The sequence below is a fragment of the Magnolia sinica genome, chromosome 11 (genome assembly GCF_029962835.1).
Source record: "Magnolia sinica isolate HGM2019 chromosome 11, MsV1, whole genome shotgun sequence".
NCBI classification, from domain to species: Eukaryota; Viridiplantae; Streptophyta; class Magnoliopsida; order Magnoliales; family Magnoliaceae; genus Magnolia; species Magnolia sinica.
Window position 1 is genome coordinate 16,545,953 of NC_080583.1, and position 72,089 is coordinate 16,618,041.

The 72,089-nt window shown below is 39.0% G+C and overlaps 4 long non-coding RNA genes and 1 other non-coding gene across 5 annotated transcripts; 4 read left to right on the top strand and 1 right to left on the bottom strand.

The window, feature by feature from the left end:
- Nucleotides 1–617: 617 nt before the first annotated feature.
- LOC131218273 (uncharacterized) lies at nt 618–1,484 on the top strand. The gene is made up of 2 exons (XR_009157595.1): nt 618–1,212; nt 1,374–1,484. It is a non-coding gene; the product is annotated as an uncharacterized LOC131218273 (long non-coding RNA).
- Nucleotides 1,485–6,609: 5,125 nt separating this feature from the next.
- LOC131218878 (uncharacterized) lies at nt 6,610–7,659 on the top strand. Its single transcript, XR_009157886.1, has 3 exons — nt 6,610–6,751; nt 7,458–7,532; nt 7,641–7,659. It is a non-coding gene; the product is annotated as an uncharacterized LOC131218878 (long non-coding RNA).
- An 801-nt stretch (nt 7,660–8,460) lies between these two features.
- LOC131218879 (uncharacterized) lies at nt 8,461–9,601 on the top strand. Its single transcript, XR_009157887.1, has 3 exons — nt 8,461–8,593; nt 8,668–8,953; nt 9,542–9,601. It is a non-coding gene; the product is annotated as an uncharacterized LOC131218879 (long non-coding RNA).
- A 1,534-nt stretch (nt 9,602–11,135) lies between these two features.
- LOC131218880 (uncharacterized) lies at nt 11,136–54,601 on the top strand. The gene is made up of 3 exons (XR_009157888.1): nt 11,136–11,720; nt 53,983–54,373; nt 54,512–54,601. It is a non-coding gene; the product is annotated as an uncharacterized LOC131218880 (long non-coding RNA).
- LOC131219856 (small nucleolar RNA R71) lies at nt 39,794–39,900 on the bottom strand. The gene has a single exon (XR_009158497.1). It is a non-coding gene; the product is annotated as a small nucleolar RNA R71 (small nucleolar RNA).
- Nucleotides 54,602–72,089: the final 17,488 nt, after the last annotated feature.

The window sequence follows — 72,089 nt, forward strand, 5'->3', positions numbered from 1 at the left end:
GCATCTCCCGATTTCTCCAAATCTTTCAAAACCCTAGAGATTTTAGTTGATTTCTCTAAATCTTCTAAAACCTTATTCACATTCCAACTCTGCAGTTATATACCTGAACCGAAGAGACTGGTTAGGTGATTTTTTTCCTCTCTCTTTTAATCAGTAATGGATTTATTTTTTTACTTCACTAGATTTAGGATTTTTCAGGCCACTTATTTCTTACACAAAGCATGCTTGTATAGAATTTGAGCTATAAGCATGTCACATGTTTGACGAAATTCCTGAAACAAATGTGTGTAATTTTTATGTTTGTTTTTCTTAATGGTTTGGTAGATCTTTTTTTAATGGTTTTGTTTTCATGTCTTGTTTATCTGTACTTGTACAGTACAAACATGCATCTCTTTTATTCTCCCATCATGCTTAAAACACTTGCCCTAGTGAGGAGAAAGAATCAGGCCAGAAACTATAGGGGGCTAAGGCTCTTTAGGACCTACTACTGGTGAGGAGGCATGGAGCACATCACTATGCCTACACCATGGACCAAAGCACGATTACACAAGGAGACCACAGATATAAAACTTTAGCTATGAAATTATGAGAATTTCTGTATGGTATATGATTGACAAAGCATGATCATACAGCCAACCCCAAAATGGTGGGATGAGGCTAGGATGATGATGATGGTGATGTAAATAAATAAAGAAAAAGAAATTCAAATAAAGATTAGTGACTGACCTGGGAGTATTGGTGTGAAAATAGAAAATCTCCAAATGTCCTATTTTGGCAAACAAATGTCTGTGAATCAGAGATTAGGATTGTTCAACCAATCTAATCTTGGGATTGTGACTTAGCAATTGTGAACTGCACAATATACTTGTTTTGGTTAAGTTAAGCTTGTTTTGGTTTTTGCAGGGCGTAATTGAAGTGCATAGAGGGATTTTTTATTTATTTATTTATTTTTTCATTCATCAATTGCTTGAAGGTGGTGTAAAATATTCATTTCTTTGGTGGATGATTTTATGCAAGTCTGCCTTTTAGGAACAACCCACTCCCAGTTTTTTGTATCTTTGATTTTAACTTGTCAATGTCATTGTTAATTTAATACAAAATCCATGTTCACTTGCAGTGTTGATGAGCAAGTAGCCAAGGACATATAACTACTAGATTCCATTGCTGAGAAGCAACCCCAAATCTTCTCTGAAGAATGCAAGTATTATTGAAGTGAAGAGTTTGATTTTTTTAACCGGAGTTTGAAGATGAGATCATAATGCTAGTTGATTTACTTGATGCCTCTGCCTTTTGGATGGATTGAAGATTTTTGGGGTCCTAATGCATTTGGTTTATTTTGACTTTTGTTACTGAATATTTATTGGATGTTGCAGGTTATTAGCACATGGGATGACCAAAAATGAGTGATGCCCCATTGGTTTGACTTGGAAAATTTATTATAACTAACCTTTTCAAGTAATTGGATGATTCATATGATCCAGTAACATTTGTTATTGTTTCATGTCTACTTGTTGAGGCAAGGCTTTTAAGATTAAATGGTTGTAGCTTAATTGGGAAGTAATGGGATTTTGGTTGTTAAGCTATTAGTGGCTCTTACTTTTTTGGTTGGAGAGCATTCTAATTACAGTATATCTGCATCCAACATGACAATTTATTTTCTGATACATATGTATCCCACCTTATATTTGATCACTTTGGTCTTTTTTCTTTCTTTTTTTTTTTTTTTTTCTTTGGGTGAAATTGGGCAAGTTTGAATTGAAGCTTATTAAGTGGTTTGGAGTGTGTGGGAGAAATGTCAAACAAGGCTACTGTGTTAAAATGCATTGAAGCAATTGAAAATGCAGCTTAGTTCTCTTGTTTAATCACCGTCAACTGCAGATTGAATTCATCTCATCCATTCGTCTTGTTTGTTTGTGGAATACATAGTTTTGCTAATTATGTGGACTTAACAATTTTAAGTAAATGGGTTGGGCTAGGATTGAGCCCTAGACAACTTGTCCTACCCCTATAAGTTGTCAATGGGTTGAGTTTGATCCAACTGGACCTAACCCAGCTAATCGGATGGTGGCTTATATCTCTGTAGTTTCTTCATTTTACATGTTCTTGCCTTGAATTGAAATCTCATGTCACTAAAGTTTGCTTGATTATGTGGAAATGTTTAGGAACCCTGAAGAGATCCCATGGGTAAGACCGGTGCTGAGTATGTTGCAGAAAGGAGGTCTATAGCAAATAACGATGAGGGATTGCTATGTGTGCAGAAGACCATGTTATGAATGAGTCGTTCTAAATCCTGTTTTCCTAGACAATTCTTTAAACTTTTTATTCCACTTGCTAATGTTCCTTGATACAAATCATGTAGTCCATGTATTTCTATATGGAGCAGCAGATGAGCAAGCAAGGACCCTTGATTCAACCAGTAGAATTGCTAGACAGGTGAGTATGTTTGCACTCTCCTTGTCACTGGTGGAGTATCATCTAAATGCTCCTTTTGGTTATGGCTTATGGTTATGGCTTGTGTTTGTTGAACTTAGCAATGGATGGATTCACGAATGCAACTCAAGATTCCATTACTGCAAGGTTTGTCAGTTCATGAGTTGATTGTTTCTCCACTTGTTGGTGAACTTGTGCTTTCTGAAAATATTATCTTTCTGAAACATAACATTATTTACTTCGATCTTGCATCTAACTTCAAAATTTCTTTCTCCTTTTAATGCGGGGGCATTTTCACACCGGGCTCGAGTGGGGTGGCCTGTGAGATCCAGGGCACACTCGAGGTGGGTGACCTGTGTGAGGCAAGTGGCTGGTGAGATGCAGGCCCCACCCGTGTGACTTAGGTGGCTCGTGTGAGGCGGTACCCATGTGATTTGGGGCCCATGAGGGGGGTTCGACCGAGGGCCTAACCCATGAGATGTGGGGCCTGAGCAATGAGATAAAGGGATTAATTTTCCATACTTTAAGAATTCGAGCTTTTAGAGCCAGTGGTTAATTGTCCTACATCAAATTGGTATCAGAGCGGGAGGTCTCGTGTTCGAGAATCCTCACCGGGGGTAATTAATGCGGGGGGATTTTCACATCGGGCTTGAGTGGGGTAGCCTGTGAGATGCAGGGGCACGCTCGGGGTGGGCAACCTGTGTGAGGCAGGTGGCTTATGAGATGCGGGCCCCACCCGTGTGACTCGAGTGGCTCGTGTGAGGCGGTACCCATGTGATTTGGGGCCCACGAGGGGGGTTCGACCGAGGGCCTAACCCATGAGACGTGGGGCCTGGGCAATGAGATAAAGGGATTAATTCGCCATACTCTAACAGTTCGAGCTTTTAGAGTAAGTGGTTAATTGTCCTACATCATCTTTTCTTGTTACTATCGGAATTTTCTATTCATACTTATCAAAGGAAAATGAAAAATATTTTTTCAGAGATGATGAATCTCTTTAATGTTGCATACCATTCCTAAATGGCACATAATGCATACCAGATCCTAAAACCTCCTATAATTGGCACTCAAGAGCCACCATTTCATAATACCACTTTTTATACATACATCATGTTGGAAATGCATGCAATCTTGACTTGGAATAGACATTACTTGGTGTCACCTTGAGTCACTCTGTGATCATTCCACCAATCCAAACAGCTATGTAATTCAATCACCACCCTATATGGCCTTATGGAAGCAACAAGCACACGACATCTCTTTGTAAAAGAATTCAGAAACAAACCTGAAAACTAACCCTGAAGCTTGAATCTAAGCAATTGATTATATATATAATTGCAAACAAAAATCTCTGCTTTCCCTAACAACTCATTGCCTCTACCTTAATAGATTCCTCAATCTGTGGTATCTCATCAGCCAACTGCATCTGTGAAAATATCTGCTTTCGCAAACAACTCATTAACTCTGCCTTTTTTTTCCCTTTTCTAATTGCAATTGTATTTTGTGAAGAAGATTTGGATAAGGCTACACTATCGAAGTTGAGATCCATGATGACCCGTACAATGTCATCAAGAACTGGAACTACATTGCATTGATTGACACCATCCACAATGGCGAAGCAAATGTTGGAAAACCAAGGTAAGTAGGAACCTTTTATGACTCCATCCATAAAAACTTTTGAGTGTTTTATACTTCCAATGGCAGGTTATTTCTATTCCCAGTCAGGACGGTTAGTTATGGATGATAGGTTATGCTTTAAACTTCATTGATGTAGTGAAAAATAAGAGTTTCCTTGGTATTTCATTGTAGATTTTAATCAATCTCCACCATTCACATTACACATTTCAGCTCGATTGAACTGTAGAAATTTGTACATAGGCACATGCTCATCATTCGGGCACTATAGATTTTTTGTGTGGGTATTTAAGATCTGATAAATGAATTGGGTAAACTAAAGATGGTAGTTTGGAATCCTCATGATTCATTTGTTGTATATTTCAGGTTATGTGAAGGTGGGGAGCACTTAGAATGCTTTTCAGGTGATTCTTTGTTCATTACATTTATTAAGTTTTGTCATCATGGTTTCATTGCATTCAAACATGAACTCAAAAGAATCAATCCTGAAGCTTTTGAAATGTACTATTGTGTAGTTTAATGAATTCCAAAATCTAAAAATTTGAGATTCGTGGCTGTTAAGTCGATTGATCTATGGCCACAGATTCTGTTAATAATTTCAACCTTGTTTGCTACATGCCTAAAAATGATTTCATCTCATTTCATTAATAGTAATTATATTTTAGAGATTAGGAATTTTAAATAGAATTATTGTTATTGTGAACTCACTATGTATTAGAGCACCATATGTCTAATAAAAAATAAAAAAATTTACAGTTAATTAAAAATGAGATGAACTCATTTCAGGCAACAACTAGACGGTCAAAATATTTTATGAATAACTCTGCATTCTTCGAAAACTACTATAAGATCCTTGCTTTCTGAAAAGTTAAAGGTAAGAAAACCATACTGCTTGGTTAATTCCAAAGCGACCTCTAGTTTTAACTTTTAAGAAAAAGCTAGAAATGGTTGGGGCTGTCAATGAGCCAGGCCGAGCCATGTGAAATCAAAATTTTGAATAGGTCTGGTCTCTTGACATCCCCAGAAATATTGTAAAATGCAATTATGTTGACCATGTATTAGTACACAACAATATTTACCAGAATAACATTAGGCACTATTTCTATTTTCAGAAAGTGTGGCTTTGTCGGTTTTTTTTTTTTTTTCCTTAATAGAGTGAGAGCTGGTTCTTTCAGTGCAACTTGTTTGCAAAAGCCAATCAAGATGCTTTAGCTAATATCAATTATTGGAACTATGCAAATCTTCTTTAGTGTTACAACTCAGACAAACATCCTCTGTTATTTAATACCCCTTGATGTCTTTGTCTACAGGCTAGTCGAATGCAACCAACAATTTGGTTGTTCACTTCTACCTTTGCACAAGAATAATGTAAGTTGTTGCTTATGTTTTTATTTTTTTTAGCTTTCTTATGCAGCTATCCTTCATGATCCATATTTTACATGATATGTTTTATTTCTAGATTTTTGCTATTTGCTTAGTTGCAACATGATTTCTGGGGAGATTTCTACCAAATCCTTTTTGAGATCCATTACACTAATTTCCAATGTGGATTTATATCTTACATAATTTTTTTCTTGGAATAGGAGATTGTCAATATTTTTGTTTTATGTGCAATTTAAGTCTGGAATTCATCTGTTGACCCATTCATATGCTTGTTCAGGACATACGCATGTGGCTGAGGCACTGAAAGTACCACTTCACATATTCTTTACAATGCCTTGGACATAAGTCTTGTTGTTTGAGTAGAAATCCAATACTCTTAAAATTATCAGAGTCACGACCTTATCATTATATTTCACCTGCATTCTGCAAGTGCCTTTTCTACATGCCATATTGTTCATTTGTCACTATCACATTTTTAGAAAACATGATAAAGCAAACATAAACTGCAGTTTTCTGCTTCAGATAATATTATATTCTTTGCTTTGCACTTACAAGACTTTTCCATTCTAACCTGAGGTGCATTTGAGGTCACAACAAGGTTTGGTAATTCTAATGTGTTGATAGGCCAACTAGAGAATTCCCACATCCTCTTTCCCGTGTCAAGCAGCCAACTGCATATAGAGTGAGGGAACTAGTTTTGAGGCCCTATTTTTAGTTTTGGCTTAATATATCAACTTTGCTATGTCACTTTCACTACAACAAAAACGGGTATACGCAGAATTTGCGCTTCTCTTTCATCAGCACTATGTAAGACCTACCTGACGGATATCTTAGCATAGATGTATTTTTTTACAAAAACCTACCGGCCCTAGCACAACTCTCTCCTATTTCCTACCTCTCTCTCTCTCTCTCTCTCTCTCTCTCTCTCTCTCTCTCTTTGTGTGCAAAACTAGCTCGAATCAGTTAGCTCCTAGACCCCGCGCCTCTCTCTCCCTCTCCCGATCTCTCTCCCCCCTCTCGATCTCTCTCCCTCTCCCGATCTCTCTCCCCCTCTCTCAGTCCGATCTCTCTCCCTCACTTGCATCATCTCCAGATCTTGCGCCTCTCTCTCCCTCTCCCGATCTCTCTCCCCCACTCTCAATCCGATCTCTCTCCCTCACTTGCATCATCTCCAGATCTCGCGCCTCTCTCTCCCTCTCCCGATCTCTCTCTCTCTCTCTCTCTCTCTCTCTCTCTCTCACTTGCATCATCTCCAAATCTGGTGTGGCCAGCAGCCCCTGCCCTTCATCTCTTCCCTGGCCAGGTACTCTCTTGTTTCCTAGGGTTTTAGATCTATTTTCCGCACTTTGCAAGGTATTTTGACTGGTTATGGTGGGGATTTACTAGATCAAGAACTAGGGTTTGGATTTTAGAAAATTATTTTTTTTAATTCTTCATTTGATTGTGATTTCCCTAAATTCTGTTTATTGAATTCATGTGATTGTTTCTTACATTTGTTGGGACCAAGCGATCAATCTCTCCTCTTGATTTTCTTTCCTATGTTACCAATGGCAATTGACTGACTCTGATTTGAATTTTGCGTGTTCTGCCCATTCATGCTAACAGAGTCAAGGGTTTATTAATGGATTCTTTAGGTGGCTTTTTATGATGACATGATTTTCCAATTTTTCCTGTTTGTAGGAAATTGCAAATGTGGACACCTGTTGCTTTTGTCATGTGTTTGTCATGTGTTACTATCAGTTTTGCTTCATAGCTCCATGCCAGTGTATTTCCAAGAGAAAGGGTTTCATACTTTCCTTATGCTTGCCCTGTTCTTTTGTTGGAGACCCTGGTTTTTTCATTGTGTCCTTAAATTACATTGTATAGAGCATGTTCTACTATAGGTTCCTGTGCTCCCTAGCTTAATTGTTTATTTCAGTTTTATAGATACAATGACAGGTGGTGTGTGCTCCGACTTTCTTTGAAAAAGCAAAAACATGAAGGAATTGTTAATGTGAAGCTCTCATCAGGTATCTGGGTTCAAGCCTAACTAATCCTTCTGGAGTGCCATCGTTCTAACACAGAATCCAAGTTCACCTCCATTTGTACAACTTTTCTCATCTTTTCTTTTTTCCTTTTTTATTTTCTTTTTCTTTGGTAATTTACCTTGACTGTTTTTTCTGATAATCTTGTAATTTGAGAATTTAAAATAGCTAGAAGCAGTTCAAAAGTTAAAATCAGAAAAGGCTTTGGAGGGAAAGGAAGTGTAAGTAATAGGAGCAGTAAAACAAAAGCTACATTAGCCATATTTGAAGTGATTACCAATCAGGCGCTCTTCCTCATGAATTGGGAGTGGCTTTTGATATGGCTGGCATGGTCAGCCTTGGAGTGGTTCTAGGTGGGTTGTATCAGAAAGATCACCTGGCAAGAAAACCAGAACGATCCATTCACTAGTTATGCTACACCATCATAATCAATGTACAGTGGATGGTCTGGCTCAATGCATGTGTGCGCCCCACCTGATTATTCAGAATTTTGTTCCAAGTGATCTTCATTGTATGTTCTTCCCTATTCATGGAAGTGACACGTCAGCAGAAAATGAAATCACTGCATGTTATACCCTACATGAATCCTGTCTACACATAAATCATACGTGAAATCAGCTAATTTTAATACCGATTCAAGTGACTCACCTAGCTTTTAAATGATGCTTCTGACATCAGTATGTATGTTCTTCCTTACTTCAAATGATGCTTCTGACATCAGTATGTATGTTCTTCCTTACTTCAAATGATGCTTCTGACATCAGCTAATTTTATTTTTTATTTTCACGATTTTCACTGTTGTATCTTTTTCTTTGAATTCTTTTATAACAGTTAGCATGTTGGCAAATAGTTCTTTGTGGCATTGACAAAAGTCACGTCTCTGTATGTTTTGTGCTTACTCTATGTTATTTGACTATTCATGTATTATCTCAATTGTATTTTGAAAGTTTTGAGTTTGTTGTTTATTTCATGCAGGAACCTGCATCAGAGATAAAGGACAAGATTTTATTTGTTATTATTAATATTTCAGCTTCAAATATGGATGTGAAAGTAAAAGAATTTACTGATGTCTTGAAAGAGCAGTACTATCCATGGTTTGCTCAGTATATGGTGATGAAAAGGTGAGAAAAATCTTATGAATAACCTTTAGTTTCATCAGGTGATTTTTACTTTACTGGGACATTATATTTGACAGAGCAAGCATTGAGCCAAATTTTCATGAGCTGTACTTGGAAGTTCTTGGAGAAAGTTAATTCAAGATTGCTGAATAAGGAGATTGTCAAAGCTACTTATGAGAATTGCAAGGTGCCTTAGCAAAACTTTTTTGTTACCCCTGGTTGTCGTTGTCATCACACACATTTTCCAATCTCCCATAGACACGGACGAATGAGGTCCAGCTAGAGCTTCTACAAGGGACCTTCAAGTGCCTGGAATGTAGTTTTGTCATCAGGAATGTCGAATAACAATTCAAATACATTGAGGTGCGTTTGACTCCATTCCTTGAAAATTGCATTTTACCGATTTCTACCCTTCAATATGTTAGGATGAGTTGTTTTATTGTGATTTACACCTTGTGCATTGGGACTGTTGTTCTTGCAACTGCCATGTACATTGTCCACAGTTTTAAAGGTTTGATTTGAATTACCAGTAATATATTAATGTTCAAATGTTTGCCAAGCCCACGAACATGCATAAGGCATCCCACCTATGTGCACATGTATCAGTGGCCAGGTGTGATACTCGATCTGTTCATTAGGTGGATCCCACTATGTAGGTACCCTGGCCTAAAATAGGCTGCTCCACTCATCATGTGGGCTGCAATTTTAAAAACAAATGGAAAACTTTGAAAAGCTTATATAAGTTAATTTCTATTATGTCCATTTCTGCCTAACATTGTGTCCCTAATCAGGGAATCTATGATGTGCTATCTTCTGCTTGGATCTCCTTTTTGGTCCGGTCCATTTGAAAACATGAATATCTTTCAAACTTCTAATAAAGGATGTGTATTTCTGATAATTAAAATTAAGAATACCCAAACTAATTGGAATGTTTTATAAACTACTTTGCAGGGAATTGATTATTTGAAGTATGATAACTGCTGGAATGGTGGTACTAGGCCAACAATTTGGCAAGCTTACCATGCTTGCTAAATAAACTACTTTTGGATCTGTAAGAAGCCTGCTTGTTTTAGACTGTTACCTGGATACTTTGAATGGGTATTGTAGTGATGTCTGACACTAAATAATTTTAAGTGTTTTCTTTTTCTTTTTCTTTTTTTTTTCCATAAAGGGAATAATTTGGGAGAAAGTGGTGTCCCACTTTGTTTGGTTTCAGGCGATTTCGATCAAGGTGCCCACTTATCATCACCTTGGTGTGATAATAACTTTCAACAGACGCTGACTCTTTTTGAAGTTTTGAAAATAGTAACAAGGACTACAGTTTGTGTTTTGCCTTAGTCTCCACTACACATCAGACCCTTATCCAATCTTCATGGCTAAGCCAGTTGTGATCACCTTCGATGGGTGACAGTGCAAAAATCACATGGATCAGAACCTGTCCCTCTTTCTTTTTTTTTTTCACAGCAGAGAGAAGCAAGGACAAGAAATAAAGAGAGCAAAGACACATATCTAAATGGGAGATGGATGTGTTGGCATGGGAGAGCTCGAGCTATGGATCACACATATGCATCCAAGAACAATCATATTGCATGCTTCCTTATATGTTATGCACCCTTACACTCTATTAAATCTCACAAAGAATTGGATGAAGGGGGGAATAAATAAATATTAGTTTGATCCAAAACTTATGTGGCTTCCAATATGTTTTTAGTGGTTAATCACCACTGTTTTCTGTGGTGAGATTTCAATCGGACTGAGCATTCTATGATATCTCTATCTTTTAATCTTCACCGTTCCTTTAGAGGCCACAAATCCATGGCTAGAACTGCATATTAAAGTCTTTTTATGTACCAAGTCATTGGTCACCACACCTGAATGTTGTCACAAACTTCTACATATAGCCAATCCTTTTCTGGAACTTACAGTCATTTTATCCTTAAAAATATCCACTACCCATGCAGCGACTGTACACAAACTTCTACATATAGCCAATCCTTTTCTGCCTAAGTGTCATACATGTATAACATCTGATCTGGTCAAAAGTTTTGATGGACCATAGTGATCATCATAGATAAAAATCGGACTTATCCACTCATTGGGTGGGTCACCAGTACACCGATGATGATCATGGTATGGCCCAAACAGATGAAATTTTCAACGCACGTTATGTGAAAATTCATAAAAACTGCATATTCATATGATCATAAGATATCCAAATGGGTATTTCTTTTTTGGAATAAACTGCCTGAATACAATATGTTGTGGATTAATTTACAAGCATTTTCCTTCAAAATATATGAATTTTTATTAAAATTATAAAAGCATTAAAAAAGTAGAATCCCAGGTAAAGCTGGTCATACATGATCATTCCTGTCCTTAATTTAATTTCTTAAGGTTCCGTACATTTATATCTTGTCAAGATCATTCACTATTTTAAAACATGCATACTATTTTTGGACATGCATAGACCCATATTGGTTGATGATATTTGGCATCTGCGAAGAATTTCATACGAAACTTCTCCTGGTATTGATGTGGCAGTTTGTCCCCAACTTGGGTAAAGGAGGGAGGTTGATGTTAAACAGGCAGCTTATTTTTGGACTTGTGCCAAGTAATCATGAGAATTCCCATTTTGAATCTCGATTGGTGAAGCAAGATTCGTAAAGCCAAAGTCCAAATAGCAAGGCAAGATTGATGATGATGATGAAATGGTTTTATTAAAATGGTTTTGTAACGTTTCATCATTACTGCCAAATCTCAATTAGGGAAATGGTACAAGGGATGTACGGGAGCTCTTCAAGTTGGAAAAAGAGTAGAGATTATCTTAGTTGCAGGTTCCTTCTACTATGTGCTGCTCATGCTTTGAACTTGAGCAATGGACTTGTTTTCTGGCTCCTGCTTCTTCGCCATTTATACTTGCTAATATTTGAGATAGATGCTGCTTCACTTCTGCACGTGAATCTGTTAGCACTTCCTTTCTTTCTTCATGCAACTATAGGCCATGTCTAACTTTGTTTTTTGGAGTTCTAAGTGTATATTTCTCCTCAAAATTGCAGGGCTAAGGATTATACTGCAGTAGAACAACCTGTGGAAGCATTTATGAATATCCTTTTCTCATCTGGAACTACAGGTAACTTGAAACCTTTTAACTGAAACATCTCAAAGATCTTGATGCTTCGTCTTGCATATTTCATGCAAATCACTGGTATTAAAGACCATTACAGGATTTGTCAAAGGTAGTGACAGCTCATCTTTTTGAAATAGACGCACATCTCCACCTGCACCTAAATATTTTGCTACTTTGCTTCAAGCTTCATGCCACTGTAAATCAACCAGTGAGCCCCACTTGTACAAGTTATGACTCGAGGATCATATAATGCCCCTTTAGTTCATTAAGTGCGCTTACATGTAAGTTGGATTTGGACCATTGGTCCTAATTGTCTACGTTCATTCTTTTACCGATATATTTCTTTTATACAAATGTGTACTTTGTCTAATTTCTACAAGTGAGGGGAAGTGATTATTTATAATTCATTTGACCCATTGTGGGCAATGACACTAGGTCAGGCCAGTTGCATGGCTTTCCTTGGTCTTATATCCTGTGGGAAGAGTTGTCACTTTTCTCTCAATGGGGATGCTGAAGATGCTAGGTTTGAAAGGTATAAGGTTTCTGTTTTCCATGATTTTCCTTACTCAGTTTCTGTTTTCCCCCAAATTTCTATAGATTTTGGTTTTGATCGTTTTGCATGTTCCAGACTGTTACTCTGATGTGGCCATGAATGGGGTCTTTTCATGCATGTCTCTAATAAGATTGTTTTCCCCCAAATTTCCATTGTTGTTATTATTATTATTTTAAAGGAGTAAAGGTGATTTAGAGACCTTACTAATCCAATCCTCAATTACAAAGATACTAAGCTGTATGATAACAAGCGTATGCAACATTGGAATTTAGATATATTTAGTCCTCTACCAGCTGTGGAAATTTTGTTGACTTCTTTAATTGGTTCCTTGTTTTAGTATATCAGTTTTGATTTATCAGGAGAATTAATGGATTTCATGCGAGGAATATTGAGATTGTGGTCAATGTTTTGTGCCTAGTTGATTTATCAGGAGAATTAATGGATTTCCTTGTTTTATTATATTAGTTTTGATTTTCTAGAAAGTTAAATGCTGCATACAAGTCATGCAGGTGCTTCTCCCATATTGTTGATTGATCTTGCAATAGTCTTTCTAATCAGGACATGCTCTTCTGTTTGTCAACTTCTCCCATCCAGAGATGCTTTTGTTTATTTCAACTGACTCATATCAATTTGATTTGTGATACATGGAACTTCTTCATTGGAGCCACATAGCATATACTTCGCGATGTTGTACCAGATACCTGGATACATGCACAATGGCACCCTGTGAAATTGGTTTTTGATGCAGTGCTTTCACAAAGCCAAAGTAATATATTGTTCCTTGAAAGTAGTACTTGAAACAAACAGAACAATATTTCAAGGGGTTCACCTGTCTACTCTTTATTTTCCACATTAAAACGCAATTTCATTACTGGTTGATCTGTTTTCAGTTTTGACTACTTTGTTTAGATGAATATGTTAACAATGACTGCAATTGTCATATGTAGATTTGGTTTTCCTTATTTGGTAGCTCGTAGAACTTTTATTTCAAATTTTTTTTCTTATGTTTGTAAAGAGTTTTCACTTAGGCAACATCACGTAGACCTGAGTCCAAAGGTCTTTGTTGTCTACAGAGAAGCCATAGCTACCATTTTCATGGCACCTTTTGCTTATTTTGCTGAAAGGTTCTCTCTCTCTCTCTCTCTCTCTCTCTCTCTCTCTCTCTCTCTCATACACATTGCGTGGACCATACTTCATAAACAAGAAAACAGACTCAATGTCTAAATGGGTCAGGTTGACTCGACTCGATATTTTATTATCAATTTAATAAGAATATTCAAGTAATTATAATAAGTATTAATAGGTTATGTTATAAAAATTGATGTAGATGGTCATGAATAGAATTTACATATATGGTTTATTGGTAGAGTCAGTTGACATGGAGCATTAGTTGAGTTGAGTGACTCAGATTGAGAAGTTTAGCCCAGTCGTGATTGGATCAAGCTAGCACTACAACAAACACGTGCTTACTCGGCACTTTGGGTGCATCTTTCACCGGCGCTATGTAAAACAGTCCATGCATATCACTCTGTGTGTGTGTGTGTGTGTGTGTATAAACCCTACTTCCTCGTTTCGTTCCCAGCCCTCGACTGTACGGCATGCCATCTTCTTTCTCGGTACTGTTGCTAAGGTAAGTTTTAAGAGCGAGAATTGTTGAACAATATTCTCATGAATAGGATTGAGTGTTTTTTCAGTGGTACACACAGATGCCAATGTGGCATAGGTATGTTGTCTAGGCCATTCATCAGGTAGCGCCCTTTAAAATGTTTGCTTGGAAATTTGTGTTATACCGGTAATGGGTTCATTCGTCTCATTGACTTATCTAACAGAATTGCTTTGGGCCCTTTGCTTTTTATGGACACCAGTGGCTTGTATTCTTGGGTGAGACCTTTTCTTTCATTAAACTGCTAGTTTTTCTTTGTCATATTGTTATAGAGAAATGCTTGTACAATGGGTGTTTTCATACAGTTCCATGAAGTGTGCACCATAAGTGTACAACTTCAGTTGGGTCAACTTGAACACGATTGGCCCAACCTGAACTCTGGGTCGTGTTCGGTTGGGGCTGGGTTGTCGACCCTCAACCTCACCTAGGTACATGCGTCAACATATGCTATTTTGAACCCTTTTGACAAGATAGATTTTGATAACATAGTTAAGCTCTTATGTATAAATCGCTAGGATGGACAATGTCTTTCACACCCTCTTTTCATTTTACTTGAATTTTTTTTCAGTTCATGCATTAATTGCTGGTTGTTGGATTTTATCATTTTACTTGGATGGTTTGTTATTATTTTGATGTGAATGTTTGGATGTGTTGTCAAAACAAATTACAATTATTTGTACTTGTAAACTGAAATGACCAAATTGTAATTTCCTTACTTCTAAATATACACTTCAAGTCATGATGTATTGTTTGGGTGTGTTGATTATGTCAGAAAAATGAATTTAAAACATTGACTTTTGTTTTCTTAAATTGCAGATTTAGTTGCATAAGCAGGCAATATAAGTAACTTTTCTGAAAAGAAAATCTGCATGTATCGGTATGCAATAGATAAATCTGGATATATCTTCCAAACAAACTCACATGAATACGAGGAAACTATGAACAAACCCACCATATCCTGTAAGCTTTCATGACACATGTTGTTTATTTTCTGCAACCTCAACGGCGCTTGTCATTGAAGTGAATGTTGAATCAATCTCTTGCAGTTTACAAAAGTTTAATATATAAACAATGTTGAATCAAATCGCCTAGGATTTACGAAAGTTGAATATTTAAAGTTGTTCAAAGGCATGATTTTTTAATGGCTCATCCACAATGGGCCCATCAGTTTGGTTGCCAACTATTCAGCAAATGTCCAATTATTTCCGATTGAAGGCCATTGTCTATTTGTTCAACCTGAGCATCCTATGGTTGTGCCGTTTTTAGAAGCCTGTAACCGTAATCCTTGCCATTTTAGTAGAGCATGTCAGTACTACCAAGTGAAAGAGAGAAGGGAAAAATCCTAACTTATCAAATAAAATAGTCTCTTCATGAAATACTACTGGATGGTGAGATCGCCTTCTCACATCCATCCAGAAATGATAAAATTAGTATTTCTGTTTCCATCATACCACAAACCCATCTCCCCCACTCTTGTATCCAAACTGCCACAGGCATATGTGCTAGCTTGAAACTTCCTTGTCTGCATTTCTATCATCAACCTGCATCCAAAGTAAGATACATGAATCTCTCATGGGGCATGTATGGGATTTGCTTTGTTTACAACAAAATCCATGTGTTTTACTGTCAGGGGAGTATCCAGCCGATGATGCCTGGGAATTTGTAGAGCTGCAAGAACAGATCACTAAAGGTTATATAAATGTCTGGGCTCTTCATAAGAAAGTAAGCTCTCAACTTTGTAAAATATTAGTATGTTCATCTTTATTTATAAGTTGATTTATCTTTCAATTGATTGTGTAGAGCATAGATGTGCTGCGACATTCGTTTGTTTGTTAGCATGTTGGCTTTCTATTTTACCTTCTTTTTTGTTTTGCTTGTAATGGAATTCAAGTTACAACATTTGTTTCCTTGATAGTTTTTGATTTTTTAAGGACGGGATCAAAGGATTGATTGTTTTCCATGCATCAATTTGTTGAATGCTACTCTTTTTTTTTCCTTGTGTGCAGGATTTTAATCAATTGTGCCTAAATTTAAGCCTACAAGCACTACAGCCTTTTGACGCCACTCGTGCTAGGAGTAAACCATATAGAGGATTTTATTTTTTTATTTTTTAATTTTTTTATTAAATTCAAGACCATTTTCAATTTATTGTAATAAATATTATATTTTTTTTTATTGTATAGTAATATAAATTTTGTTTAATATTCAGTTTTATTTGTATTGCATCATTTTTATGTTTCAAATATTTAAAAAATATTTGTTTTACTGGCATGCTAGGGCCTCTTAAATCGATACAAAGGCTTTTACTGGCACTTGTGTAGAAATCTTACGGCGCTTTCCCGGGAGCAAAAGTGTTCAGAAACCACTTTTAACGGCGATCGGATTGACTTTTGCCAGCGCTTATTCACGTTGGAAAAAATTGCAGTATTGGCGCTCTGACAAGCGCCGCGAAAAAGTATCTAGCGCCGACATAACTTTTACCGCAAGCGCCGGTAAATAACAAGGCGGCGCTTTTTGGGGTTTTTATCAGCGCTTTTGAGCGCCGGTAAAAGTGACATTTGTTGTAGTGTTTCCTTACTTTATTTTGCAGCTATCATATCAAATTGTAGACTCGTTGATTTGGCTTGGAATATGGGACATCATAAATGATTTCAGGAAAAGGAAGCTGAAGCTACAACCTATCACATATTTGAGTGGTGCCCTGGATTCTGGTTCTGATGTTCCCACTGGATATCTCTGGAGCCCTCAACTTGTCCCCAAGCCACAAGGTCCAAAAAACAATGAAATGCAATGATATGTCGGTTATGTTCTAAGCATATATGTTACTGTCACCATGCCAGGTTGCTGTTACAAATGTACTAGTACTGAATTCAGTGAGATCTACTTTTTGAATTTTTCTTTCCTTATGTGCAGGATTTTAATCAATTGTGCCTAAATTTAGGCCTACAAACTAGCACTTCAGCCTTTTGACACTACTCGCACTAGGAGTACCTTATAGAGGATTTTTAAAAAAAAAATTATTTAAGACCATTTTCAATTTATTGTAATAAATATTATAATTTTTTTTTTTATTGTGAAGTAATGTAGATTCTGTTTAATATTTAGTTTAAATTGTATTGCAACATTTTGTATGGTTTAAATATTAAAAAAAATACAGGTTTCAATTGAATTATATATAAATAAAAAAAAATTATTGGCATGCACTAGGGCCACTCAAATTTGTACAGGGACTTTTACTGGCACTTGAATAGACCTTTGCCGGTACTTTTCCGTGTTTAAAAGTGTCCCGGAAGCCACTTTTTGGCGGCGCTTGGAAAGACTTTTGCCGGCGCTTTTCTCACTTTTATTGGTGCTTCTATCAAAAATACTAGCGTCCAATAAAAGCATCGGTGAAACCAGAGAGACCACCACGAAAGACTAATTACCAGTGCTCGAAGAAGCGCCAATAAAAATGGCTTAGCACCGGGAAAACTTTTACCGACATACCCTTCTACCGGCGCTTGTCTAGCACCGGGAAAAGGGTGTGTCGGCGTTTCTAGGGAGTTTTTACTAGTGGTTTTGGCCACCGGTAAAGGTCCGTTGTCTTGTAGTGACAGATAGCTCAAGTGATTGAAACAGTGATAGACCCATAGCATATTACGGTGGACCTTCCCCTGATACAGGGAAATCAAGTAGTAGGAAATGAAAATTCTCTTCGATCAAGAGCTCAAAGTGCTATTACCAATCTTCCCTCTACGGCAGAAGATACTCCATGTGTTGATCATCTGCAGCAACGACTCATCCAAGCAGAGGAAGATAGTGATGACTTAATTTTAGAGGTTAATCCAGTCCCTCATCCCGAACAGAATGCCCTTTCACTGGGTATGGTGCCTCATACCAGAATCCTGCGAGAATCATGGAGAATCCCAATTACGTGGAAAAAAGGAACTGGAGGAAGAAGAACATCAAAGGGAAGTGTAACACCCCGTACTTTCTCGTACTCGAGTGTTACTATATAAACTGACTTAATTGGATGCAAACCTAGCTTAGTGAACATTCATGTGCATCCTAGTTTAAATCTGACCATCGAAGGTGATCCATATCCACATATCAAACCACCCAGTAGTCAAATAATATATATATTAAGTATATTATCTTATCTATTTATTATATTATAAATGTTACACAAACATAGGTAGCAAGAAAATACAAATGTATTTTGATAATTTATCTATCATGAAGAATGTACGAAAATGTATTGTAATTAGAGGTGGGCATCAGTCCGGATCGGAGCGGATTAGGTTCAACCCGATCAGATCTGATATGGCCATGGTTTGACCCGGACTCGATCAGATCCGGAATCAAATCTGGGTCACCTGACCCGAACAGAGTCCAACTCGGTCAGAGAAATCGAGTCTGATCGAGTTGGGTATGATTCGGATCCGTATAAATTTAATTTAATTTTTCATATAATGTGGCCCACTTCAACCTTTAATATATGTTATTTTTTTTTTCAATGTCTTAATTGATATGTCAAAATGGATAAACGGCTTAGATAAAACATATACATCAAGGTGGGCCCCACATGGCTATACAAAAACTATCCATTATTGTGCTTATGTTTTTACCGAACATGTATATTAATGTGCAGTGCACGAAAGAACTCTGACTTCTTATTTTCATATATACAGTGGGTGAGGACTTGCTGTAATGAACTTAACAAGTTATGTGGGTCTTATCATGGCGTATGTGTTATATCTAAACCGTCCATCTATTTGGTAAGCTCGTCATAAGGCTTATGATGAAAAATAAGACAGATCTAACTATCAAGTGGACCACATGAAATATTTAATGGTGAAAATCATTCGCCGTTGCTACTTGTGGTGTGGTTCACATGATCTTTGGATATTAATAATTTTTTAGATAATACCCTAAGATGATCTCTAAAAATATATGAACGGTGTTGATAAAATAAATACATCATTGTGGGGCCCATATACCTTTAATCTCCTTTGAACCGTTCGTACAACTCGGAGCTCGAGGAGCGTCAGTCTCGTCCTTGCACTTGGCTACTCCCCCTCCCACAGTGCCACTGGCCATTGGCAGTTAGTCGGTGCTCTGTGGGCCCCACCATGATGTATGTGTTTCATCCATGCCTTCTATCTATTTTTATAAATCATTTTACGAAATGAAAAAAAAATGAGATATATCTAAATCTCAAGTGGATCACATTAAAGGAAACAATGTTAAATAAACGTTGACCATTAAAAACGTTTTGGGCTTAAAAGTTTTAGATCTAGCTGATATTTATTTTTTCCATCCATCTGGGTCTTTATGACCTAATCAACAGATTGGATGTCAAATAAACAGTACAGTGGACCTTAGAAGGATTTTAAATTTTTAATGGTAGATATTCAATTATTATTGTTTTCTTGTTATGTGGTCCAACTAAGATTTACATACGTATCATTTTTTTTATGATTCCATAAAATATTCTGTAAAAATGTATGAACGGAATGGATGAAACACATACATCATGGTGAGGCCCACAAAGCACCGACTAGGGGAGCAACCAATCCATCCCTCGCACGAACTAGCCACCTAGCTTGAGGCTAGTGTAGCTGGCGTGTGGTAATACGGACTGGTTTACGTCCGACGAAAGGATGGGTTTCAGCGAGAAAAACGGTAAATGCTACTCAACCTTCGCACATGCCAATCGGGCACGTGTATGCAAGCAGATGCAAGCAGATGGGCCTGATCATCATCTGAGTCAAAGTTAAGGTTACAGTCTACTATTTTTAGGCTTCGGGTCGGGTCTGATTGGTTCGGGTCTGATTGGTTCGGGCCAGATCCTTTCGGTTCGGGTATCCGGGTCGGATCTGTCCGGATCAACCTCTATCCGAACCTAACCTGAAATACTATCGGATCTGGGTTGACAGACTCGATTAGGCTGATTTAAGCCGTCGGTTCTGTTCGGAACGGTAACGAGTCGGGTCGGATCCGCTCGGATCCACCGGATCGGGTTCAAAATGCCCACCTATAATTGTAATGGAATGATATGTATATATTTAGTGAATATAAACTAAACATAATGAATGATAATTCTACAATATATAATTTAGTTCTAAATATTAATGAAGTATTAAACATCTTTTACAGATATGAATACAAAAAATTTCTAGATATTTTAATAAAGTAGTGTATTATTTAACAAGGTGATTTTAAATTGACATGGTACAATTTTCAATTCATATATATGTGTGTATAAGGTTTTAAATTATTACAATTATAAGTAATACACCATAGTAATAAAATCTATGTTAATATTAGTATTTGAGCTAAGGATATAGGAATAAAGACTTGAAAACGTCCCACTAGGTTCTTTTAACCGTTGATGTTTGATTTCGGGAAGATTTTTCCGTTAGATCAATGGAAGCCACCATTAGAGCTAGGAAATCAACTCTTATGGCCCACCTGGACCCTGGATCTACCCCATCTTTGGTAAAGGGGTAATGTATGGCCCACTAAATAAAATGGACGGTGTGGATTTATGAAAAAAATACTATGGTGGACCCCACATGGGTGCAGGTACAGCCCTTGCATGGTGCACGCCGTGCACTGAAACTAGGGACTCGGTCAAAGGAGCTTTGACCGAGCTCCTCTCGAATTTAAAAGGAAATGGCGTTCTCCCGCCAAAACAGAGACTCAAAACTACCAATCTTGAGCTCCTAGGTGGCCCACCATGGCCACTTTCCGGGCCATCTGAGCCGTTTAAATTCTCTGTGGGACCTAGCTTAACAAAACCGTATACTCACTTGATCTCTTGTAAACGGATGGGGGAGATGGGTTGCCACCGTCCATTAGGTTACGCGTGGCAGGCATCTTCAAGGTGGGACCCATCTGTGACCGCGTAAACGGCCAGTAATCGTTCCGGTCTGCCCATCTCAACCGTCCGTTTCTCGGTTGGAGGCGTGCTCCTCTTTTTGCCAATCAGGGCCCGTGAGAGGAAAGAGAGGGAGAACCGACCTTCCTCTTTGGGAAGGACATATCACGGCTGTCCGATTTCCGCGTGGGAATCCCAACCGTTGAACCCTCTCCCCCTAGGCTATAAAGATGGGCACTGTGGCCTCAGGATTCATGCCAGCAAGGGAGAGAGAGCGTAGAGAGGAAAGAGAGGGCGTGGAACAGGAAAACCGATTCCCTGTTTTAACTTAGGTAATGAAGGCAGCAACTGCCCCAAGAGAAATGTCTTTGTTTTGTTCTTTTGTTCTTTCTTTTCTTTCTTTTTCTCTCTTGTAGCTTCGGGTGATACCTGCCTGGACAGAAACCAGGCCAAGCAATGGCTGAGTTTGGTCCGGCCGTAGTGATGTCGGGTCGAGCCAAACAATGGCCCACTACAGACCACATTTCGGAACCCATTTGAGCCTTGCTTATGAGCCTTCTGTTGGACCGAGGTTGAGCCGAACAATGGTTCTATCTCAGACTAAAAATGGACCTAAACCATGGCCAGATATAAGTTCGAAACAGCCAACTAATGGCTGTTTTTCAAACTGGACGTAGACCAAACAATGCCTTCATTAAAGGGACGAGTTCATACTAGAAAATGGCGGGATTTCGTGTGGAAGCCGGGCCAAGCAATGGCCATTAACAGACCATGGTTGGTGTCTGGAACGGGCCAAGCAATGGCCGTGCTTTCAGATATATCAGTCCAACAGCAAGTGTTGTTGGGTCAGAATCGGCTAGGAACAGGGGCTGATATCAGTCCAAAGATGGAGGCGAAAACGACCCTGTTTCGGGCCATCCCTTGACGGTGAGAGTGACAGCCACCGTGCCTCAAAAGTGGGTGGAAAAAAAATGGCCAGGGGCGGGCCGTGTTGGAGCTGAAAGGCAGGGCCGAAAACGGCTTCAGTAGCACGTAGCAGATGGTGCTGTTTTCACGTCTGATGTTGGTGGGCTGTCTGCCGACCTGGGCCCTGCAGGTGGGCCTCACTCAACCATCAAGTGGGCTGCATGCTTTGGGCCATCCCACATGGACAGTTGAGTCCCTGGGCTCCTATGTACGTTGCCATTACAATGATGACATATGTTATATGTACGAGGTGGGCCCCAGGTGGGACCCACGCTGAGATAGATATATATATATATATATATATATATATATATATATATATATATATGAAAAGGTACTATGCGCTCGACCTCACGAGTCCATCCCATGAGGTCGAGCTGTGTGGGCCCCACCGTGATGCGTGTCGACCATCAACACCATGAATTTGATGGCTACCCTCTAAATTATAGGATATCCCAACAATCAGCCGTATACGGAACTCAGGTGGGCCATAACATCTAAAATCATGTGAAGATACCGTTAAAACATATAAAAGCACTTGGTAGGGCCCACCTGAGTTTTGAATGCTGCTGAAACTTGGTCGGAACCCTCATACAAGTGGGACACACATAATGGATGGGCTGGAATTGCAAACCACATCTCGATGGGCCCAAAAAATGATTATGAATGTTTTAATGGTGCACGGCCCCTCCCCACTTTTGTATGTGGTGTGGCCCACAAAAGTCACGGATTGACTTGATTTTTGAGACCTATGCCCACGATGGAATGGTGCATCTGACTAATGGGGTAGATGTTCGAAACACATCACGGTGGGGCCCACACAGCTCGACCTCATGGGACAGACTCGTGAGGTCGAGCGTATAGTACCTTTTCCCTATATATATATATATATATATATGTCATATATACTTGGTGGCACCACGTGGGACCCGTATGCTTATGAGATCTACCTGGTACATGTGTCGAACATTGACCATCCAAGATCTGGACATGGTCCACCTTGTAAATACACCATCTTCTCAAGGAAACTTGCCTCTAGGAACATTGTACGCCTTGCTTGGTGATGATTCTTCCCATTGAGCTTTCCATCTTTCCATTAACTTAAGTTATAGTTTTTATTTAAATTTATAATTGATATCTCTCTCTTATAATCACATGTGTTTGCTGGTGGAAATTGAATTGGTATATTGCATGTTTAATATTCATACTGTATATTTGTTCATGAATTATTTGTGGATTGCTATGGAATTTAAGCTGGTACATTAGTGGAAAACCCCCACTTATAAATGTACACCCATACTTAGGATGTAACTCGATCGACGGTGATTGCAATGGACCTTCGATCTAGTGGTTATTGAGTGGTGGTCTAGAAGGATCATTAATGTAGGCCTACCATCCAGGGTTGTTGTGTCTAATGATTTTCAAGGATGGTCTTTTATCGCATGGTTCTGATGCTCGCCCTATATGGCCTACTTTGATATCGTCCTATGTGGCTTTGTTCTGGTATTTTTCCTATATGGGTATAATTTTTTATACCATGTAACCATACGATGGTAACCCCTATATTCTGTAATATGATTGGCCACAAGTCGACAGGTTTCCATTAAACATCCTAAGATGGTAGTCTCATGAGCTGGGGATGGTGGTCATGGGACACTATGCCCGAGCTATTGGCCTACGCTTGGCCATGTGCTCCCCGTAGTGACCTTTGAGCTTATTTAAATTGGCTGGTTGTAAATGGACTAATAATGACTTGGTTAATTATGCATACATGGCATATTACGATGGTTTGGATCATTATGCCTATGCGATTACGTTAAATGCTGCGTTAATGACCAGTCATTTGATTTATGATGATGACTTAGATCATCATGCCCATGCGATTATGCTGAATGTTGTGTTAATGACCAGTCATATGCCCATCCGGATGTTTTACCCGGGGCACGGATTGTCTGGATGTTTTACTCGGGTCGATGATTGCATGGGTGATGACCCCTATATTCATTTGGATGTTTTACTCGGGACAATGATTGCATTCACGCATCCATGCATCTAATAAGATTGCATTTGCTCTGTTTTGGTTGTCTGGATGTTTTAGACTATTTCTTACCTAATGCGGCGGTGTGTAATCTTAAGGGAAATTTACACTGAGTTGGCCACTCATCCATCAAATATACAACTGTACAAGTAGTACAGGTGGCTTAAGCAATATGCATGTTCAGACTTGATGATGAGCAGGGTACGATCGCCAAGGATGCATGACTATATTTGCCTAGAGGAGCGGCGTGATCTTACTACTTATATTTATATATACTTTCTGTTATTCTTCATGTATTGAATCATGTAAATATTGTACTTGTTTAAATTCTGAAACATTGGTTTGTATAAGTCATTATGGGCAACCTCTTGTATGTTCTAAATGAAATTTTAAATTTTTTTCTTTATGCTTACTTGTCCATTCTACGCTCATCTGCTTACTCTGATGAAAGTAAAAAAATACTCGAATTTGACCATCTTTTAAGGTTAACACTCGGGTTTTTGGGAAACGAGTCATATACTCAAGTCTTGAAAAGTCAGGGCGTTACAGGAAGAAACATTGGGGTTGTAGTGGATTGAAATGGGAGACTCAGAAGGCTAAAAAGAAGGGCGTTTAACTCAGGCAATGTGACTGATGGGTAAAGCTATCATTTAGAACGCTAGAGGCATGGCCAACCCTGCAACATTAAGATTTGTGTGTAGACTGATTCGTATCCACAACCCCTAGTAGATAGCGATCCTGGAGCTTATGGCGAGAGAGGAGAAGAGAGTTACAGTTGGTTTCAAGCTGGGTTTTCACTCCTCAAACACGGAGGTTGGGGGCAAATTTTGGTTCTTCTTCAACTCCTTATCAGTTTCAGTTAATTTTACAATCCTCTTCTCACATGATTTCTTTTTCTGTCCATGTTAACAACTCCCCCTCGCATTACTTTCTTTCTATTGTTTATGTCAAATGTTCTAAGTTGTAGAGGAGAAATCTATGGAAAGATATCTCCACATTAGCCAGCAATATCTCAGGCCTGTGGGCCATTGGAGGTGACTTTAATGCAGTCATATCCATCTCTGAAAGAAGAGGCAGCAAGAACTATGACCACAGCAGTTCGACTAAGTTCACTGAGGCAATGGACAACGCTGCTCTCTTGGACGTAGGTTACATGGGTAACAGATTTACATGGCGCAACAATCAGGCAGGTAATGCTCGTGTTTGGGTTTGCAACGGGGACTGGGTTTCTTGTTTTCCTCAATTTAAGTTGAGCATTTGCCTTGGGTAAACTCCGATCACTCTCCTTTACTGTTGGTGACTCCCAAAAGCACCCCATCCATTGCTAGACCATTCTGCTTTCATAGAATGTGGCTGCTCCATCAGGGCTACAACTAGGTGGTCAAGGAAGCTTGGTCGAATGACCTCTCCGATCAACATATGTTAAACCTCTTGCTTAAAATCAGGAAGCTCAAGAACAGATTAAAGGAGTGGAACAAAAATATATTTGGGAATGTTTTTCATAAACTAAAGGTTGCCAAAGAGAACTTAGCGTGTCTAGAGAATCAGGAGCAACTCGACTCGATCACGATCAGTCAATCATCTCTCTTGGATGCTAAGCTTCATCTGGCGAACATGGAGCTAGCAGAAGAGGTCTTCTGGAAGCAAAAAGCCCACAACAACTAGTTGACGAAAGGAGACCGAAACACAAAATTTTCCACTTACAAGCCACTAAGAGATCCAAGCGGGCCATCATCAGTGAAATTCAGCTAGAATCAGGTTCGTGCACTTCAGATCTTGCGCAGATCAAGACAGTTGTGGTAGAGTATTTCTCAAAGCTCTTCTAGCCGGAAAATCACACCCATGATGATCATCTTCTGGCAAACATTTTGCGTTTGCTGACATATGCGAACAATGATCTCCTGATGCATCTACCCTCTATGGAAGGGTAAAGGACGCGGTCATGGTCATCCCAAAAGATGGGGCCCCTGGTCTAGATGGCCTCTCCGATGCTTTTTTCACGGGTAATTGGGAAATTGTTGGTTCGGATATTCTCCGGGCTGTCACCCAACTGTTTCAGGGGGGAAATACTCCAAGAGCATTCACCACTACTCTGATTTGTATGATCCCAAAGGTGGCGGACCCAAATAGATTCTCAGATTTTAGACCGATAAGCTTATCCAACTGTGTCTATAAGATTTTTGCCAGGGTCATTGCTATTAGGCTCACCCTTTTGCTCCCTAAATTAATCTTGCTTGAACAAGGAGCATTCGTAAAAGGAAGATCGATTGCAGAGAGTATCACTTTGGGTCAGGAGATATACTGAGATATCGGTCAAAAAGTCCGTGGGGATAATATTATCCTTAAGCTAGATATGGAGAAGGCATATGACAGAATTGAATGGGCGTTTCTCAAGCAGGTGCTTGAACGTTTCGGCATCGATATTTCTTAAATCAGAATGGTGGGAAAATGTTGGAATAATGTCTGGTTATTGAGGGTCAAATATTGCATATTAGACCCCGGTTATTACCTGATTTTATGAACATGATATTGTTTAACGACCTATTTTAATCGTGTTTGTGCTTCAAGGTGAATTTACGAGCTTGGATTGAAAAATGGCGCTAAATGCATGAATTTAATTCTCAGAAATCACCAAGGCGAGGGAAGGACCCTAGGAGACTGAGATCGAAGAATTTACACACCAGAGATCCAAGAAAATCAATCCACTCATGTTAAACAGGCCTGAAAATCGTCCAGAATGTAAGATCACAGGGTTCCCACCATTTGCCCAGCTTGAAACTTTATACATGGCCCGAGGACCATAAATCAATTGTACATGTCAAATTTTAGCCATCGAATCCTTATGGAAGTGGCCCAACAGACAGATCAGCCTATAAATCATCACTCTAGGGCCCACCTGATATCTGGATATACTTCAAATTTGGTCTCAACCCTTAATTGGGGTGAAAAAATAGATGGATGGAGAGGATTTCTCATAAACATCACGATGGAACCCACTGGAGGGTGGGCATGTGCATTGCATACGTGCACACGCTGTGCACTATTACACCTAGACCGACTACTTCCTCAACACAATTCAAAAAACGCACCAGCGTCCTCACGCCGTCCAACCGTTTTTTAATAGTGTGGCCCACCCATCATCCAAACGGATGATCTAGACCGTCATTGTGTCTAGAGGGAGGGCATAACCCTCTTCAAGGTGGAATTTTGGCCCTATGAAAACGTACACGTGGATCGTTAGAAAACGCAGGATGAACGGTGAGTTGGTTTGGTACAGTTGACCGTACCAAAACTCGATAAAAACCACTCCTTTTTGACTGAAATTTCGTCAGGAATCCAATGAATGGGGTGGATTTCACCAAAAATATCACTATAGGGCCCACTGAACACATCAACGCAAAAACTTTCCAAAACGGACGTCCAGATGCATCCGGGAGTTGCAAGGAATTGTGGCCCACCATCCTTGATCGGTTGGATGATCCGAACCGTTCAGAGGAATCCCAAGTCAAAAAAGACCAAAACCATGACATTAGAATGGAAGATGGGATGACCACCATTCCAAAAATTCAATTCAAACGTAAAGAGTTGTGCTTTCTCTTTCGCGGCTACGCAAGGAGTTGCGTACAAGCTCCCAGCCACCGACCTATCTTTGCTTCTATATAAGGGAGAGAGAATGGGACATAAAGACCATCCTTGGAGGCCATCTTTGGACGTGTGTGGCAGCCATGGAGGCATGGTGAGACCGTGGGGCATAAGAGGGAGCAAGGGAGAGAGAAAACGTGGAGAGGCTGCCTATCAAGAGTTTTTCCTTCCTTTTCTTCTTATTTGTTTTTATTTTTCTAAGAGGTTTTTAGTGCCATCATGTCTATATTAGGCTAAACCTCTTAGCTAGGGCTAAGAGGTGAAGCTTGTAGTGTGATGGGATTGATTCTACGGCTTTGATTCATGTTACTTGAACTATCTTTGATTATAGTTTGATTAACTGGAATGCTTTTAGTTTTTAATGGTTTGTTGTGACTTGAATTACAATGGATCTGTGATAGCTTTGAGCATGTTCTTAGCATTATAGGGTTTGTGGATTTGGGAACCCTATTGTTCACCATCGTCTCCTGGGCATGGTTGGATGATTGAAATCCTTCCTAACATTCACACATCCCTTAGATTGGATGTGGATTGACTAAATTCTGTTGTTTGCTTTGTCTCATGGGTATGATTTTGTGATGGAATCAATTCTAATTCTCATACCTATCATCTCTTGAAAACTATATCAAAAGAAGTTCAGTTTTGGTTTTTAATGTGATATCTTCCAACTGGATGAAGATGAGACTCTAATTCCAGTTGTGTTCCTAAATCAAGCATAGATCTCCCTAATGTCTACATGTGGATCCTTGGAATCCCTAGTTTCCCACCTTTAAATTTCACAAATTTTAGTTAATTAAATTCACAATTATTTCCTTCCTTTTACTTGATTTAGATTATATCTTCACCTAGATCTAGTTCAAGTTACTTTCAGATTACTTATAAGGTTTAGTCCCTGTGGATTCAACCTCGGTCTTACCGAGATTATTACTACATCACAACCCTATACTTGGGGTGTGAACAAGTTTTTGGCGCTGTTGCTGGGGACTGACAATTACGTTTTTCTGAGATTAACTAATTTTAAAATTAGGTTAAGATTAAGGTTTTCTAACTTTAGGATTAGATTTTATTTTTCTAACTTTAATTCTTGGATTTTTCTATTTTTAGGAACTAGTTTTTTTTTAGAAACTTTCCTCTTTTGTTTTTAGAAACTAGGTTAGTTATTTTCCTTTTTAGAAACTCTTTCTAATTTTAGAAACTAACTCATCTTTCTTTTATTTTATTTTTAGAAACTTTCTAATTTTAGGATTAGAAACTTTCCTCTTTTGTTTTTAGAAACTAGGTTTATTTCTCTTTTTAGAAACTCTTTCTAATTTTAGAAATGAACTCATCTTTCCTTTATTTTATTTTTAGAAACTTTCTATTTCTAGGATTAGAAACTTTCCTTTTTAGAAACTAACTTTCTATTTTTATTTTTAGAAACTTTCTAACTTTGGAATTTCTATTTTTAGAAATTAATTTCTTTTGTTTTCTTTTGTAGGATCTTAACATAGGAACTTCTAATTTGGTAACTTCTTTCTAACTTCTTCCCTCTTCTTACTTTTTATATTATTATAGGATCTTTTCTTTTATCTTTCTTATGATTAGATTCAGAGTTAGGGTTTCACCATGTATATACAAGAATGGGAACATCAATATACTGAGATAGCTAAGAGACACTGGGAAGGGATGTATGATGATTAGGATATAAATCAACCTATGTCTCAAAATTTTCCTGAAACAATCATTGAGAACTGACCAGAGTATAATGCTCCATCAATTAAGAAGTCTTTATGCGATCATATACAAGAGAACAATTACACCCCACGGACAGTACGTGAGTGTCAAGGTTATCATAACAATGGGAGTGAGAATTATTATCACCCATCTGATAAAAAGAAAGCAATGCGTGATTATATTATAAGTGATAATATGTATTACCAACCATCAGATTCTCCCACCTATGATCTGTATGACTATAATCAGTGGAAGCATCAATGTTGAGAAGATGAACCAGCAATATATCCTAGTGATAATTCTCTTAGGTCCTCTACCTTTGAAACCCAATCAGAAACAATCCAAGAGGATTCACTTCAGAAACTCATGAATGCAAAAGAGCAGTTCAATCAAATTGTCATATAATCATGTCAAATGCTCAAATCCTTAATTCAAAGAATTCAGTCACACCTTATGGAGGAGGAAAAGGCTAAGTTATCCCAGCCTCAACTTAATCTATAAGCACAATGTGAAGAAAGTGATCATAACTCGCTTGTGGAAGAAACTGAAATTACGAATGAGGGGTTGGATTCCATTAATAAGCATATGATTCAATTTTCAAATGAGTCGATCTCGATGACTGTTTAAAGGAATGATCAAGAGACATGGGTGTCTTTCAAATACAATGATAAGGACACACTTCACTCACATGATAAACTTGATTTCAATGATGAGGAAGAGGTTAGTTTATTCAAACCTCAACCTAATTAATATAGGAATAGAATGTGAGAAATGTGATCCCATCCCAATTATGCACTGCACGGAATTAGACGATGATGAGTATTGGGATGACGATCATGAATGTGTAGCCCAAATTTTCCTAGAATCAATCTCAAGTATGGTCCAGGTCAGTGATCAAGAAGTACATGAAGTGATCGGTCATAAGTATCTACTCCACTCATCTAACATGCCTGATTTAAATGTAGAGGATGAGCTCCTTACAACCGACCCTTCTAACTCTAGTAAGAATGTTTGGATCACTTTCCTGAATTGAATAATGAAATGATTCGGGAGAGGGACAAGTTGTTCGATACGACTCTAGAATTTGAAACCACCCAGTTGAGGCCATCATCTGAGCCGTACACGTTTAACGATTCAATGCCTCGGCTAAGTAGTTTCAATGAACAGAGTGTTCACATCAATGCTTCCCCTATTGATTTTCAATATGTCTGTGCAGGGCAAGAGCAAGAGAGCATGCGTCTATTCACTTTCAAAGATAATGGATTCCTTAGGAAGATCATCACGAACTTCATTGTGGAGAATGAGCCACTCTCAGCTAAAATTTTCAACTCTTTGGATGATTGCTTGGTACACTTTGCATATCCAAACGATCCCATGTAAAAGACATAATGAATACCTTGCATGACAACACCTCGGTAGCTGTTACTGACTGAGAGAACTCTTATTCTGAAACCCTTCCTTCTATAGATTCTAAATGTTTACTATCACAGAAGGGAGAGCTGGAAGTTAAACCGAAGTCTGAAACTTCTGAGTGTGTTGAGACTACATCAATTCCTGAAAATTTTTCTGAATTTTATCTACTTGTACTCTCTGATTCACCATGTGATACTAACTTTAAAACTTTTTCTGTCACAGGTGAACCATATATACTTTAAATACTCCAGGCGAATCAACAACAAATTTTTGATGAGGTTCATAAATTTCTTTGGACATTCATGCTTCAGGGTATCCAAGCTTATTACAAAAAGAGCTTTTGGATGATCCTGTTAATTAAGAAACCTTCTGAGAAATTCATCCAAATATTGACCGGAAGAGGAACCTTGCGGCATGACTGAGTAGCTTTTCCCCTGCTTTCATATGATATGGTAGTTTGTTTTATGTCATTCTAGGATAGTCGATTTTATGCCGTTAGGTTAGTTTGCTTTCTATGTTGTTTTAGGACAATTTGCTTTTGTTGGATTAACTCTTGTCCTGAGCCACCTTCATGCTGAAATCTCTTTGGGAAAAAGCCGCTTAACTTCATCCAGGTACTAACTTTCCATCACTTCTCTTTTACTTTCGTTGTCCCATGTGCATTATATGCTTATTCTTTTACATTGAGGACAATATAGATTTTAAGTTGGGGATGGGAGATTAGGTTACCTAATCAGTGCTTTCTTAATCTTGAGCAAAAATTGTAAAAAAATTTAAAACTTTTTTGGACTTTCATATGAATTTGAAGTGATTTTGAAGGATAGTCATGATTTAAGAAGTATAGGATACAGAATGTTGGTGATTTACAACTCTTGGATTTACTTATTTGTTAGATTTCACAATTACGTTCGAATTATTAATCCATGATTAGAAGTTGTATACATTGATTGAGTCATGATTTCACATGTCACATCTCGTTTACACATTAAGGTTTCAATTTGATATTGAAGGATTAACTTGGTAATCACTAAGCATGAAAGGAACCAGCTTGGAAAATTTACCCATCATGATCAATAGAAAAAAAAGAAAAAGAAAAAGAAAAAGAACAATTGAAAAGAAAGAAAAATAAATGCCCAGCTAAAAAACAGTTGCATTTGGAAAGGGTTGGACGAATGGTCTTCACCATGGGTCTACTCCCTATAGGTGAGGATTCGATTCCCCCTTTTGGCCTTACCATTAAAAGAGTGACAACATTGATTGAGTTATGATTTCACGTGTCACATCTCGTTTACACATTAAGGTTTCAATTCGATATTGAAGGATTAACTTGGTAATCACTAAGCATGAAAGGAACCAGCCTGGGAAATTTGCCCATCATGATCAATAGAAAAAAAAGAAATAGAAAAAGAAAAAGAAGAATTGAAAAGAAAGAAAAATAAATACCTAGCTAAAAAACAGTTGCATTCGGAAAGGGTTGGACGAATGGTCTTCACCATGGGTCTACTCCCTATAGGTGAGGATTCGATTCCCCTTTTTGGCTTTACCATTAAAAGAGTGACATAGAGTGAAAGCCATGAAAAAATTAAAAGCTGGAAGAATGAAAAGATGAACTGTAAGGTAAGTTTTGGTTTAGGCATGGTTATCCTGAATACCCTTTTTTATTATTAATGTAATCATGAAATTGACGATTAGATCTCTTAATGATGATAAGCCAAGATTATACTATACACCTATGGAACTCAATGTTTAGAATTGTTTTAATTGAAGGATTAATACTTTGAACTTGATTATGAAGTTTACCATACACTTGGGTCTAGGAGAAAGTACTGCCCAACATGCATGAATCTTAGAATTCTATTGACTGGATTGTTGTTCAAAAATCACTCGAGTTTATAGAAATTATCCTGTAGTTCTCAACTTATTTTTTGCATACTTTGCTCGGGACTAGCAAAATGTTGGTTGGAGATTATGTTAAGGGTCAAATATTGCATATTAGACCCTAGTTATTATCTGATTTTATGAACATGATACTGTTTAACAACCTATTTGAATTATGTTTGTGCTGCAAGGTGAATTTAGGAGCTTGGACTGAAAAGGGGTGCTAAATACATGAATTTAACACTAAAAAATCACCAAGGTGAGGGACGGACCTTAGAGGACTGAGATCGAAGAATTTACATGCCAGAGATCCAAGAAAATCAAGCCACTCACGTTAAATGGGCTTGAAAATCGTTCAGAATGCAAGATCACAGGGTTCCCATCATTCGTTTGGCTCGAAACTTTATACATGGCTCGAGGACCATAAATTAACCATACACGTCAAATTTTAGCCATTGGATCCTTGTGGAAGTGGCCCAACGGATAGATCAGCCCATAAATCATCACTATAAGGCTCACCTGATATCTGGATATACTTCAAATAAGGTCTTAACCCCTTAATTAGGGTGATAAAACAGATGGATGGAGAGGATTTCTCATAAACATCGCGACGGAACCCACTGGAGGGTGGGCATGTGCATTACATACGTGCACACGTTGTGCACTATTACACCTTATAAAGTCGGTCAGAAACGCACCAGCGTCCTCACGTCGTCTGACCTTTTTTGATAGTGTGGCCCACCCATCATCAAACGGATGATCCGGACCGTCCAATGTGTCCAGAGGGAGGGCATAACCCTCGCCAAGGTGAAATTTTGGTCATATGAAAATGTACACACGTGGATCGTTAGAAAACATGGGATGAACGGTGAGTTAGTTTGATACAGTTGACCGCACCAAAACTCGATCAAAACCACTCCTTTCTGATTGAAATTTCACCAGGAATCCAATGAACGGGGTGAATTTCACCAAAAATATCACTGTAGGGCCCACTGAACACGTCAGCGCAAAAACTTTCCAAAACGGACGTTCGAGCGCATTCAGGAGTTGCAGGGAATTGTGGCCCACCATCCTTGATCGGTTGAATGATCTGAACTGTTCAGAGGAATCCTAGGTCAAAAACGACCAAACCCATGACGTCAGAATGGAAGATGGGATGACCACCATTCCGAAAATTCAATTCAAACGTAAAGAGTTGCTCTTTCTCTTTCGCGGCTGCGTAAGGAGTTGCGTACAAGCTCCCAACCACCAACCTATCTTTGCTTCTATATAAGGAAGAGAGAATGGGATGTAAAGACCATCCTTGGAGGCCATCTTTGGACGTGTGGAGCAGCTGTGGAGGCATGTTGAGACCGTGGAGCATAAGAGGGAGCAAGGGAGAGAGAAAACGTGGAGAGGCTGCCTATCAAGAGTTTTTCCATCCTTTTCTTCTTATTTGTTTTTATTTTTCTAAGAGGTTTTTATTGCCATCATATCTATGTTAGGCTAAACCTCTTAGCTGGGGCTAAGAGGTGAAGCTTGTAGTGTGATGGGATTGGTTCTACGGCTTTAATTCATGTTACTTGAACTCTTTTTTATTATAGTTTGATTAATAGGAATGCTTTCAGTTTTTAATGGTTTTTTGTGACTTAAATTACAATGGATCTGCGATAGCTTTGAGCATGTTCTTAGCATTATAGGGTTTACGAATTTAGGAACCCTATTGTTCACCATCGTCTCCTAGGTATGGTTGGATGACGGAATCCTTCCTAACATTCTCACATCCCTTAGATTGGATGTGGATTGGCTAAATTCTGTTGTTTACTTTGTCTCATGGGCATGGTTTTGTGATGGAATCAATTCTAATTTCTCATACCTATCATCTCTTGAAAACTAGATCAAAAGATGTTCAGCTTTGGTTTTTAATGTGATATCTTCCAACTGGATGAAGATGGGACTCTGATTCCAGTTGTATTCGTGAATCAAGCATAGATCTCCCTGATCTCTACATGTGAATCCCTGGAATTCCTAGTTTCCCACCTTTGAATTTCATAAATTTTAGTTAATTAAATTCACAATTATTCCCTTCCTTTTACTTGATTTAAATTTCATCTTTGCCTAGTTCTAGTTCAAGTTACTTTCAGATTACATACAAGGTTCAGTCCATGTGGATTCAACCTCGGTCTTACCGAGATTATTACTACATCACAACCCTATACTTGGGGTATGAACGCTGGTTTAGAATCTTGATCAATGGGGAAGGTGCTGGTTTCTTCAAATTGTCCAGAGGCCTGCGACAGGGGGGACCCTATATCACCTAGCCTCTTCATCCTAGCCGCGGAAGTCCTTGGTAGAGGTTTCTCTAATTTGGTAACCAGTGGTGTTTGTTCCCCTTTCAAAATAAAGTGTGGATGTAAACAAGTTACCCATCTTCTTTATGTGGATGATACGGTGCTTTTTCTTAATGGTGGTAGATCATCTATTACGGCTACGACTAGATTCCTTTCCTCCTACGACTAGATTCCTTTCCTCCTACCAATCAGTTTCAGGCTAAAAGATTAACCTCTCAAAAAGTTGTTTCTACCATGCACCCTCTCTCCCTGCTTGCAGAATGAGAGAGATTGAAAGAATCCTCGGAATGTGTGGCTCGTCAGCCTCCTTCATTTACCTCGGTGTCCCCCTAATTAAAAGTATAACCAGAGGCTCTTTCTTCCGACCGATGATAGAAAAAATTGAATCTAAAATCCTAGGCCGGACAGCTCCCTACTTATCCCAGGCCGGCAGATGTACGCACATCAATCATGTCTTCTGCAGCATCCCGATTCACTCGATGGCAACAGCATCTATTCCTGCCGATGTACTAAGCCAATATTGAAGCAAAAATGGCAGATTTTTTTTTAGGTTGGCAGGATGGAAGAAGAAATTACATTGGCTAAAGTGGAACAGGATTGCTTTGCCTAAAGAGGGTGGGCTGGGTATTCGAAGGCTCAAGGACGTTCTTAAAGCTCTGAGACTCAAGTTGGCTTGGACGCTAGTGAGTAGCAATGACTTAAGCATCTGGGCTGAATTTGTAATCTCAAAATACGGTCTGCCTTAGTCAGATGATGCTGGGTATGTCCAGCGGTATGACACTTCACCCTTATGGAAGCAGGTTGTAAAAATGTCCTGACTGATTGAAAGCTACTCTCAATGGTATGTTGGTCAAGGGGAGATGAATTTTTGGAGCTGTAACTGGTCAAGCCTTGGCCCTCTAGCAAACATTAACCCCTAAACGATCCCCCCGGACATCCTTCCTCTTAGAGTTAAGGATGTCCTCAATCATGGCGGTCTTCAAAATCTGAATCATGTTAACAGCCTTCTGCCAGAGGAGGTCATTCAGCACATTAATGCAGGAGGATTCTGCACATCATTTGACCTAGATGAGCGGTTCTGGCCACACGATCACATAGGGGTCTTCACGGTCATGTTTGGTTGGAACATATGCAGATTGAGAAACCAAGAAATGGAGTGGGCCAGCAAAATCTAGAACCCCATTCTCCCCCTTAAAATTTTTGTGTTCATTTGGCGATTGACTCAAGGGGTGCTTCCAACATATGATAGGATTCAGAGGAAAGGTGTCAATATTGCTTCTAAATGTTGTTGTTGTGACTTTGATCATTCTTCATCAACCCCCCATCCAGAATCCATTAACCACCTTTTCATCAGTGGTCATCTTGCAGACAAAGTGTGAATGATATTCAATAGCATTTTCAACTTCCACCTTCCCCACTAGGAATCGATTTGGGAGAGGCTAGGTGTTGAGGGTCAAATATTGCATATCAGACCCAATTGTTGCATAGATTTACACGCATGATACCGCTTAATGGCCTGATTAATCGTGTTTGTAATGCAGAGTGTACGCACGAGCCTGGACCGAAAAGGGTGCTTAAAGCATGGACTTAATGCTCTAATGACACCAAAGCATGGGACGGACTCCAGAAATCCAAGATCAACAAGATCACACACCAGGGGTCCGCGGAAATCGAGAAACTGAAGCTCAAGTGGCCTGAAAGTGTCCAGAATGCAAGATCATAGGGTTCCCACCATCTGATCAGTTCGAAACTTCATACGTGGCTTGAGGACCATAAATAAACCGTACACGTAAAATTTCAGCCCCTAGATCACTGTGGAAGTGGCCCAACGGACAGATCAGCCCCTTTAATCATTATGTGGGGCCCGCCTGATATCCGGATATGCTTCAAAATTGTTCTAGACTGTTTAAACCACGTGCCAAAGTGGATGGACGGAGCAGATTTCTCACAATCATCACAGTGGACTCCGTATGCACAGCGCGTGTACATAGTGCACCGCTGCCCGCGCCGCACCGGACGGTCAGCCCGGTCAAAGACGGGCTGACCCGTCTTCTTCTTCCGCATCAACAGCAGACGGACGCTGTCCATCCATTTTTCATTAGTGGGCCCCACTCGATCCTCAGTTCGATGATCTAAACCGTCCATTTGATCCGTAGGATGGCCAAGACCCTCGCCTAGGTGTTTTTTCTCCACCATGCAACCTATCACACGTTCCTAGCCGTTTAACGCAGAATGGGCGGTGAAATTCAAAATTCAGCGGACCACATCAACGGATAACCAAAACCGTCCATCTCCGACCAGAATTCCGAGGCGAATCCAACTGACGGAGTGGATTTCCTCTCCAGCATCGTTCATGGCCTCCACCAACATCCCAGCGCAAGCCCTGTTGCGCGCAGCCGGGACTTCCGGGCCGTTCCCTGATCAAGACAGTGATCGGATCAGCAATCCAAACCGTTTATTCTCATCAACAGGGAGCCGTGACCACCACCAAGAAGGCCGATTTTGATTTTGGACGATCAGTCGTCCAAAATCTTAAGTCAAACGCGGGTTGATCGCGAGTCCTCCGCCTGTCGCTGCGAAAACCGTTTCATTCCGACTCCAACACAGTCTCTGGTGCGTAAGACTTCCGCATGGAGGACGGAAATTGGGCTCGGACGAGAGTGCTATAAAAAAAAGAGAGGGAGAAAGAGGAAGGAGGAAAAAAAACGGGGCTCGGTTGGAGGATTGGAAGCAGCGGCTGCTGGCACATTGTCTAGACGTAGCTGGGGAGGAAGACAGAACGTGGGCAGCGCTAGGGAGCAGAGGCCGTGGGAGGAAAACAGGGGGACGTGGCTGGATCAGCGTGTGGAGGTTGGCTGCTGCTGCACATCATTGAGAGATAAGGCACGTAAAGGAGAGAGGGGCCGAACGTGGAGCTGGGTTTTCTCTCTCTATTTCCTTCTTATTCTTTTCTTTTCCTTTTTATTTTTTATTTTGTTGTTTAATCAGCCCATCCATGTGTGGCTAATCCTCTTAGCTAGGGCTAAGAAGTGAAGCCTGTAGCGAGATGGGGACACTATCTTATGCGTTTAATTGGAATTTTTGAACTGAACTTGGTTTTAAGTTGATTATTAAAAGAATATTATTTCAGTCTTTAATGGTCTGTTGTGACTGAAATTACAAGGGGTTTGCAATGGCTTTGAATATTTCTTTTTCTCTTTTTGATATTTATGACGTCAGGAGGCCCTGTTGTTCATCATTGCTCCATGGGCATGGTAGGATGACAGTACCCTTCCTGATCCTCATACATGGTTGATTGGTAGGTAATTAGTTTACTCCTGTTGTTTGCTTTGTCTCCTGGGCATGGTTAGATGATGGAATCCATTCTAATTCATATACTTTTCATCTCTTGAAAACCAAATCAAGTAAGTTCAGTTTGAATTCCATAATCCTTGATGCAAGCATAAGATCTCCCTGATCTCTACAAGTGGATCCTCTGAATCCCTAGTTTCCTTCCTCTATTAAATAATTATTCCACAATTATTTCTTAAATTCTATTCGGTTTAGATCACATCTTAATCTAGTTCTAGTTCTACTTGGTTTCAGATAACGTACAGGTATCAGTCCCTGTGGATTCGACCTCGGTCTTACCGAGTTTATTACTACATCACAACCCTGCACTTGGGGAGTGAACAAGTTTTTGGCGCCGTTGCCGGGGACTGACGGCTACATTTTTCTGAAATTAATTGGTTTTAGGATTAGTTTAAGATTAGGATTTTACTAACCTTAGTTTTTTATTTATTTATTTTTAATTGAGTTCAAAACTAACTTGTTTCCTGTTTTATAGGATCTTGACATAAGTTTCTTAATTGGTAATTCATTCCTAATCTCTCTACTTTTTCCTATTTTTAGAATTAGAGTTTTAAATTTTAGAAATTTTTTTTATTCTAGTATCTTCCCTTCTGTAGGAAATAGTTTATTTTTAGAAATTAGGTTATTTCTTTCCCTTTTTAGAAATTAACTTTCAATAGTTTATTTTAGTAACTTTCTATTTTTAACTCTTTTAAAATCTAAATTGTTTCCTAAATTATTTTTAGAATTTTTGTTTAGAAACTAACCTTCCTATTTTGTAGGCCTTTAAGATAGAAATCTCTAATTCGGTAAGCTCCTTCCCTACTTTCTATTTTTCAATTCTCTTTTAGTAATTTACTTTCTAGTTTAGGACTTTTCTAATTTATTTTAGAAATTTTCACTTCCTTTTAAGAATACCTTCTTTTAGGAATTAATTTACTGTTATTTTTCTTTTAAAGGATCATTCTTCTCTTTTTAGAATCTCACTTATTTTTGTTTTATTTTGCAGGTTTTTAACTTAGGGCTTTAATTTGGTAATTTCTTTCCAACTCTCCCTCTCTTTCTTTTTAGATTTTCTTTTCCTTTCTTAGGATTAGACTTTGAATTTAATTGAGGGCTGCGAGTGTTTCATGGCCAAGTGGGCCCGTGACGACACTCGACGTCTCTTGACTGAAGGAGGATTGGTTGAGAGGTTGACTATCCATCGCATGACTAGACACCGCTCGAAATCCCCTGAGTTAACTGAAGTTATGGCTGAAGACCAACCTCCTCTACTCCCACCCAGGGTGGAGGATACCCAAGATGAGAATGAGGTGCAACAGGCACCCCCGCCTCGTACTTTACGAGATTATCTATAACCGGCGGGAGTGAGTATGCCCTCATGCATGATTTTTCCTGAAAACATAGGACAAATGGACATCAAGCCAGGAGTTATCCAACTCCTTCCCAAATTCCATGGACTTGAATCAGAAAGTCCATATTTACATTTGAAAGAGTTTGATGAGATTATAGCTACATTATGTTTTCCTAATGTATCTGAGGATACAGTTAGGCTGAAACTCTTTCCTTTTTCCTTAAAAGACAAAGCTAAGACGTGGTTACATTCACTGCGTCCTAGATCCATTGGCACATGGAACGACATGCAGAGGGAATTCATAAAAAAATTCTTCCCACATCATAAAACGATTACCCTCAGAAAAGCAATCATGAACTTTGCCCAAAAGGAAGATGAAACATTCTTCCAATGTTGGGAAAGGTTCAAAGATTTGGTCAGTTCATGCCCACAACACGGATTTGAAACGTGGCGCATTACAAATTTTTTCTACGATGGACTGACATCTTCCATGCGCCAAATGGTCGAGACAATGTGTAATGGAGAGTTCATTAATAAAGATGTCGACGAGGTATGGGACTACCTCGATAGTCTCGCTGAAAAAACACAATCATGGGACTATTACCCAATGGCGAACACCACGTCTAGGCCGACTCAATTAAAGGAGAAAGGTGGATTATATCTCTTGAAAGAAGAGGATGATCTCAAGTGTAAAGTGACTACGCTCATAAGGAAGGTTGAGGCCATGGAAGGAAAGAAGGATAAGGTCAATGAAATTGTTTGCGGCATCTGTGATTGCAACATTCACACAACTGAAAACTGTCCTACAATACCTGCCTTTCGAGGAGTATTGAATGAACAAGCCAATGCCGTAAATAATTATCAAAGACCTTTTACTGGACCTAACTCCAACACATACAATCCTGGCTGGAAAAATCATCCAAACTTTAGTTGGAGGAATGGACAAACGGCGACTCCTCCAGGTTTCTTCAATCAAAATCCAAATCAAGTGAAACCTCAAGAGGAACCGGTTCAAAATCCCATACAAGAGCTGGCTCAGGCAATGCGGGGAATTACAGATTTTATGCAAAAGATAGACTCTCGTATGACGGTTATAGAAAATGGGATGCTTCTTGCACAACCTCTCCCCAATCCTAAACCGCAGTACGAGAGTAATGATCCCAGCTCTTCAAATCAGATGGGGCATGCTAAATCCATCACCACTCTTAGGAGTGGGAAGATCATTGATAAAACTCTTCCGGTTAGGCCCGAAAAGCCTCGGGAACCAGAAGAGGACAACAATGATGGATCCAGTGATGCCCCACAAAAATTAGAACCGGAACTTCTAGAGAAGCCAGTTGCTCCATTCCCCCAACTGTTGATTTCACCAAAACCTCTCTCTAACTCCCAGGATATCCTAGAGGTGTTGAAACAAGTGAAAGTCAATATTCCTTTACTTGATGTCGTTAAACAGATACCTTCATATGCCAAATTCCTGAAAGACTTATGCACGACCAAAAGACGGAAAATTATTCAAAAGAAAATCTTTTTGACTGAGAAAGTGAGTGCCATCCTGAAGCAAGACGTGCCACAGAAATTCAAGGATCCCGGTAGCCCAACCATATCATGTGTAATCGGGAACCATCGAATTGATCACGCACTTCTTGACTTAGGAGCGAGCGTCAATCTGATTCCCTACTCGGTATACAAACAGTTAGGTTTGGGTGAATTAAAACCCACCATAACCACACTACAACTTGTTGATCGCTCTGTTTGTGTACCAAGAGGGATAATTGAGGATGTGTTAGTCCAGGTCGATAGATTTTACTACCCTGTAGATTTTATCATCCTGGACACCGAACCCATCAATAACATGAGCACTCAGATTCCCGTCATTCTTGGTCGCCCATTCCTTGCCACGTCAAATGCAATTATCAATTGCAGGAATGGTATCATGACTATGTCTTTTAGAAAATTGACATTGGAGTCAAACATTTTTTTCAATAACGGCAGCAACTCAGAGGATGATGATGATTTCCACGACATTAACATGATTGACTCTTTCGTGGAAGATACGACACCGCTGACCTTATCCTCCAACCATCTAGAGACGTGCCTAGCCCACTCCCATGATTTTGATGATGACATGATTAGGGAGACGTGTGCCTTACTTGATACTGCACCGATACTTGAAGTTAACCGGTGGAGGCCACAATTTGAAGAATTGTCACAAACCGATGTAGTGCCTCTACCGTCTAACCTCAAGCCGCAGAAGCTTGACCTAAAACCTTTGCCCTCTTATTTGAAATATGCCTATTTAGGTCAAGATGAGACATACCCGGTGGTGATCTCTGCCCACCTGGAGAAAGAACAGGAGAGTATGCTCATATCTACTCTCATTAAGCATAAAGGAGCCCTGGGATGGACGATAACGGACCTCAAGGGAATCGATCCCTCGATTTGTACTCACCGCATATATCTTGAGGATAATGCAAAAACCGCTCGGCAACCACAACGTAGACTAAATCCAAACATGAAGGAAGTGGTTAAGGCCGAGGTTCTTAAACTATTGGATGTGGGTATTATGTACCCTATATCTGATAGTCAATGGGTGAGTCCAACTCAAGTGGTCCCTAAAAAGTCCGGAATCACCATCGTAGCCAATGCTAATAATGAACTCGTGCCAACTAGAGTCACTACTGGTTGGAGAATGTGCATTGACTACAGGAAATTGAATACCGTCACGAGGAAAGACCACTTTCCTTTACCATTCATTGATCAGATCCTGGAAAGGTTAGCTAGTCATTCCTATTACAGTTTCCTTGACGGGTATTCGGGCTACAACCAGATAGAGATAGCCCCTGAAGACCAGGAAAAGACTACATTTACATGTCCCTACGGCACCTTTGCCTATCGAAGGATGCCATTCAGACTATGCAATGCCCCTGCCACCTTTCAGCGATGTATGCTTAGTATCTTTTCTGATATGGTAGGGCAATATTTAGAGGTCTTCATGGATGATTTCTCTGTTTACGGTCCATCTTTCAACAAGTGCTTGGAAAGTCTTAAATGTGTGTTGAAAAGATGTGAAGAAAAGAACTTGGTACTTAATTGGGAGAAGTGCCATTTCATGGTTCAAAAGGGAATTGTCCTTAGGCATATCATCTCTTCCAAAGGAATCGAGGTAGATAAGGAAAAAATCGATCTTATCTCTAACCTACCTCCACCCAAGAACATCAGAGACGTGCGATCCTTCTTAGGACACGCAGGATTTTACAGGCGATTCATAAAGGACTTTAGTCTCCTCTCTCGTCCTTTATGTAATCTTCTTCAAAAGGATGCTCCGTACGAGTGGACTGAGCAATGCCAGGAAGCTTTCACCAAGCTTAAGGCCACGTTAACCACTGCACCTATCATGCAGCCACCCGACTGGAGTCTTCCTTTTGAGCTTATGTGCGATGCTTCTGATTATGCTCTTGGGGCGGTCCTAGGCCAGAGAAAAGATAAGAGGCCCTACGTCATTCATTACGCAAGTAGAACTTTAAATTCTGCCCAAGTAAACTACTCGACTACGGAAAAGGAACTCTTAGCCGTAGTGTTCGCCCTGGACAAATTTAGGTCCTACTTGATCGGATCCAAGATCATTATCTACACAGATCATGCGGCACTTAAGTATCTTCTTTCTAAGAATGATTCTAAACCCCGTTTGATACGATGGATCCTTCTACTCCAAGAATTTGATTTGGAAATTAAAGATAAAAAGGGAGTAGAGAACGTAGTGGCCGATCACCTTTCTCGCCTTAATACATCTGATTCCCTTGAGGCGACTCATATCAACGACATGTTCCCTGATGAACAACTGTTCCGAGTCTCTCATTCACCTTGGTTCGCTGATATTGCTAATTATCTTGCTACAGGTGCCATACCAACACAGTGGACTGCTGTGCAAGATAAGAAGAAAATTTTCACCGAGGTGCGCAACTTTTCAGGATGATCCTTATTTATTTAAATATTGCCGGACCAAATTCTAAGGAGATGTGTACCGGGACGATGAGCATCGGAGCGTCATCTCCTTCTGTCACTCGCAGGCTTGTGGTCACTTTTCCGCTAAAAAGACCACGGCCAAGATCTGCAAGCGGCTTTTACTGGCCCACTATGTTTAGGGACACTCATGAGTTTTGCAAAGCTTGTGAGCGTTGTCAGAAATTGGGAGCATTGTCCCGTCGAAATATGATGCCTTTGAATCCCATTCTTATCATTGAAGCATTTGATTGCTGGGGCATCGATTTCATGGGACCATTCCCCCAATCGTTTGGGAATCTCTATATTTTGCTCGCCGTGGATTATGTCACTAAATGGGTCGAAGCGATTCCGTGTCGAAAGAATGACCATCGCACGGTCATTAAATTCCTAAAAGAAAACATCCTTTCTCGATTCGGAACGCCTCGAGCATCATTAATGAAGAAATACGGTATCTCTCATAAGGTGAGCACCCCATACCATCCTCAGACAAGTGGACAAGCTGAGATTTTCAATAGGGAGATCAAACACATTTTGGAGAAAACGGTTAACCCAGATCGTAAGGATTGGTCAATCCGATTGACCGATGCCTTATGGGCATACCGTATTGCCTTTAAAACCCCTATTGGAATGTCTCCCTTTAGACTTGTCTATGGGAAAGCTTGTCACTTACCTGTGGAGCTGGAACATGAAGCGTACTAGGCGATCAAAAATCTGAATTTCAATTTGGACAACGCTGGCTCGCTACGCAAACTTCAATTGAATGAACTTGAAGAAATCCGGAATGATGCGTACGATAATTCGAGAATTTATAAGGACAAGATGAAAGCATTTCATGACCAACATATTTTGCGAAAATCATTCACGCCTGGTCAGAAGGTCCTTTTGTACAATTCTCGATTACATCTCTTTCCGGGTAAGCTTCGATCTCGTTGGACCGGCCCTTACATTGTTGTCACTGTTTTTCCGCATGGGGCCGTTGAGATAAGAGATCCCGACAATGGCAAGGAGTTTAAAGTCAATGGACATCGATTGAAACCATTTGTCGAGAAATTTGATTCAGAGGACATGTCCATGCCTCTGACTGATCTTGTTTACCAGGATTGATCTCCTAGTCTGATGGAGGTATAGGTAGGTTTATTGCTTTCATAGGACTAGGGTAGTTGCTTTATTTGTCTGGCTGAAGACGGTAAACTTAGCGCTCCTGGGAGGCATCCCAGCTCTTCACTTCTTTTCATTCTTATCATTAGTTATTTGAATGTTTGTGGGTAACATTACTGCAAACCCTCACGAGACTACAACTCGTCCACTAGGGGTAACCTAGGGGTTTAAAGGCTTGTTGCATACGCTAAATGCAATCGAGAGTACCTGCAAAAGTGGTGTAGGTAGGATTTCATTTTTGTTATTTTTATTTTACTTTTGTTGGTTTCTCTCTGGTGCTGACCCGCTCTTACGTAGATATCTTTGGAAAGCCTCTTGATTCTTTTCGTCCAGGTACTATCTTTCCATCACTCCTATTTTTTCGTTGTCTCATGTGCATTGCATGTCTATTTCTTTTTACATTGAGGACAATGTAGATCTTTGGTTGGGGGTAGGAGATTAGGTCTCATAATCAACGTTTTCTTGGTCTTGAGCAAAATTGTGAAAATTTTTAATTTTTCAGGCTTTCTGATGAAGTCGAAGTGATTTTGACAGGCCATCTAGGGCACTTAGAATTTCAAGATGCGTAGTGTTGGTACTTCATGACTCTTGGATTCAGTCATCTATTAAATTTCACAGCTAAGTTTGAATTGTTAATCCATTATTAGAATTTGTAAACATTGATTGAGTCATGAATTCGTAGGACACATCTCGCTTGCATATTAAGGTTTCAGTTTGATATTGAAGGATTTACTTGGTACTCACTAAGATTGAAAGAAATCAACTTGAGAAATTGAAAGGATTGGGCGAATGGTCGACACCATAGGTTTGCTCCCTATAGGTGTAGATTTAATTCCCTATGAATGATATGTGAAAAAAAAAATAAATAAATTTGGGTGTACAGTCTTCATCATAGGTTTGCTCCCTATAGGTGAGGATCTGATCCCTCTTCTTGGCGTTACGTCTAATAAAAAAATCAAAAACTAAAAGAATAAAAAGATAACGTGTAAGCCAAGTTGAGTTATCGTGAATTCTCTTAGTTGTTACCAATGATATCCTTAAATATCGAAATGAATCTTAAAGTTGACAAGTCGAGATTAGACTATACATTCATAAATCTCAATGGTTAGAATTTTTCTAATTAATGGAATAATACTTTGAACTTGATTATGAAGTTTACCGTGCGCTGGAGTCTAGGAGAAAGTAATATCCAACAGTCATGAATCTAAAAATTCTCATATCTGGATTACTCTGCAAAAATCACTCGAGTTTACAAATTGTTCTGTAATTCTTAACTTATTTTCGCATACTTTGCTCGGGACTAGCAAAATGCTAGTTGGGGGTTGTGTTGAGGGTCAAATATTGCATATCAGACCCAATTGTTGCATAGATTTACACGCATGATACCGCTTAATGGCCTGATTAATCGTGTTTGTAATGCAGAGTGTACGCACGAGCCTGGACCGAAAAGGGTGCTTAAAGCATGGACTTAACGCTCTAATGACACCAAAGCATGGGACGGATTCTAGAAATCCAAGATCAACAAGATCACACACCAGGGGTCCGCGGAAATCGAGAAACTGAAGCTCAAGTGGCCTGAAAGTGTCCAGAATGCAAGATCATAGGGTTCCCACCATCTGATCAGTTCGAAACTTCATACGTGGCTTGAGGACCATAAATAAACCGTACATGTAAAATTTCAGCCCCTGGATCACTGTGGAAGTGGCCCAACGGACAGATCAGCCCCTTTAATCATTATATGGGGCCCGCCTGATATCCGGATATGCTTCAAAATTGTTCTAGACTGTTTAAACCACGTGCCAAAGCGGATGGACGGAGCGGATTTCTCACAATCATCACAGTGGACTCCGTATGCACAGCGCGTGTACATAGTGCACCGCTGTCCGCGCCGCACCGGACGGTCAGCCCGGTCAAAGACGGGCTGACCCGTCTTCTTCTTCCGCATCAACAGCAGACGGACGCTGTCCGTCCGTTTTTCATTAGTGGGCCCCACTCGATCCTCAGTTCGATGATCTAAACCGTCCATTTGATCCGTAGGATGGCCAAGACCCTCGCCTAGGTGTTTTTTCTCCACCATGCAACCTATCACACGTTCCTAGCCGTTTAACGCAGAATGGGCGGTGAAATTCAAAATTCAGCAGACCACATCAACGGACAACCAAAACCGTCCATCTCCGACCAGAATTCCGAGGCGAATCCAACTGACGGAGTGGATTTCCTCTCCAACATCGTTCATGGCCTCCACCAACATCCCAGCGCAAGAGCCGCGCCGTTCCCTGATCAAGACAGTGATCGGATCAGCAATCCAAACCGTTCATTCTCATCAACAGGGAGCCGTGACCACCACCAAGAAGGCCGATTTTGATTTTGGACGATCAGTCGTCCAAAATCTTAAGCCAAACGCGGGTTGATCGCGAGTCCTCCGCCTGTCGCTGCGAAAACCGCTTCATTCCGACTCCAACACAGTCTCTCTGGTGCGTAATACTTCCGCATGGAGGACGGAAATTGGGCTCGGACGAGAGTGCTATAAAAAAAAGAGAGGGAGAAAGAGGAAGGAGGAAAAAAAACGGGGCTCGGTTGGAGGATTGGAAGCAGCGGCTGCTGGCACATTGTCTAGACGTAGCTGGGGAGGAAGACAGAACGTGGGCAGTGCCAGGGAGCAGAGGCCGTGGGAGGAAAACAGGGGGACGTGGCTGGATCAGCGTGTGGAGGTTGGCTGCTGCTGCACATCATTGAGAGATAAGGCACGTAAAGGAGAGAGGGGCCGAACGTGGAGCTGGGTTTTCTCTCTCTATTTCCTTCTTATTCTTTTCTTTTCCTTTTTATTTTTTATTTTGTTGTTTAATCAGCCCATCCTTGTGTGGCTAATCCTCTTAGCTAGGGCTAAGAAGTGAAGCCTGTAGCGAGATGGGAGACACTATCTCATGCGTTTAATTGGAATTTCTGAACTGAACTTGGTTTTAAGTTGATTATTAAAAGAATATTATTTCAGTCTTTAATGGTCTGTTGTGACTGAAATTACAAGGGGTTTGCAATGGCTTTGAATATTTCTTTTTCTCTTTTTGATATTTATGACGTCAGGAGGCCCTGTTGTTCTTCATTGCTCCATGGGCATGGTAGGATGACAGTACCCTTCCTGATCCTCATACATGGTTGATTGGTTGGTAATTAGTTTAATCCTGTTGTTTGCTTTGTCTCCTGGGCATGGTTAGATGATGGAATCCATTCTAATTCATATACTTTTCATCTCTTGAAAACCAAATCAAGTAAGTTCAGTTTGAATTCCATAATCCTTGATGCAAGCATAAGATCTCCCTGATCTCTACAAGTGGATCCTCTGAATCCCTAGTTTCCTTCCTCTATTAAATAATTATTCCACAATTATTTCTTAAATTCTATTCGGTTTAGATCACATCTTAATCTAGTTCTAGTTCTACTTGGTTTCAGATAACGTACAGGTATCAGTCCCTGTGGATTCGACCTCGGTCTTACCGAGTTTATTACTACATCACAACCCTGCACTTGGGGAGTGAACACTAGGTACGTGGTGGAACGTCCAGCCCCTGTGTAGCGGTCCCTCCCGAGTTCAGCGTACAATTCCCTGTCTAATCCTTTGAGAGTTGTGGAAGGTGAGAAACGCGGCTCGTTTTGATGGGGTCAGCCCCAACATCAACAAACTAGCGAACTGGATCAAATGGTGGTTAGCAAAACTCAATTGTGATCTCCTTGGTCCTAGGCCCAATAGTCGGTTAGATTTCACTGTCTTCCAGAGTCTAAATATTCAGCAACAGCCCCCCGTAACAAAATCATTTCAGATTGTAAAATGGTCCAAACCGCAAGTAGGATGGATAAAGGTAAATGTTGATGGCGCTCCTATGGGCCATCTGGAGGGGGTGGGATTTGTAGAGACTCCTCCAGCTCCCTTCTCTCTGCTTTCTCATTTGGTTATGGGGTAGGAACAAACAATAGAGCCAAACTCCGGGCCCTATACGATGCTATGATTATTTGTGTTAGCTGGGGATATAATCAAATTATGCTGGAATCTGATTCCAAATGTGTGGTGGATGCTTTCATTGGAAAATCTACTCTAGCATGGAAATGGAGATATTGGTGGACTAGGATCAGTAATTTGAGAAATAGGGGCATGTTTGTGGTTTCCCTAATTCCGAGAGAAGGTAATGGCCTGGCTGATGGGCTGGCTAAGGCAGCTGCGATGAACCAACTTCATTTGAGGTTCCATTCCATTTCAGACCTCCCATTTTGTGTAAGGGGCCTTTATAGATTAGATAAGATGGGCCTGGGATCAATTAGGGAGACTTAATGGTTGGTCTTTCTTTTTGTTGGCTCTATACAGGGATAATTCGAGCTCTCCTGGTTCTTTTTTTGTCCCCGGGAGACCCTTGCTTCTATATATCTTTTTTTCTTTTTTTTTTTTTTAATTTCAATATACACCCTCTTTTAGAAAATAAATAAATTATCATTTAGGAACAATTCACTCAACACTAAGAATCTTGAGATAAGATGGTATAGTGACGTAGGGATGAACATGACGAGGTCGATCACCATCTTCCCCAAGGGGATAACTACTCTGAATCCACGGGGCTTCTTTGGATTCCTCACATAGACTTCTTGAATCCAATTCATAAATTGATTGATGATTAAAATAAAAGAGCTTCCAACCCTTTAAATAGGGATACTAGACCTTGGAAGAAGTTTCGGATATATATATATATATATATATATATCCTACTCCCTCGTTTCGTTCCCCGCCCCCGACTCTCTCCTTCTACCTGCCCCAACTCTCTCTCTCTCTCTCTCTCTCTCTCTCTCTCTCTCTCTCTCTATTTCTAGGGTTTTGATCTTTCATGAACGTACATAAACCAGATCAGATCTTTCATGAACCTCTCTAATGCCGATGCCACGACTCCATCTCCTCACCATCCCGTCTTCACCTCGTCCTCCTCATGCGACACATCTCGGCCGTCGATTCTGCTACTGTCTGCTTCCCTCAAGGGCTGCAGGAAGGGTTCCTTAATCGTACATGCTGGCAGCTCTGATGTTAATGATCTTATCAACCTCCTCCATGGCTCCGACCCCGTTAGGGTCGAGCTCAACCGCCTCGAGAATGAGGTCCGAGGTCGGGATTTTCTCATCTTCTGTTATATCTCGGCTATGGATTCATCAATTTTTTCTTGATTTTGTTGGGTTTTGGGGGTTTAGGGCTTGATTGGGGCAGGTTTAGGGTTTTTGTGGTGTTTTGGATGTGTCAATGCATGGCTGCCCAACCTCCATCAACTGCTGCTACCATTATAAGAGGCCGCCCGTCCCTCATCATCAACAACCAAACCAATCTCCACCTGCAATCGTCCACCATCAATTCTGATTGGTAGGGTTTTTTTATTATTATTGGGGTTTTGATTATGGATTTCGGTTTTTACTTATTTTATTTTATTTTTTCATTTTATTTGGTTTTTTGGATTGTTGTAGAAGAAGGCTGCAAAACAGAGGTTTATTTTATTTTCAAGTGGTTTGAATTGGGTTTTCTCTAAAACAGAGGCCCTTTTCTTTAAACTAGTATTTTTAAAGCAAAGACTATTTAAGCAACAATGTGTTGCTGATAATATTTTTATATCTTTTTCAAAAAGGAAATATAGTTTAGATATTTCTAAATGAAATTTCAAACTTATTGGCATTGGTGTGGCAATTCAAACTATGTCCAGCTATTGACTATAAAAGTTGATTTGGATATTTTAATGATTTGCCCAGTAGGCTCGCTAACTGTTCAAGGAGAGACTTCCTTGGCAATTGCATGGGTTTCGTGGAAATGCAAGTCCTCATGGAAAACTGTGTTTTATCTTGAATGCCTTAAAAATGTGAATTCATGATATGAACGTTAGTTTTGTTTAGGTTCCAAGAGAAGCAAATTGAATCGTAGATTCTCTTGCAAATGAAGGTGTTCTTAGATCTTTTCTTTGTGCAAGGACTCTTAATCCATTGCCTTGATGGATTGTCCCATACTTATGCCTTTGTTTTAATAAATTTTAGTTGTGATTTGCCAAGAGGAAATTGTAATTTCTCTTGCATGTTTGATTGTGCATTATATTGGGTAAATTATGGCAGATGTTTCTATTTCCAATCTCTAAAAAGTAAAAGAAAAAGGAAAAAAGAAATGGCAGATGTTTGCTTGTTTGTAGTGCAATAAAGAAAAGGGAGCCACTCTGCACCCACATTTTTTGGATGGCTACACCCTTATATTCTACTCCATCTGTGGGGCTTGATCTGTCCAGATCTAGCTTCTTTGCTGATCTAATCTCCAAATAATGTCTGTTCATGGCCAGATCTCAATCTCTGCTTGATGTTCGTTCATGGCTAGAGCTCAATCCGTATTTAGTACATTGATTAGCGACTGGTCAATGTCCAGATCCTGATCATCCACTTAATTTGAAATTCCTCTCGAAATCATGATTTTTTTTAGCTCATAGTTTGAATTTTCTCGAGATCTATTGTTTATGCAAGAACTGATTGATTATTTGAATTTTTCTTTGTAATTGTTTGCTTCTTTGCGGTGGCAATGGCAGCCTCTCAGGCTCGAAATCAAAGTACTTGATCTCTTTAATCCTTTAAAACTTGTTATACTTATCAATTACGCATACGATTATTGTTAATTTCATGTTTAATCTGATATTGATGATTTCTGGATCAGAGGAAACTTGTGCAATGATCAGAACGAGTGAAGTCTATGGATGTGGATCTACATCCAATAGAACCATGGTAATTTTAATTATATTTTTTTTTAAAAAAAAAGATAACTCTAGCAGTTGTTTGGTTGCACCAAATATCATGATATTTTACACCAAATTAGATTGTTTAATAATGAAATTTCATGATATTTGGTGCTACCAATGCACCATAAAGTATCTGCATTATGGGAATTTTCCTTTTTTTTTTTCCTTTCTTTCTTTAAATTTTTTTTTTTTTTTTTTTTTTTTTTTTGCAATAATTAGTAAATTGATTCAAGATCTAGATACTTCACCATTTCCTTTGTTTCATTAGTTTTGTTTCTTAATCGAGAAGGAAAACATGTTGACGATTTTTTTTTTTTAAAAAAAAAAGTTGACAGAACTTAGCACTTATGGTTGAATTTCGATGATAAATATTATTGTTTAGTGCTTCCAGAAAGTGGCTCTTATCCTAGAAATTGTTTGGTATTGGGAATCATAATTTGTATTGAATTTCTTTGTGTAGGATTCTTGTGACTCTTTATTCTGGAAGTGTCTACATCTGGAACTATTAGTCCCAGGTAAGTAATTAATGTTGAATGTCTTTCTTCTTCATTTTATTACCATCTTGGGTTGTTTTGTTGTTTTAGTTAGTGATAGTATAGGATGATGATATAAGATACATTTGTTAGTCTTTTGAGTTTTGTGCAAGTAGTGGGATTTTTCTGTTTTACATGACTTGCTATATATTCGATTTTATTTGTCTACTAAACTTTGTATCAGTATGGGGTCTAAAGAAAACAAATCCTTTGGTTTGGATTTGATGGTGGTCCATAATGTCTTCAAACAAATTCATGACCTTGGGGATATTTTAATCGCTTATTATGTTTCCAGGGTTGGACAAGGATTGGTGTTTAAGAACTCATTGCGGTTTTGGAAAACCTTAGCAAGTTGACTCAACTTGATCAAGACACAAGTTGAACCTCCTTTTTAAATAATAAAACAGAGTTGATTAGTCCAAAAACTCAAGTCAGTAGTTGGTACACTTGAAAGACATGAAAAATCTAATTATACCTTGAGCCCTTTTAAACTAAAAAACAAGTACCATATCAAGCTTTGGGCCAACTCTGATTTAGGCAATCGCTGGCTCCTATTTGCATTTTGATCTTTCATTCCTAGTTAAGGATATATGGGTGTATACACGTTGTGCATGGAAACAAGGCATGCACCTTTAAATGGATTCATCTTTTGTTACTTCTATCTATTCTTTAATCACTTCTAGTTTCTACACCATGTAGAATAGATGTGGGTTCTAGTGGAAAGGCAATATCTGGGTTGAATATATTCTTAATCTAGGTGTTTCGTAAGTTGGATCTTTCAATAATTTCATGGTGTCACATTTCCATTTTTAGCTAGAAGTAGAACTGCCTCAGATTGAATCTTGCTTATGAAATGCGTGTTAGCTAAATTGGAGTATTTTCTCAATGCATATTAGCTTTTGCGGTAGAATGGCTTATGGTTCCTTTTGAAGGTATTAAAAAATACTCCTAGTGCTCATTACAAATGATAAATCTGAATTAGTGAGAGTGATGGAAAAAGCTAAAGGGAGAGTTCTTTCATAGTGAAGAATTCCTGCCCCAACCTGCATGCTCAATGTAGGTTTGGTTTATCTGAGATGGGAGTGGTAGTTTTGACCACTATACATAAAGCAGTTGTCCCATTGCATACCATCCTGGTGCACATGGAATAAAACCATTCAATGCCAAGCAGATAAGATGTTGAAATGCATTTCATATTCCAAACTGAAATTTCCATTCGAAATGCTGAAATAATATCATAACTCCATTTAGAAATCCCATTTTGAAATGCTGAAATGCATTCCATATTCCCACTCATCATATTTCGGCAGTTATTTGATATTCAGATTGTGTACAACTCTTGAAACATACGTACTCAGAAATTGTATGCCTTTAAACTGTTAACTCAAACTGAATCAATTAAATTGTGAAATGGTCAGTAAGCTACATTCTAAAAATCAGAATGGTTGAATAATTATAACCTCTGATCCATGAAATTATAGAAATGAGTTGTACATGACATTTAAACTTGTAATATACTTTGTGGACGGTTTCTTTTGGATTTTTTTTTTTTTTTTTTTTTTGAAAGATATAATGGGATGGATTTTTTGGCCAAGTCATTCCAGTTGGCAGTTAACATAATCAAAATTGATTGTAAATGTTTAATCAGTTATGGGAAAATTGTTAGTTCCAGGCTTCCAGCAATGCTTTCCTTTTGCTTTAGGCAGTTTGCTTTTTCTCTTAAGGATAGTTTCTGATCAGCAGTCTATTTGACATTGATTCTATTTGTTAGGCCCAATGTTTCTAATTAGAGGTAGCATGGTATTTGGGCAGCACTCTATGTGAACAATCTAATAACTTGTTTATTGAAGCATTTATGGCTAGGGACATATGAAGCTTCTTCAGTCCTGCATTTGGTGTATCACTAAGTGAAAATTAGTATGTTGAACTGAGATTACTGCAGTGGTTTTCTGTTCCAAATGAAGCCACTACCCAAGCAGTAAAGATTTATTTATTTTTCTATGACAACTGTTCTTATATTTTGTAACTTGGTTTTCCCGAACCAGAACGAATGCACTACTCCACCAGGATACAAGAGCATGGAAAACAGTGACAAGCCTCTCTTTTTTAAGGAGTTGAAGAAGTTATGGGACAACGAGAGTGGTAGTCTTCTATGGGGAAAAGGGACAGTTCTCTTTATCCAATACCTTAATGATCGATGATCCTCTTTACAAGGCCCTTAAAAATCTGGTAATTTTATTATGAGAAGTATCACATACAACCAACTGTAGGAATTGAGATTTGCTAGCTCCGAACACTTGTGGGAGCCCTTCACATCCATGTGCAGGCATGTGTCATAATTTGAAGATGCATTTGATATTATCTTTCCATCTAGTTAGCTACAACAATTAGATCTTCTGCCATGAAATGATGATTCAGCTAATTCACAACTTAGATGTGTACCATATCATATTAAAACTTTTACAGCCAGATATATATTTTAATTATCAGTTTACCTTGTAAATTTTTATCCATATGAAATGCTCTCTGTGCAACGCTCTTTCTTTTGCTATTTGTAATTGCTATGTTATAGAGTACCCAAGCACGATATGTCAGGCATAGAGATAGATGATCCCAAAGAGCAAGAACATGCAGAGAATGCTCATGTAAAACAACTTTATGGAGGTCTCCTGAAGCGGATCCAGAACATGTAGATAGAAGTAACAAAAATTTCATGCCCTCTGCCTAAGAAGAGGTATTTGACAGTGTTGTGATGGTTTTCACGCATTGCTATGAAATTCGTGGTATTATTTAAAGCAAAGAGACCCATGCTATTTTCAGTTTCTTTTCATTGCATTTAACCTGTCTCGTATAGGAGGCAATAATCAAGAAAAAATACGAAGGACCTTTACCCAGAAAATGCCACTCAACTCTAAGGTAAATATTCATTCTATTTATAGGTGTAGAATGCGATCTTGCCATTGATTTGGATCTTATTTATCCTTCTCTTGAATTTTGAGGGTGCATTTGGATGCTTAGTTGCAGTTGGTTGTGAAGATTTAGTTAAACATAGAGGAAAGGACTAAAATGGAGGTGGACTGTTTCAATACATTGTGATGGCCGGCCCTTAAATGCAATTCCATGTGGTTTGAGTTTGGCTTGAAATAATCTGAATTGCTATTTGGGGTTGGATCTTCATTGTGGATGGAAAGGGGTTATTCCAATGATGGTCATTTCAATTTCATTGAATTGAATGATTTCAATTCAATTGAGCATCCAAACGCAGCCTGGAATACTTTTAAAATGTATAAATACCTTTAAACTTCATTGCTGCTTGTAAAGACTTTTTGTTTTTTTCAAAAAAACTTTCTTCATTTCAATAAGGAGAAACCCACCTATACAGCTGAGGCACCCCTTTACATACAACAAGGGACCAACCAGGAAGATGATGAGATAATTACAAAAACTATACCTGAAAAATCAAACAACCATCAAAAGAGAACCTAAGCCAACCTTATCAAGGAAAACAGAACCTCTAACCTGAAGAGGAAGGTCCGAAATTCGATCGAACTCAGCATTAGATTGAGAAGAGTCCCTAACCAGGCCAAAAAATCTGCCGGCGAGTTCCCTTCCCTCCGGACATGTACAAAGCTAATTCGACCTCTACTTTTCATCCGATGGATCCTATGAACCCACGCCTTCCATTTCCAACCAGGATTCGCCACTCCATTGAGCATATCAACAACCTGTCTAGAATCAGATTCCAAAATGATATGATCGTAACCTCTTTGAATAGCAAGAGTTAGACTGTCATACACCGCTCGCAATTCTGCAGCCGAGTTTGTGCCAACCCCATAATTAGCAGAAAAGGCGAAAAGAAAATTGCCCATCGACGCTAATAATTCTTTTAAAAGAGATGAACTTGATAATTTACTTCTTTTTTTCCTTTGTGTAGGATTTTAATCAATTGTGCCTAATTTTAGGCTTACATGCACTTCAGCCTTTTGACGCCACTTGCACTACAACAAAAGTCTGCTTAGCCGACGCCGTGGGTGGCTCATTTGTCAGTGCTACTTTTTGACTTTTTTTTCCTTGTGTGCAGGATTTACATCACTTCAGCCTAAATTTAGACCATATAGAGGATTTTTTTTTTCAAGACCATTTTCAATTTATTGTGATAAATATTATATTTTTTTATTGTGTAGTAATATAAATTTTGTTTAATATTCAGTTTTAATTGTGTTGCATCATTTTTTATGTTTCAAATATTAAAAAATGCAAGTTTTAATTGAATTATATATAATAAAAAAATTTGGGGCCTCTCAAATCTATACAAAGACTTTTACCAGCGCCTGTGTAGATTTCTATCTGTGCTTTTCTTCGTCCACAAACCATACCACTTAGGAATTTTTACCGGCGCCTTTTCCACTTTAGCGGCGCTTCTTTCAGAATTACAGTAGCCAGCGCCGGTGAAGTGAGAGGGGGTGCTAAAGGGTACCTATTTGCCGGCGCTTGTAAAGGTCACTTAGTGCCGGCATAAGTTTTACCGACATAAGAACTACCGGCGCTTGTCTAGCGCCGCCAATAGTATATGTGTCATTTTTTTGCCCCTTTACTAGCAGTTTTGACCGCCGATAAAAGTCCAGTTTCTTGTGGTGTAAAAAATAAATAAAAAGAAAGAAAAAACTAAAAAATGTCCTATAATGCATGTATGGCAATTGTATATCACTCAAACATCATGCTAGATCCCACATAACTTGAATGCATGGTAATTGTCATGATGTGTATATGAAATTCATTCTGATCATTAGATGGAAAACTCCACGTTACGCACAAGGCCAAAACATTAGACTGACACGTGATTCGGTGGCCAGCACCAAAGAAAACAATTGGGAGAGAAGTCCACTCTTGATTTTTACAAGCACCCACTGTAATGATTATATGAAATCCGCTCTAACCATTAGATTGGCCCATCAAAATTTACCACTGAGGCCCTTTTCCACTAAGGCCCAAACATCAGGTCCATCAGTTATTCAGGTAGGCCACACCAATTGTAGCCATTTGGAAAGAAAGGATCATACTACACATTTTTTGCAATTGTGTGGTCCACATGAATCATGGAATGGGCAATAGGGTGATGCCCTTGGTGGTTGGAGTGGATTTCAAATAAACATCACGACGAGGCCCACCCAAGTTGCCGATGCCATGCTCAAACTTTTTAGAAGTGCCCTCTTATTATGGGTTTGAATCATACAGATGGTGGGCCTAGCTTAGATTGCTTAGGATTCCAAATAAACACCCTTGGTCCAATGATGAGAACAACTAACCGATCAAAGAAGCTTATTCTATTAAAGGAAGACCTAGCGGGACAGAATGAAAAACATGTGAAATGAAAATGTATCAATTGATTACTATCTAAATAGTTTTCCCTACTTCGGTGGTCCAAATCAAACTTTGGTGGGATGTCTCAACTGAAAAAAAAAAAAAATTAAAAATTTTAAAAATTAAAAAAAATTAAAATAAAAAAAAGACCTGCCCCAAAACATCTGAAAATATTTTGGCAAAGGTAGGAAGAACTTCTTGATCTACCGATTGGTTTGGACCCACTCCACTTAAAGGTCAATCTAATAGTTTAAGACAACGAGAGAAGCCAATTCCGTGGTGACCATGCCACTAGGATGTTGTGGGGCCAACCTTGATATTTGCATTTTGTATTAACACCATACCATCTATTCTCCAATGGCCATTTTTTTTCCTTAAAAAAAGGCAAAAAAAAAAAAAAAAAAGCTATTCATATATCAAATGGGCATTATATTATGTCCATGTCATTCTAACGAGAATTTCTACCTAATGAACAGACGAGATTTTAAATTTATTCCATATTAGCCATGTGGTGCAGGGCCATTTACCATCTTCCTTTGGGCGTGTGCTGTTAGAAAGCTGCAAGTGCCGCTGTTAGGCTTGGGGTGTCAACGGGCCTAGTTTAGGTTGGGCTAAGCTCTACACAAAGCCGGCTTGCATCTTTCAAGTGAAGCCCAAACCCACGAACACAACGCTGCATGGATTCATTGCTCGTGGTGGTGGATCGTTTTTCAAATACGGTGCACTTTATTCCGTGTAAAAGGACACTCGATGCAACATACATGGTAAATCTATTATTCAGAGAGGTCGTACATGAAAAGGGCTTATAAAAATTTGGAGAATAACTTCGTTAGGCCAAAGTGGACACTTACTATTTTTGGCCGAAAACCATAGTCTAGTAGAAATCACAACCATATATAAATAGTAAGTTTACTATTTATAGTAAGTCAACTTTTTTGTTTCTTTTATATTTAAGGAGTTTGATTTTGAAACTTCTTCCTTAGTTACATCACGTGGGCCTACTTATGCTTAGAGCTATATATGAATCGAGTTAACTTGGTTAACTTGCTCGCCTCGACTTGGAAAAGCTCGATTTGACTCGGCTTGAAATTGACTTCAAACCAAGTCGAGCTAATTTTTTGATTTCGAGCCAAGTTTGAGTTACACCGAGTTTGACTCGACTCTACTAGAAACTTGACTTAGTTTGAATCGATTCGACTCGAATCAAGTTCACTTAATATAAATATTTTGTAAATATTTATATATTTAAATAAATTATATATAATATTATATTATATATTATATATTATATATTAAAACCTTAAAATCTAAACTCAAACTCAACTTGTAGGCTCGATCTTGAACTCGGCTCGAAAGATCGATCTCAAGTCATCGAGTTGGCCTGAGCGGCTGACCGAGTCGATCGTCCTGAGGATTGAGCCGAACTGAATTCAAGGTGAGGTAGACTGTTGGCCGAGCTGGGCCAAGCTCGACTAGGTTCAGCTTATGTACAACTCTACATCTGCTGAGTACCACCATATGCTAACTATGGAGGTAATGGGATAAGCGGAGCCCATGTGATGAATTCACAACAAGCAATTGGTCCGTCAATTGCGGGTCTCAAATACACCCAAGCACAAAAATCAGCCCAAGCATAAACTCATGCGAGCCACATGACAGGATGCAAGTCAAGAGAGGACTGTCATCCTTGATTCTTGTGGGGGCCATGCGTTTCTGTCTGGGCCCTTTATCTACCTTGTAGGAAGGGTCAGGACAAACATCATATTATCCTACCTTTATCTACCTTGTAGGAAGGGTCAGGACAAACATCATATTGTTCTACCTTTCAGGTAAGCTCCGAGGTGACAATCCCCTCCCACTTTGTTTTGCATGGTGTAGCCTAGATTGGATACGTATACCATGTAGATCCCATATCACCATAAGCTTACGGTGGTATCAACACCACTGGAGTTAGGAACGTTGTGGCCCACCCCAGTTGCTAACAATACCACGATCTATCTTTACTGTTCACCTAGAAGGTCACACGTTCAGGGTCATATGGTAAAGGACTTCATTGATCAAAAGATTGGTTTTGCCTGTACAAAGGTGAAATAGAAACTGTTTTTTCTCAACCATTGCTTTCCTAGTCCAGTTATTACGGGTGATTTTTTTTTTTAAAAAATAATAATAATTTTAGTCTTTTAAATTTCAATAGAGAGACATGCTAACCACTTGGGAAGAATAAATTATTCTTCCTATGATTTTTTTTTTCCCAACCCACATTCACACTGACATACACCACAATCGGTAAGTGCACCCATGACCTGTGTTGAAACTCTTGTGAGTCTACCATTGAGCCACGACTAGGGACCCATCTTTCCCATGATTGAGCTTAGTGTATTCTAGTAATTAAAAGAAACATGTGCTAGAGTGATATGCATATAAATTGCTGACTTGTTGATAAGTAGGGTGGTTTTGGCTTAAAGCATCTTAAGACAGTTTTCATCTGTGAATTGCATTTATTCCACACAGTATTCTCCGTTCAACTAAGCCTAGCAATGGGATGGACCTGGCCCAAAAAATCAAATTTTCTAATTGGCTAGCCCATTAGTCTCATATAACCATTTCAAAATCCAGGCCCTGCCCTGGCTCATTGCTAGGCCTACCTTCAACTAGCATGAAAGAATATCATTTAGTCTATTATGATTCCACATTCATTACAATTATGACTAGTACATCAAATAATGTCGATACTCGGTCATATTGATGTAGAACTCAGAGAAATGCAATAAAGAGAAAGAAAGAAAAACTTTGTTGCTATAATTTAGATTAAGAGATTATAAGCTGACCCGTGGAATTATATGACAGGTGAGGCCCATTTGTTTTTTGTTGAGCCCACCGGAATGACTATACGTCATCCCAATCGATCAAAAAAGTTGCTTCCACCTTTATGTGGAAAAAAAGAAGAAGAAAAAAAACTCCTAACCCAAGATTACACATATCTAAAGCTTGTTAAAAAAAGATATAAACTTAATTTTTTTAAAAAAAAAAATTTCTTTCAACAATACTAACAATAACATCTCAGTAATGACTGAGGTAAGACAGACCTTCACCTAATTGCTGTGACAAGTTATTTGTCTAAGTGAATCCTGACCCCAAGATACAAGTCCTTCATTACATGCATTTCCATGACAACATCTTTCATCTCCATTTGCTCTTTAGGAGATTCCTCATAACACAACACAGCAATTTTGATCATTGAATTCAAGTAGTCATGTATTCTATTTCTTGTGTTGATACGATTTCTGCTGCCACAGTAACTTTGGCTTCTTGCAAGAGAAATGAATCTACAATCTCCATTACTTGTTCAGGCAAGGCCAACTTAGCAAAATAATAGAGGCTCAGATTGTCTTTAAACATGTCAGCAGTTGGCCTATTATCTCCAGTATAAGGATCCCATAGCTATAAACATCTCCACGTGTGGATGATTTACTACCCATTTCATACTTGGTAATTTATATGTTTCACAAGAATGTAAGCAACCAGTTGTATACAAATAAAAACAGAGGTTGAATCTTACTCAGTGTAGCTATAGGAATATACTCTCACTTGTGTCTAGGAATGTGTTATGGCCTAGAATTTTGGATTGTCATATTTAAATATGTGCAATAGTCCTATTAAGAAAAAGGGTGAGTAGAGGATTTACCAGTAGTCCACATTCAAGATAGAGCCCACCTAAAGAACAGGCCTCCATCATATGTGGACCCCATGAACGTATGCCATTCAAAAGGTTGGACCCACTATTAAAATAGCAGATGAAGACAAGAAGAAGTTCCATTAATTAATTAGGCCACAAGTATGAGAAAAATTGGAAACTTAAAAGCTATAAGAGTAATGTTTGATATTCAAGGTATCATGTAGCTGATGAATGTACATGGGTCTACCAATTCAACCAGGAAGCATGATGATAGCCCAGTGCTTGTTTGAAACGGGTCTCAGCAGATGAATGGCTCTATTTTTTTAAACGTGTACCACAATGGCATAATCTAATATTGTTGTACATGTGCTACTTAGAGAATCCATCCATTCATCTAATAATCCACACATTCCAACTCAACTGATTCCAATCCTGAAGGCAGCCTCTTTGTTCTTTTTTTTTTTTTTTTTTTTTTTTTGGGAGCCTCAACTGCTGGGGGGCAATAAGGTTGTTTTTGTTTGGGATAAAGGGGACCAAAGAAAATCAACCTTCTGGAGAACAAATAGCAATCAGAGAAGGAAGAAAAGAAAAAAGAAAACATGATACAAATAATCGGGGCTGTCAATGGACCAGGCTTGGTCCTGCCAAAATCAAAATTTTGAAACAGCCTGGCCTAAAACAATTCAAAATTGGGGCCGAGGCCAACCCCAGGCCCAGCCCATTGAAAGCCCTACTAGGCATCCCACACCTGCATTGTCTATAGCCACCAAGCCCTAAATCTCACATAGGAGATCACCCCAACCATGCAACAAACGATTAGGCCTTCCATTGCTAGCAAGTTTTCCTGAACCATCCACCACGAATTGCCTTCTATAAAGGTGTGGACAATCCTAAAATTTATAACAATTTTCAAGTGGGAACATCCCCCACCTGAGACCAAATCTTCCATGGGGCTGGTCCAAGGGGATTAGAAATGGAATATATATATATATTTTTTTAAATGGACTCTGATTACACAATAACATTCCCTAGTCCCAAGTCAATGCAATACTAATTAATGTGGTCAAAGACTGCATGTGTTTCGGCCATAGTATCAGTGATCTTGTCATAGAAGTTATGAAAGGCAAAGATAACTTTACAGGTGTGATCTCTAAAGATTCTACCCCCTCCACCCTCATCAAGATTCCCACGGGAGGATCCATTAACATTAGGTTTTATCCATCATTGTTCCCGCTTAGACCATTTTATATTAACCCATACCTGTTATAGCCTAGCCTATCCCTGTTGGTATTCACAGTTTTATGTGTGCCATCCATTACGTCAGAGACTACCCTGGTTTGATAATTCCAACCATCTTGTTAGTTGCACGTCAAGATACATTTGAAAACATAGCAATGATTAACATTCGTCAGGCAAAAGAATTACATCAATTGGATGAACCCATTGGATCATACAAGTTCATTCATTCTTTTTTCTTTTCTTTTCCTTTTTTTTCTTTTTGGACAAATCCATGGTCAAACTCATTGGATGAATACCTCATCAAACTCATATCAAGTTGGTAGTCCAGATGCTAAACTAATTTCTTAAGATTGTAACATCTTCTTGAAAACTTAAGCATAAAATATATTAGTGATTAAAGTATCTTAGTAATTGAATATTATTCTTATTATAATAAGAGGATTTCTTTTTCTTATTAAATTCATGATACAATCTCCCTTTACCTAACATAAGATTTAAAAAAAATACATCTTCTCATATATTCAATATCAATACAAGTACACTCTTTACCGAAGACTAAATAATATATCTAGAGCTTGTTTAGGGAAGTATTCAACAAACTCATTTCATTTGGAAATCTTTCTCAAAATAACTACTAATGATAACTTAGTAATGCCTGAGGTAAGACAAACCTTCATCTAATATTTGCGACCCCAACTTGTTTGTCTTGGTGAATCTTGACCCCGAGACACAAGTCCCTTATTATGTGCATTTCAGCAACAACATCTCTCATTTGCATTCGTTTTCTTGGAGATTTTGCAGAGCACAACACACCAATTTTGACCATTGAAATCAAGCAGTCATGCATTCTATTTCATGTATTTATTTGATTTTCATTGCCTTGAATAACTTTAGCTTCTTCTAAGAGCAGTTGTGGATCAACAATCTCCATCACTCGTTCAGCCAAAGCCAGCTTAGCAAAATGATGAAGGCATAGATTGGGGAAGGAAAGGGCAGGAAATGCTAACATGCTTGATGGGTTCTTCCCAAGTACCAAATGTATTGACTACACTTTGGAATCCCTGCCACCCACAACTTGGTGGTGGGCCCAAATACTCCTTATCATCATTGTTTTTCAGCATTCCTTAACAAGTAGATGAGATGCTGTAACATTACCAATCATAATCATTTTTCTCGCTGAAAGAGTTTAGGAAGTCATCAGAAGCAGTTTTACGTGGTGTTGATGACACTATCTTGAATATGGGAGAACCACCTGCTTTCGACCCTGTTGTCTAGAAACATTTGCAAGTTAGAAGATGGAAAAGATCTACTACTTTGTGGATAAGTCCAGTTTTAGAAGACTGATAACACTAATTAACAATAGGTGATTTTGATACACACATTTCCAAATGCAGCCATACATGTCAAAATGGCACGTGTTTGGGACATCCAAGCCGTGCATTAGGTGGCCCCCACCTCGTCGATGACCCAAGCTAAAGAGCAGGCCGGTCCACCCATCATGTGGGCTACACTTGTATGCTTAATGTACACCGGATATAAACTTGCTACCGAACATCTATTTGTGTGTGTCCTACACCATATCTGATGAGTAGACTGGCCCAATGTCGGGAGTAGGTCATCTACATGGAGGGGTCCACCTCCGGAACATGTATGCCGTAGATACAAAAATTACAAAGGAGATTCAAACGTTGCACTGTTGAAAATGAAATTCGAATTAAAAAAAATATCTAAGTTCTGAAGCTATCACTCACTGGACATTGACATCCGATTCATAGAAAACTAATAAAGAAACCAAATAAAAAATAAAAAAATAAAAATCATGATGCGAAATAGCAAACTGATAGCATTTTCAAAACCTAAGGGCCTGTTTGGATGCTTGTAACTTTTGTAAAATGTAACAAAGTTACAGGTGACTTTGTTACAGTTGGTGTTTGGGGGAGGAAAGTCATAGGTAACTCTATCAACCTGTGACTTTCTTACAATAGAAAGAGGCGAAAATCTTATAGGCGCTTGAGTCATTTTTCAAGCTACCTGTATCTTTGATATTGGTAACGGTTGAAAATTTTGAAATGAAAATCGTTGGGAAGAATCATACATGCATTGAAGAAGCGTCCTTCTCTCAAGTTTTTTTTTTTTTTTTTTTTTTTTTTGCTTCTGCATTGATGGACGCAGCTTGGTGAGGTGGCGTGGATAATGGCTGATAATCTGTGGGGCCCACCATATTGTATTTGTTTTATCCATGCCATCCATCCATTCTTTTGGATTGTTTTAGGGCTTGAGTCTAAAAATGAGGGATATCTAAATCTCAGGTGGACCACACCACCGAAAACAATAATGATTGAAAGTCCACCATTAAAAAACTACTAGGGCCCACTGTAATGTTTGTTTCACATCCAAGTTGTTGATTAGGTCATAAAGACCTGGATGAAGGGAACAAAACAAATATTAGTTTGATCGAAAACATTGGTGGCCCACCAAAACTTTTTAATGGTGGGTTTTCAATCAACATTGTTTCCAATGATGTGGTCCACCCGAAATTTTGATGTACCTTATTTTTAGGCTGATGACTTAAAATGATATGGAATAATGGATAGATTGTGTGGATGAAACAAATACATCATAGTGGGCCCACATAACACGTCACATAGCCTTCATGGCTTACTTATAGTGATAGCATCATTTAAAAAATTTACAAATCAAGTCACCGCTGGTTTATGGTTATACTTGTTGTATTTGGCTAGTCTCCTTTGTTAATGAAATTGTTACCCTAAGCTTTGCTAATCCCAGCCATACATGCCAATCGGTCATCTATGGGAGAACCAGGCCGTGCATCAAGCGGGTGTCCTTGTGTAGATGTATTGGCCCAAACATAGGTCATTTTGCTCAGCAGATGAATTGTTTCAGTGGTCCGCGTTTAGTGTACAAGTTGGCCTTCTGATAACTGGACCATTCTAATTTTATGGGCTAGTCATCGGACACACTGGACCCATCTGATGGTCAGCTAGGATGTCAAACACACATGTAGCTCAAGTTTTTTTCCCACATTACTGGTATTTTGAAAACATGGGCCCACTTTTATGGCCCACCTGTTGATTAGTTTAGCCTAAGAATCGGTCAAACTATTCATTTACATGGGCTTAATAAAATAGAATAATTTTATCCCATCTTTTTTATGTGTCAATCTGATTTTTCAACGATTACCTATTTCAACTCTATCTAGTGTGAATATCCAACTTATTACCTGTAACAAAGTTACAGGTTATCCAAACATAAAAATAAAGTTACCTGTAAGTAAGTTAACACAAACAAAGTTACCTATAAGTAAGTTACAACTTACATCTAAACAAGATTACCTGTAACTTTCTTACAACTTAAAAAAGTTACAGGCATCCAAACAGGCCCTAAGGTCTGGAAAGAACTGAATCTAGCCCCAATAAGTCTGAATGTTACATTAGGAACCATCGAAGCGCATACCGAAGGGAGGATCAAAATCTTCGGAGGTGTGGAGGAGCAGCAAGCTATTCCGCTCCTTCTCACTTTCCGTATGTCGAGAAACAAGGCAAGATCCTCTTCCTTGTCCTTCATCACAGCTCCAAGGCTGCTCCCTTGCCTCTGCTGCTATATCGGCGCTTGCATTTGCGACTCCGTAGCCCTAAAACTCCGATTCACCACTATACGCAATGAAAATGATAGCGAAAAATTGCAATTTCCCGATCTAAACCCTAACTCTCAACCACTCCATTAGATCTGGAAACAAGCTACCAAACTCTCATTTTCTACAATGAAACTCCGTCAAACTTCATCGTGACCATTAGATTGATCCGGACACCATAGAGAGAGAGAGAGAGAGAGAGAGAGAGAGAGAGTGGAGGCGAAAATAGGTGAAAATGGAAGGGCATTTCAGAGCGAGCGGAGAAAGGGGGCAATCACGAGATTAGGAGCTCCTTTGCCTTGATTTATTGACGCGACAGAACATCTCCCTCACTTTCTCACTCTCTCAAACGCTTCGTTTCTGGATTATATTGAAGGGAAACTAGCGTCAAATGCCCCCGGTTACATGGATAACTACTATAATGCCACTGTAGATTTTTTATTGGGAAAACGCTTGCATGTCTCGCGTAGCTACCTACTGGGGTCTCTTTCTCCGTAAACGACTTAACGTTCGTGAAATCTACAGTGTCCATCAAGTACATCACCTTTTCTTTTTCTTGATTAGCAAAATCAGGATGATTCAACAATAAACACATGTGTTTCAATGGTAAACACACGTGTCTAGTCTATGGGATTAAATGGTATTGAACTGTATTCAATGGATATTGCACCATGTTTATTGCATGTCTGGAAATATGATGGTATTTTCATCATCAATCCATGTTTTTAGGATAAAATTCTTGATATGGATAAAAATATTGGATTAAGCAAATCCTTTCTGGTGGACCATGAAATTGTAAACAATGAATTAAAATTCACTCGTATAGATAAGCACATAAATTAATGTGAGGCCCACATGTATAATAGATTTCAAAATTTATGAAAATCCTAAATAAGATCAAATGCAATTCCATTCTACTTAATCCCTAACCTTTACTATCTTCCCCAAAAGCCGGATAGAATTTGGAGTGATCAAATACAATTCCATCCCACTTAATCTCATTTAATACTATATGCCAAACAGGCTCATTTAGATACCACCAAATAAGTTAGGTTTATGATCAAATTATAAATACGTTTTTTATTATTTAAAATTAATTAATCACTTTAGTTTTATAAGTAAAAAATCAAGATAGGCTTTTCTTAAATAATTTATAATCTAAACGCCACTTAAAATTCCGTGTAAACTCCACAATAGGCCCGACTTACCTATCTTATGGATGACTGTAATTTTAGGCTTTCAAGGTTAACTTGATACAACTTACCTGATGACAGTAGTGGATCTTACGAAAGTTTCACCACAAGGCTTTTGGTTAGACTAGTGCAGCTATTTTTACTAGATGAAGAGCTAGGCCTCTTTGAGAGCTTTGGTCTTAGAATACCTAAATTCCAAATCAAAGGGATTTAAAGTCGAGGATAATTTTAAATTATTTAGCTGTATTTAGCAACGTGTATATGGAATTACTAATAATTCAAAAATACTAATGCATTGAAATTATATAGCATATTTATGGGAGTTTGAATGTAATTACTAAATTAATATTAATATCCTTAATTAGGAGACATATGTAATATTTGATATAGTGATTATAATAAACTAATTAAAATATATAGGTCGGCAAAAAATGATAATTTTTCATATTTCGGATTGACCACATCATAGGATCACAACCGAACCACTAGCTTTTTTAATCATTGATTGATTTATAGGGCTAATTTATGGACTACTCAAATCATTCCATTGATATAATTTTAGTTATATAGTCGATAAAGAATTAATGGCTTAGTGACAACTATATATGTTACACATCCCACTCTCTTTCTTTTCTTTCTTTCAAAAATAAACAAAAAAGGAAAATAATCGATAATCTCACTAAAAAAAAGAGAATACAAAATCAACATGAGAGATGATTGACAATTCCCTTAATTCCAAATACATATCCATGCTTCCAAATGACTTTTGGATTCTGAAAACCCATTAATGTTGTCAAATCCTCCCAATCTATGCTGCCAAACGAGACTTGATTCACTCCACACGCCTGCCTCGGTGATGCAGACACGTGCCAATTTTGGACGTTGTTAGGACACGTGGCAATATCAAACGTTTATGCTTTTTAAATGGGTGGGGACAATGTTTTAAAAAGCAGCCTGTTTTACTCACGTGGACCAGTGTCCCTTGTATACTTAAACTACTAGTTTAAAGAATTTTTTGGCCGTCCATAGCCATTAGTCCTCAGGTGGACCATACTAGCGATGATTGATCATTAATGTGCCAAAAACATTGGGATCAAGCCAATATATGTTTTTTTTAAACCTTCGCTCAGGTTGTTCTTATCAGCAGGTTGGATGGAAAGTTTACTATAGCCTCTAAGAAGTTTTTAATAATAAAGTGTTCAATCACCACTTTTTCTTATAATATGGTCCACCTGAAATTTGGGTGTTTTTTATTTTTTAAGCTCATTCCCTAAAATGATCTTGGAAAAAGGGATGGAAAACATGGATATAAGATCACAGGTGTTTCAAAATGGTAATGGTGGCCTTAATAGCCACCACCAATCACTACAAGAAAGGAGGGCAGAACCGACACTTGGTGGAGCCCTTTGCCCGCGGAAATCAAAGCCGACTGCAGGCAAAGTGTTCCTATTTAATTAAAATCACAAATGCCCTAATCAAAATCGCAAAATGCCCTAACCGGCCGCCTCATTTCTCTCTCTCTGTGCCCGATCTACCTCTCTCTCTCTCTCTCTCTCTCTCTCTCTCTCTCTCTCTCTCTCTCTCTCTCTCTCTGCGCCTGATCTCACTCTCTGCTCTCTCTCTGCACCTCTCCGTCTCCACTCGATCTCTCTATACCTCTCTCTCCCTCCCTCTCCACTCTCGAACTCATCACTGACACTCTCCCTCTCTCTGCCATCTCTGTCTCTCTCAGTCTCTCTCTCCGTTTGCAGATCTAAGACAGCAGAGCGATGAGAGATTGCAGCTGAGATTTCATCATCGGACGGCGTTCTTGCTATCCAAACCTCATTTCCATCTAAGGTGCTGATATATACACTGAATTTTCTGTGTATGTGCGTGAATCTCGGTTCTGTAGTAAGGGGTATTTTGTGTAATTTGGTTTTTGTATGCGCATGACTATGTACATTGGTAGTCCACTTCTGACATGACCTTCTCCTATCTTAAATTTTCGGATTCAAACCCATTATACACTGAGATTTCGGAGTGTTAGTGTTGAATCTCTGTTTTTATTATTATTTTTTTATTTTTATTGTTTTTTATTTTATGCAATTTCGGTTCGGTGTATGGGGTGTTTTCTGCATTTTGAGATGCATGCATATGCAAGAGTATTTATTTTGATAGTCCTCTACCATGGCCCACACTCGCACATTTTTGGATTCGGACCCATATCCATAAAAAAAGGTGGATATAGTGAGCGGATTAGGTTCGGTCCTTACTGTGGGGCCCACTTTGATATATTTATTGTAAATCTATGCCGTCCATCCGTTTTGCCAGATAATTTTAGTGTATTAGGCCAAAAATGAAGTAGATCCAATTCGCAGGTGGACCACACTATAGGAAACAGATCAAATTTTGAATTTGATGTTTGGATTATCATCTTCTGGTTTGATTTTATTGCCAGTGGGTTTGGGTTTGAGTGTAATTAGGTTTTCCACATCATTAAAGGGCCCCATATGGCTCATATGCATGTGCATTTGAACATGTGTGTGTACATGTGAGCTACCATAGTGGAATGATGCTAACTTTCGCTGACTTGATCCACATGCATATGCAAAAATCTAGATGCACAATCAGACAATAAATTACAAGGATATTACTAGTATTTAGAAGGGCAAAATTCCAAACAGAGTACATGGAGTCATTTACCTTTTAGGCCAGCTCCAACACTTTTACCACTGCATTTATGCTTGAGATTTTCTTCCCTTGTACTTACATCCCTTGTTTCTGAGCTTTAGTTGATGATGTTAGAAAGTTGGTTCCCTTATCTGAATGTAGTCATTCTAAAATTTATTTTTCATGTTTTTGACCAAAGGTGGTATGATGATTTTAGCAACATGGTTGAGCAAAGCAGCTCTTGAAGAACAAACAACTGTTATTCTTATCATTTTTAAGGTGCTTATTTTATTGCATGATTGGATTTATAATTTTCTTTGTCTGATATAAAAAGCCTCACCCTAGATTGGAACATATACACAGGTTCTTCGTCACCTTCTATTACATAAGGCTTTGCCAGTACATATTTCAGCCATATTACAAACTGTTAGCAGGTTGCGATTTTACTGGACATCAGGTGGCACTTGTTGTGGCTTGTCTTATGTTCACACCCCAAGTGCAGGGTTGTGATGTAGTAATAAACTCGGTAAGACCGAGGTCGAATCCACAGGGACTGAAACCTGTACGTTCCTGAAACTAGATAGAAAATAGAACTAGCCTAAGATGCAATCTAAATCAAATAGAATTTCAGAAATAATTGTGGAATAATTATCTAAAACTGTAAACAATCCAAGGAAAAAAACTAGGGATTCAGAGGATCCACTTGTAGAGATCAGGGAGGAATTATGCCTGCTTCAGAAATTATGAAATTTAACTAGACTTCCTTTGATATAGTTTTCCAGAGGTGAATGGTATATGAATTAGAATGGATTCCATCATCTAACCATGCCCAGGAGACAAAGCAAACAACAGGATTAAACTAATTACCAACCAATCAACAATGTATAAGGATCAGGAAGGGTACTGTCATCCTACCATGCCCATGGAGCAATGATGAACAACAGGGCTTCCTGACTTCATAAACATAAAAAAAGGGGAAAGAAATATTCAGAGCCATTGCAAACCCATTGTAATTTCAGTCACAACAGACCATTAAAGACTAAGAAAAATATTCCTTATAATAATCACTATATCAAATTCAGTTTATGAAATTTAAAGGCACAAGGTAGAATCTCCCATCACGCCACAAGCTTCACCCCTTAGCCCTAGCTAAGGGGTTTAGCCACACATGAATGGGCTAAAATAAATAACTAAACAAAAGAAAAGGAAGTAAAGAACAGCAAGAATTTTAAAGAAAGAAAAAGAAAGAAAAAAACTTCTCTTCAAACTTCTCTTCTCTTCCTCTCACGTTCCATCTCTGTCTTCAGCCTCCATGCTCCAAACCGAGACTCCAGCAGCAGACCTCCCTTTTTTTTCCAGCCGTGCACAGCAGCAGTAGCCGTAGCTCCCCAAAACGAGAGCACCCTTTCCCTCCCTGTTTCTCATCTTTTCCTGCTCCCCTCAACACGTTCCAGCCGACCTCCCTTATAGGAAGGTGCGTATGGCCGTGGAGAGGCTGAGTCCTGGAAGGATTAGGCTGGGAAAGCTCTTCGAAAACTTCTTACGTAGCCAGCGTTGCAACGGCATGCGCAGCAACGCAAAAGGCGTTGGTTTGGCCTCAGTTTGGGAGGCTTGCTGTCCAGTAAACTCAAAATATAACTTCTTGGCTAGGGTCATTCCTGGCTTGGTCATCATCTAGACGGTTTGGATCACCAATCCGATCACAGTCAGTGGCCCACAATCGGTCGAAAATTTCGAATTTCCCGGACGCGAAAACAGGGTGCGTAGTACTTACGCTGCATTGATGGTGGGGCCCACTTCACTGTCTTTTTGGAAAATCCAAGCCGTCCACTGCGTTCTACTCGAAAAACCAGGTGGGAAGCACTATTTTTGGACCAAATCCTATGTGGCCCACATTATCTTTCAAGTCACCGTCTGTTTTCTGTTTGGACGATCAAAACTCAATCTACGATTACATTGTAAAAATTCTCCATCTAGGCCCGAGTGGCATGAGCCATATGATTCTCCTGGACGGTCCGGATTCGTCATCTGGAGAGCAAGTGGGGCCCACTGTTCAAAACTGGCGGTCGGCTGTAAAGACGCTGTGCCGTCTTTGATTTGGAGAAGGAAGAGTCGGTCAGCATGTGCTGACCGACTTTGAGAGAATCAGTGCACGGCCGGTGCACTTGTGCTCCTTGCACTTGCACTGCATGTATGGGTCCCACAGAGATGTTTGTGAGAAATCCGCTCCATCTATCCGTTTGGCCAGCTTATTTAAACAGTTAAGACCAAAAATAGAGAGTATCCAGATATCGGGTGGGCCCCAAATCATGATTTTAGCGGCTGATCTGTCCGTTGGGACACTTGCAGGGGGATCCAATGGCTGAAATTTGACATGTA